The following is a 71737-nucleotide window of genomic DNA, read 5'->3' on the forward strand; positions in this document are numbered from 1 at the left end:
TTCAGGCTGCAAAAAGTCATATCTAGCAGCACTATCTACTGAATATTTTGCACTACAAGTGCTTTGGGGTGTCCCATATTACCCAGTGTGAAAAAACAATTTTTCTGGAGCTGTTTGCGGCTGCTCCTTCCTTTTTTTATTTTTCTTCAATCAAGCCAAAGATTTGTAGATCTTACAAATATGGGCCCCCCCTGGGCGAAGAACTGAAGACTTCAAGCAACAATGGGTCCCCTCTGGGCAGAAGATGTGAACAGATTTCAAGCAGGACTTTTGGAAATACAAATTTATTTTGGACATTTTCAAGCATGGAGATTTGGAAGTACAAATTACTTTGGGACAGGTGCAAGCCAGACTTTGGATACAAATTTATTTTGGACTTTGCTTACAGCCATTTTTGGATTGAAAGATGCTTGACAACAGATGAAAACTTCATTGGTAAGTATAGGGTATTTATTATTTTTAATAAATATATATGGTATCATAAGGGTGTTTACTGTCTTTATTGTGGGTTTATTATTTTTATTTATAGTACAACATACATTTTTATAGATTCATTATTTATGTGCTTTTAATGTAGCCATGCATTTTGCGTACTATATGGCGACTTGAAATCCAAAACACAGAAAGGCCTTCAGCAATGTGTGTTTTAGTTAAAAGTGTGTATTACTCTAATTAATAGCAAACGAAAAACATCGTTCACAGTGTACCACATCATTGTTATTTGCCACTGATTAATCAGTAAAGAGCTATCCTGTGAAAATAAGCCACAGGCATTGTGTTGTGTTATGTGTAAACAAACTGTTCGGACCTCCCACATTGGACGTGACGTATACATTTCTTAGGTTCACGTCAATTGCTTGTGATCTGTCGCTTGTGCTTGTACCTTGTTTAAAGATCCGCAGGTGGGTGTGTTTTTTTGAGTGTGCGATTCTTATTTCTGTCCCTTAAGTGTAGAAGACCACAATTCGGTGTGTTTTTGGAGTTTGAGGTTCTTATTTCTCTCGCGTAAGTGTCTGCATCACTCAAAGTATGCAACGCAAATACGGATGCATTTGCGTAGCTTGATGAATCGGGCCCTAGATTACTTATAATCAGATGATACATCATCTTGGTCACTGCTTACGTGACAGCTGCAGTCACACCGCATCATCCTTGTACTCACAGGCAGGTCCAGCAGGTGCTGAGCAGTTTTCTCTCTTCACAATTAAAGCTTTTGCCCTGAGACAGACCAGGATACACATCCCCTACACCAGGTTACTGTAACAATAAGGCTTAAATGAACTATCATTGTTTGGGTGAGAACCTTCAAACTTCTTTGTCCTTTGGTCTGTGCATGTAGCAGAAGAGTGATATTCTGTGTTTGCCTTGTGTCCTTGGTCTAATGCAGTGTTGGCTAACCTGTGACACTCCAGGTGTTGTGAAACTACAAGTCCCAGCATACCCTTCCAGCAATAAGCTGCTATATATTGGCAAAGCATGCTGGGAGTTGTAGTTTCACAATACCTGGAGTGTCACAGGTTAGCCAACACTGGTCTAATGTATGCATCAGCTCTTCAACTGTGTATATAACACAACATTTAAAGGGAACCTATCTATCCTTACAATTAAGCTAATTGAAGCAGTGACTGTGGGCAAGTATGAAGTAGTTTGTGCTGAATAATATCATTCCTAAAACTCTCAGGCAATCAATCAATCAATGAAAAGTGGACCAAAGCTCACCAGATATTCACCAGGACCCTGGACCTTTTGTTTACAATAATGTACCCGATAATTGTACAGGTTATATAAAAACAAATATCTACCCATAATATAAGTTACATTTTCAAGGCATGTAGTCCCTGGGAAGGTGTGTCCCAAGGGTGTGAAATATGAATCAAAACTTCACTCATTAAATGGGATTGCTGTATACCTCCACCTGGATTTGTATCTCTGGGCTCAGACAGGTAATTGAAGAGGACATCATCTAGCATGGGTTGACTCAGAAAGCCTCTGCATGGCTTGCTAGTTACAGATAAGCTCAAATGTGTAACCTGGTGACAAGATATGGTTTCACATTTATTAATTATAAAACATAAAGGGAACAAATGATGTAGGAATAGGGTCGGGCAGTAATTGCGCATATGAACGGTATTAAACATTAAGCACAATCCTGTGCAATACAATTGAATGCAAACAATTGTGGGTTCAGTTAGTATACACACCCAGTGGCTAATTTTAAGGTACACCTGTACCTTATTAATTTGCTCATTAAAGCAAATATCTAATCAGCTAATCATGTGACAGCAACACAATGCATAACAGCATGCAGACATGGTAAAGCGGTCCAGTATGCTATTATTGCATACAATTCTTGTCCGCACACAACTAGCACTTACAACTGCCCATGACTTGAGACGTCACAGGGGAGGGAAGGGAGAGAAGTGGTGGACTAACGTAGGCCATGTATAGTAAGGGGGCTCCAATACATTATGCGGCCGATTTAGGTCTTCTGCTTGTCATAAGTACGCTTGTTTTCAGCCGTAACTTTTATGCCCACTACAGGTCAGGTGCAAATGCTGACTGATAGTGATGAGGGACACATCCTAGTCTTTGAATTAAAATTTACAAGTATGTGTGCTAGTAGCCATCACAGAACAACTGCATGCAATTAAGATATAAACACATGTTATATACAGTATGCATTGTATTAATCTTTATTTATGCAAAAAATGTAAAACAAAATATTTTTTAAAAAAAATAGTGACTATATTGTTAAGAGTTGTTATTTTAATTTCTTATAAAATAAAGGTTTTATGCATTCTTATGTTAATTTTTATTGTACTTACACATGTGCGTATCCTGCAGACTGTTGTTTGTGTCTAGGTATGGAAAACACTATTTAGGCAAACAGTACTTCCACCCAGATTCAAATGAAAACGTATCTTCCATTGGCCTTTATACATTATACACCCCTCATACCATACATCCAAACATTTACATATTGTAAATAAATGCAAGTTAGTGATACATGTTACATTTTCTACTAGTAACAGTGTGTGGTTAATGTCAACACTATGTGGATAATATGTCATATCATTAAATTAGCAGTTTGCGCAGCTATTCAAAATTTGTGATAATGAATGTGCTAAGTGGAAACAAAAAATATAATTTTAGCAAGCATTACATTGATAGCTGGCACATCACATTGTCATTAATGTAAAATACTGTGGTGCTTCATGGAAACACATTGCATCGTGCTGCCAAGTTTTTTTTTGTATGCCATCACATGTCGTAGTGTAGGATTTCCTATTGAAACACTAAGGAGTTTATATTGCCAAGTTCATTAATTCATAAAAGTCAGTTGCCTGTTTAAAATAAATAAATGTGACAGTGTGTCCCCACCCCTCTAAATGAATAGTCAACACTAGTGCTTATAGCCTAGGCTTGTCACCGTTAATGTAGGGGGACAAAGACCGTGGTGAGAAAGGAAGCACCGGCACCAGGCTTTGCAAGGATGCTTGGCCACACAATTACAGGGAGACCCACAGTGTGGTGTTTCCCCATCATAATGTGCGTAAGCCACAGCTTAGTCAACACAGGGCTGAATTCCCTAGAGGAAGCAATGTTCCACATCATAAGGTATAAAAGATAGTTAAACATTGCTTAAATATGTGTAACTAAATGTCCCAGCAAACACTAGCAGCCATTAACTGTTTGGGCATGCTGTTTGGAGTAGAACTACAAGTGCAAGCATGCAGTGGCAGCCTGTTAGGGTTCTATTCAAAACCACTTACTTAATTACAGCCATGGAGCCAGACACATGATATAAACGTTTTAAACTGTTTATTGCAGAAAAGTGTAATCCAGGTAAGGCAAAATAAACAGTAACAGTTCAGGCTGAATGGAACAATGGATTTCCAGATCTTGGCAAACAAGCAGTAAATAATAAAGAAATGCAGCAGATGACTTAACTGAAACCAGTTTGTAGTAGCAGCCAGAAACATGCAGGTAATCCAGGAACAGAGAGACACATGAGCAGGCTAGGAACATCAATGACCAGCAAAGGATTCAGGGATAAGCAGGCATTTATAGGCCACAGACAGGTGAGGATAATTAATTAGCATTGCTAGTTAACCCCTGATAGAGGAATGGCCGGACAGCAGCTCCTCTGGAGAATCACAGATATGTGCACACAGGGTAACAAGGCAAATCATAACACAGGGTAAAATGCACACAAAGAAACAGGGCAGATCATAACAAAAATGCACACAAAGAAACAAGGCAGATCATAACACAGCCAGGGCCTGCTGGAATATATTGTTCAACAAACCTAAATATAAAAAAAACCACACACTGACTTCCAAAGCAGTTTAATTGAAATAAAAATTCCAACAAGCCATTGTTATGCATTTTATTCAACACCTAAATCCAAAGGGTATCTTCTTCTTGAAGAAGTCCATAAGGAATCTTCATCCACAACATAATCCAAAATGAAATAATATAAAAACTATAAGAGACAAACACAAATTCTCCTTTCGGAACCCTTAGCTAAATGAGTTTGTACTGAATGGATCTAAGCAGTGTTATGTTCCATTTATCCAGCATCACTGCTTGTGCATCTACTGGTGCAGTGTTATGGACCGAATATGATAAACCTCCAGGTTCCCTCATTCTCCAGTATCTACAATATAGAGTAATACAATTTATTTTTTATCCAAGTGCATTGAACTAAAAGGAGTCACAGAAGCCTTATGCATCTAATGTGCAATGTTATGCACTTTGTGTGATGCATTGCTTTGTGTAGGATACATTGATATTCCAGTATGATAAATATTTGTATCTGAAAGTGTACAGTGTTATGTTAGCTACATAAATAAACATACAAATGTGTAATATATTTTTGATATTTCGACGTGAAATACTGTTGCTTACAATTACTGTTGGAACCCTTCCTCTATGTGCTCAGTGTAACCATGGACTCCACCCTCTGCTTTGCTTTTCATGAAGTCTCTTTTGCAGAACTTGAATACAACAATGTTCTATCCAAGATGCACCCAAAACTATTATCCATTGTCTTATCTCCCACCTTGATTTTTGCAACTGCCTCCTATCTGGCATTCCCATAACCCATCCATCCCCACTTCATGTCAAGCAAGACTGATCTTCCTTTGTCTTACCTTTGCTGCACCACTCATCAAATCTCAACCCCATATCTTCCAGAATCCAAACCATATAAACCAGACTCACCTTCAAAGTCCTAAAGCTATCCCTTCATGCATCTCAAACTTCATCTTGGTATACATGTCCTCTTAGATCTGCTCCTGTCTTGTGCCTTGTCTTCTCTAACTACATTTCACTTCCACCAGACGCGGACTGGGAGAGGCGTGGCCGGGGGGCACACAGGCGGCCGCATCTCATGAAAAGGGATGCGGCTGCGTCATTGATGATGTGGCCGCATCCCCTGTCATGTGATGCGGCCGCCTGTGCACTGACGCGGCCGCATCTGATGTCATCAGATGCGTCCGCGGGGGAAAGAATTGTATTTTGCAGCCGGGGGGCGGCCGGTCGGCCTACCCCCTGGCCCTAATAGCGGCCTGACCGAGCGGCCCGGGGGGCCAAAGCCCCCCTGCCCCAGGGCCAGCCCACCACTGACTTCCACCTATAAGGCTTGAATTCCTTACCATGACTGATCTCACACTCCCCCAGCCTTCATATCTTGAAATATGCCCTGAAAACACATTTCTTTACTACAACCTATCATACCGTTGCCGCTGTCCCTATATCCACTCTGAGTCACACTTGCTCCACTTGTCTCAGCTCTGCCCATTCCTCTTAGATTACAAAAAAAGGGGCGCTTATTGTCGCACCAATCATTTGGAGTTTGAATACCCACAATATTTAGAAAATGATTATTTTATTAAACGTGCGGTGCACCCACTAACGTGACATTGTTCGCTATTGCAGAGAAAAGAAGTTAGTTCAGAAATGGTGCAATAACAAGATCCTTTATAAAATGGTTACTTGGATTTGAAACATCTTGATTGTTTAAAATATTTTTTTTTATTTATTCTTATTTAAGACCATAGTAATAAAATACAGCAAAATATAAAAGTGGAAATACTGTGCTTGTGAAAAAACATTGTGCTTAACATATGACTGGATACCCTTCAAATGTCTATCTGATTTAGTTGAGGATTTTGTATTCTGATTAATAGATTAGCGTATTTAAAATTTTAAATGTAGACTTTATCTTTAGGAGTATAATCTCAATTCTATAATGAACCCTTCTTAGTGCTAATTATTACAGCGCAAATGTCGCTCTATAGTTACAAATGAGTGTTGTTTTTGTGCATTTGTATCTACTCTTAATCCTTCTGTTGGATCACTGCCCAGAAAGATCATGTGTTGCAAATTCACTTTCTGGTCCTTATTTATATTTGTACCAAGATTATATGGAGTTATTCCTGAATGCACTAGAAGGTAATTAATAAACTGTCTTCTGAACACACAGATTTTACTCAGGGCAGGGAAACATGTATCATCGGGTGGAATCAGCACATATAACTCATTGTCTTTCAGCTACAATTTAAGGAGTTTACATCATCTAGACTCCTCAATAAGACTGGGCGTGATAAGGTGTCTTCTCTTAGTAGAGCCAATCTCACTATAGATAAGAGACCACTGATTCAATACATGAGCTTAGCGTACACAGATTCTTGCCTGCCCTTTAATAGTAGTATATAATCTTCCAAATGTGACAAGGAATAATACACTGGCTTTCTCCTGATAAACCGATCCCACTACAAGTAGAGGAACACAAGTTCAGCACATTATCTAAACCCACATAAATTACTGTCTGTTGTCTAATGGTATTTGAACTCCTAATTGTGACAGGGAGTGATTTGCTAATTACCTCCTAGTGTGATCTTACTGTGGACAGGGGAACATCAATTCAGCATATAGTTTCAATATGTGCAGCCTGCTGCTTGTCATCTAAATATATTGGCTGTGGACCAGAGGGACTAATCTTTTCTCTTATCAGGAACACGCGTTTCGCTGACAGCTTTGTCTAGGCAAATATAAATATAAAATACCGCTAGGGTTTCCCATTTCAACTGCAAGTAACTTACGAAGGGATAGCAACAACCTTATGAGAACCATCAGATATCTCCACCTTTTGCTCCACCTTGAACATTCAAGTAATTCCGCTTCAGGAATGGCAAGTATCCTATTCACAATTAATCCCATCTTCCCTACCCTCTGCAGAAAATAGATTCCAACAAATTGGCAGACCCAAAAGAAATCCTAAAAAGCCTGAATATATAACAAACCAAGAAATCACTTGATTTCTTTAGGACAATCAATTCTATCTATGATGAACCTTGAAACTTCTATCTGTACCCTTAATTTATTGATATTTCTTATTAACTTGAAAGCTTAACAAATACCCCAACCCTCCTTTCTTTCCCATTATTCCTAATCTCCATCTTTTCCTGCATCCCTAGCCGTGCTATATTGCTTTTACACTGCAAAATCTATTGGGCATATTTCAATTTCTACTCAGAATATGCTATTAATGCTAGATACACTTAACCCTTAATGTTAAGTGCCTCAATATTCCAGAAAATAGGTCCAGATTATTAAAAGATCTCCTATCTGATAAAATAGATAAAAACTTCTTGCAAGAAACTCATTTTAAACAAGGATCAGCACCCTCCTTTAATAATCACTCTTATCCCCATACGTTTATATGCAATAAAAAAGATAACAAAACATTGGGAGAAGCCACAGTTTTTTCTAAATGACTACAGATACAAGATGAGACAAACCATACATTTTTAGCAGGCAGAGGGCTATTGGTGAAATGCAAGATTTTTCACTAAACCTTTATCTTTGTGAATATTTATGCGCCTAATCATAACCAACCTGCTTTCCTAGAAAGCATCCTGGAACAAGTAGACTCCCTACGTGAAGGAATACTAGTCCTAGGTGGAGCCCTCAATTGGACTCTGCTCCCTGCATTGGATGCATCCTCCGAGAGAGCAGGGCATTTGGACAAACTATATCACAAAAAAAGACGTAACATGCACAAACATTGGCTGGTCGATACCTGGAGACTCAAACATCCTACAGATCGTGATTACACTTTTTTCCCCCATTCACACGGAGTCTATATATGAATAGATTACTTTTTTTTATCCCACAGACATATACACATGATCAAATGTGTTACCATAGGCCAATTCACCTTGTCTGATCATGCCCCAGTGTTTCCATCCCTTTCTATACCTCGACCAGGTCACAGATCATTCCCCTGGAAACTAAATGAACTATTACTTCAAGACACCCACTGTAAATCCCACTTGATGAATACATGCAATTTAACGATTCCCTGATATATCTAAAATCTCAGTATGGGAAGCTCATAAATGTGTTATCAGAGGAAAACTAGGCACATATATGAAACAACAGAAGATTGCTCAATAAGACGACCTTCTACTAAAAACTAAATCTCTCGAAACAAGACATAAAATCTCCTTAGATCAAACCATCCTTACTGAACTAGCGGAGATGAGAACAAAACTGAACAATTTACTGTCAGATAATATAAAATTAGACCTTCACAATAGATATTACCAATGGGGGATAAACCAGGTAAATTTCTGGCAAGAGTCTTAAGAAAACAAAGATCTCAACTGTACATTCCACATATTAGAAATGACACAGGAAAACTATACACCTCTTCGACTGAAATAACAGCAGCATTTCATACTTATTACTTTAAACTTTACAACATATCCCAAAAAACATCAATAAATGATAGATCCCTTAAACTAACTTATTTTCTTTTTTTCCCAAAAGATTGTAAGCTGTCACAAGCAGGCCCCTCCCTACTCTTTGATTTATTTTGAATACCTTGTGTATTCCTGTTTTATGTATGCTCTGTTTACCCCACTAACTTGTGGGACCATCCAAATCAAATAATATAATATATTATTATTAATAATAATAATAATAATAATAATACCACTAGCCACCAGGGAACAGTGGGCCTGGGATCTGTATTGTACACTGGTCACAACTCCTCTGTATAAACAGGACCTCAAATCAATTAAAACACACCAATATTGTCCATTATTATACTTGCTGCCTCTCATGACCAGCTTATTTCTGGCTATGTTATGAGTTTAAGTAGTTCATTTTCCACTTACATCAGCTGTAAGAGTCTTAAGGGTTAGATTTACTAAGCTGCGGGTTTGAAAAAGTGGGGATGTTGCCTATAGCAACCAATCAGATCCTAGCTGTCATTTTGTAGAAAGTACTAAATAAATGAAAGCTGGAATCTGATGGGTTGCTGTAGGCAACATCCCCACTTTTTCAACCCCGCAGTTTAGTAAATATACCCCTAAGTCTTTTATTGCAGACCAATCAATTTACATTTTTGAAAATAATTAGCAAATCTATCTTCAGCGTATTGCACTGTTCCAAATATTCCTTGAAACGTTTTGATATATTGTAAGAAGCATCCAGTGGTTTAGTAACAACCACGAGGTCCAGCATTATAGGGTTCCAGATCACTGGTGGAGAAACGGTCATGAAAGAGAACAATTCTAAAGAAATGCACAAGTATCTAAGAAACAGATTGTAGAGTTATCATTAGTGATATACTTATTCTATCATTCTAAAATTGGTTACATCCAGGACCATAATATTAAGGTGTGCTGTTCATCCTTACTAGCATAACAAAGACCAATAAAGACACACTTCCATCTTGTAGTAATGTCTTGCGGAATTTTTAGTGTTTAAACTTTAGAACAAGGTGTGCTGGATGCTAATTTTGTTGTCCTATTTGTTTAACTGGTAATTGCCAATGCCTATTCTTTCAAAAATAATATAATCAATACTTGCATCTTCAATTCATAAGAAACTTAACTGTAGAGAACAACATCTTGCGTGAGACAATTTTGTTCAGCATTCTGTTTTTTTTTATTGCGACCTTTATGAACTGGTTCGCCAGCAGTAAAACATAGATATGGATTTTATTCTTTACTAGACATAACAGTGTCAAACACAATTGTTGCACAGTAACAAGGAGGTTCATGGTTGGATGCAGTTGCACCGTGTAATTTTGGCACGTAACTTAAAATTTGGTTCTCTGTGCATCTGCATCTGCACAACTACACAATATCACCATGCCCAAATGAGATGCAATTTTGTTTAGAGTTAAATATAAGTTGGAACTGTGTGTTTTGTAAGCATATTTTTAGCATAGAAGGTAAGTGCAAGTTCTACCCTTGAAAGTGCTAAATTAGTTACGCCTGTTTTTATTATTGAGATATTTTGACAGGCGCACTTTACAAGAGGTAAAGTAATTATGCTATTGGTATGGCTGTGGCTTGTTGGGTTGCATATACGGTGGTGGTTGTTGTGGTGGAGGAAATGTAAATGCTGTTGGAGCTGTGGAAGGGTTCATGTGAACCACAGCATCATTCTGCATCACAAGCACCTGAAAGCAGAGATAAAAAAAAGACACTAAAACATACGTAAGCGTAAAATGTAATAAAGATTAAATATTTCATTTTAATTAAAAATATATTTTAAAATAACTTGTTTTCCTCCTTTAAATAATATTTGACATGCCTTCTTCTTACATTGCAGCTTTCCACTTCCAGGCTTTAACATCACATTTTATATTTTAAAAACAACATGAAAATGAGGTGCAGCCACCCTAGCTCCTAGTATCTAAAGTAAGTAGACCTTATGCATAAAGGGTTCTCCACTCACACTTGACCTAATTTATAATATATTATACTTTATTAAGCTTTCTGCTATTATTTGTGATTAAAGTGCTGCTCATTTCACAATAACTTCTTATATCTTTTTTCTTTCTAGGATAGCACCCGTTATGTTAGATTTAAACACATATCCACTATAAACTCCTTCGAACATTCACTCTTCTTTGTGCTAACATCCATTCTTCTCTTACCTGGGGAGCATTTGGTACTACCCGTGATAGGGAACGGCATCCGAAAATGGAGACAGAAAGGGACACAGAGAACAGAAGCAGATTTATCACAATGAGAATAGAATGAAGACCAATTGCAGTCGCCTGTGAACACAAAATCAAAAGAGACAATATTTGAATATGTACATCATGAAGATACTTATTGGCTGAGCTATAATCCATGTGACAATTATAAGGCGGAGTTTAGATTCACACATGTATTACCTGTGATGTCCTGACCCATGATAGACAGGATACTATTTGTTCTGAAACCTGTGCTCAGTTATAATCAATGGTACCTAGTATGGTTTATGTTGCCCATATAAGAGCACAGGGACAGGGGAAATTATTATTGAATATGACCACAATTTACCATTATCATTATTCACCATTATTCACACTGTTCATATTTTACATTATTCTCTTGAATTATTACAATCTCTAAATTTGAATAGATTTGGACAAGTTACTTTGAGGTAAGTGATCTTCCCTGCAGCTCTTACACAAATATTTCTGTAGCTTTTAGTTTAAGGTAATGAAACAATGCAATTTGGAGATAAAAATTTGGAATGTTGATATCACTGCCTTAAACATGTTGTGATGGAAGAGATTAGGGTTATAATTAAAATACATAAATAAATCATCTCCTTCCAACTCTTTACCCATTTGGTGTAGAATGAAAACCATTCCTCTCTCCTCCTTTGACATAAAACCATCTTTTCTTATCAAGACAAGGAAAGGTGGAGATCCCTGCATTTTGACAGATTATCTGGCATAGCAGTGGACATAGAAAGGGAGATGTGTTGTAAATAGATGACAGAGGCTCTGAAATATTCAGTTTCTTCTCCCTGCCATTATTTGGGACACTAACTTAAATGGGATTTGAATCTAAGGCATATCAAGTCAGGGGCGGATCCAGACTATTACTATACCCCGGGCGATTTTAGGGGGGGGGCGATTTAGTCCTCGCCCCCTTTTTAATTTCTAAGGCTGCCGGCGGCTGCACAGTATGTGCAGGTCCGCTCGGCAGTGACAGTGTGCTGCCCTGTTGCTCTGATTGTGTTTAAAACACAATCAGAGCAGCCGGGCAGCACACTGTCACTGCCGAACGGACCTGCACAGTGTGCAGCTGTCGGCAGTAAGCCCCTGCTAGGGGGGGCGATCGCCCCGATCGCCCCCCCCTGGATCCGCCACTGCATCAAGTGTAGGCATGAAGTAGTTGAATGCTCAACAGCTGCAAACATTCATGCTGCTTACAAGTCCATACAGAACAGAACCAATGAGGCGTCACCGTCACCATGGACATATAAATAGCAAAAACTTTATTATGGTGGTACCAACTGAAAGCACAAAACAAGGTTTGTCTTTAAAGACAATGTTTTTCATCATCATCGATGTATTTATATTGCGCCACTAATTCCGCAGCACTGTACAGAGAACTCATTCAATCTAAATCCCCTAACATATACATGAACACAGATCGAGATAGACTAAGGGCAATTTAATAGCAGCGAATTAACCTACCAGTATGTTTTTGGAGTGTGGGAGGAAACCAGAGCACCCAGAAGAACCCCACACAAACACGGGGAGAACATACAAACTCCACACAGATAAGGCCATGGTTGGGAATCCGACTCATGACCCCAGTGCTGTGAGACAGAAGTGCTAACCACTAAGCCACAGTGCTGCCCACAAACAGGTTGTCGGCAGTATGCCTCTTAGTGAAGCAGATGATACACAGAGTAGCCTGTCTCTGAAAGATCTGGCATTGTTTGTTAGATGCTGCTGCCGTTCTTGCTTCTGAAGGCGATATACCAACAGAGTGGGCTGTCACAGTCATATAATCTTTAGTTTTCTCAGTTCAGCTTGTTCCCATATCTGTGGTTAAGTGTACAGTGGGTAGAATGGCATTTTTTATCACAATTATTTTCTTTTTTGTAACCTCCTGGTACAGGTGAGGAATTGCTTTTATAGTAATATGGTGTAGTGATGAAATTTGGTAACAGGGACACAAGACCTCAATTAACTGTCTTTAACCAGTTGCATTAATAGTGTATATTGGACGCAGATCTAACACTAGGACAGTCGCCATGGCGTCTGCTTTGCGACTGTGTGACAGCTTTCATACTTGCTAAGGATTGTTTAACAGTCAATTGTTGCAAACTACTAGCGGTATTCTTCTTGGTCTGCTTCTGGATTGAAGATCCACCCCAGCAGCAGGAGCAGCAGCAGTAGCCCTTCGCTGAAGGATTCTTCTGAGGAGTCCTGGATAGTGGAGGAGTCATCTCGCATTAGCAACTTGGATGCAGGACTAACTTCAATCACTTGTGAGGATATTGATGATGAAGGTGTTGGGGGTGTAGATTGCTGGTGCTGGGATCTAGATGAGAGAAGGGAGGTAGCTGATGTTGGACTGCTTGTTGTTATTCTTATTAGCATAAATTTTCCCAACAGCTTTCCATGAACTTGCTTCAAATGGCGTAACATGGATGAGGATCCTAGATGGTTAAGGTCCCTATCTCTACTGACTGTGGCTTTATAATGCTACAAATGGCTAGACAAGTGTTGTGAGGATTTGCTTAAAATAATTCTACACATAAGAGGTGGATTTTTTGGTTTTATGCCCAGGCATGACAATGGCTTCTTATCACTGGCAAGAACTGCTGCAGTCTTTGTTTGAAAGTATATGAACATAATATTGTGACCTGTGTCATATGACTTGAAATTAATATTATTGAGGTTAATAACAATGTAGGAACAAAAAACGAGCAACATTATGTGATTTTAGCATATTTTAGTTATCTTTCTAAAAAATACAGATCCAAAACCAAAACAAAAACACGAAGTTAATCCAGATCCAAAACCAAAACTAAAACCAGAACACGGGAGTCAGTGAACATCTCTAGTTGAAACATAAATATACATAATACACATGTAAAGTAATTCACAAATATGAACATTTTCAAGGATTCGATTAACTAGTATAACGTTGTTCCTTTCCTTAGCTTGTTAGATATAAACATTTTAAACAGACTTACAATTAGCTGATTGTATTCATTGTAGTTATTGTTGTTGCCGCCATAGTAAGATGCCATATTCTCAATTGTTGCTAGATCAATGCAGTTTAGGATGAATGCAATAAAGCTGAAAACTGAGCTAATGATGTTCAAGGAGAGTGATCCTTTCACCTGAAAAGAGATAAGGGGAAAAGCAACTATTAAAATGCATAGTATACAGTATCTCCCAAATAGTCAGGATTCAGCAGGAAAGCTCTGGTACTGTTAGTGGGTGTTTTCCCAAAACTATGGATAATCTACAAAAATATTCACTGGTTATGCTGGGGTGACACAGAGCAGTTTACTGCTCAGTTTTATTCTAAGCCTGTGTTATAACTAAGGACAGAGGCAGTGTAACTGTGTGTGCACAAGCAACAGAGTCACGGGCAAATTATATTAGTAAGCCTGGCTTCTTATTGTCTAATTTGACTAAGGATGCTATGAATTTCATAAGAAGCAGTGAAATCTGGAGGGCCAACTAGAAATAGAATTACCCATTAATCAGATTAAGGCATGATATTGATTAAATAATGCAACAGGATATTGTAATTTATATTATATCAATATATATATAATTCATATAGGACAATGATAGCTATTCATATCAACAGTGTTTCTCAAATATACACTCAATAGTTAATAATGGTCAATTAAAAATGCAAGTAGTAAGTTCATCTACTTCGCTCTAAACATATGCATATATTCAGAAGATGAGACAGCTCTGACATTATATAACAGTGATGCACATAAATAAATATGTCCTTTGTAACTGTCACTTAACGAACCACACGGAACATCGATACAGCTAGTCCCTATGAGTTTATCTTCCTTACTTGTTCTTAGTTATTAATTTTAAATATTAATTTTTGGTGTTAATTATTTGTGTGAAAATCTGTTGATATACATCTTTTAATGTTGTTCACTCCTTTTGGATACTGTGGAATAGGGCATGTCTATTGTTTCCATCTCAAAGCTGAACTGAATCTTGGAAATGATTTGGGTAATAGTAGGGGCGGTGGGGGACTTCCAGTTTTGGGCTATTGTTGCTATAGCAGCTATCAATATGTGCCCCAAAAGATATCAGTCTTGTTTAGGAATGGAAGTCGGGTATGCATGAAGAAAAGCTAAGACGGGGTCTGGAGCAATGGTGGTTTTTAAAACAGTGGAGATCAGGGCAAATACCTCGCCCCACAGTGGCTGAAGCACTGGACATATCCAGAAGACATCAGCTACCTGAGCACAGTGGCGCCAGCAGAATTTTGATTGGTTTGGCAAGATTTTGTGTAGCCGGTCTGGGGTAAGATATAGCCGATTGAGGAGTTTGACCTGTATCTCTGTGTGATTGATGCATTTTGACATGCAAAGAGAAGTAACATAGATTTTCTCCCATTGGTGCGGAGTGAAGCTAAAGCTCACATCTGCTTCCCACCAAATTTGGGCTGGGGCTTTAGTGGAAGGGATAAAGGAGAGGAGTTATTTATACCAGAACGCTATTCTACCTACATTGGCACCCTTTGTCAGTCTATCTGAAACAGGTGGAGGGAGCGAAAAGAGAGAGTAAGGGGTCTTAGAGACAGTCATTGTTAGGAACCCCAACAGCCAGCACCACAAAACCCAGAGTTCTGCTCTGAAGTCTGGTGTTCACTGGAGCCCCTAGTGGTGGGGACAGACTTGGCCGCAGACAACAAAGGGTCGTGAGTTGTGCACTGACTGGGGAGAACCCAGCGATAGAGTATAGGAGCACACAGCGGAGTGAAGTCCAGGCAAGGGTCGAAGGCCGGCAGCAGACAGAGTATCCAGTAGACAAGCCGAGGTCAGAGGTCACAGGCAAAACAGCAGCGTAAGAGTCCAGGCAATAGGTCAGGGGGCACAGGCAATCAATCGTAGTCAGTAAACAAGGCAAGGGTCGGTAACAATAGTCAGAATCAAAACTAATCAGAGAACAAAGGAACACAGCAGGCTTAGTATGAGCAAGCAGGAACTATAACCGGCAGGGAGGGCTTGTCCCTTCCTGCCTTATAAATGAACAGGGGCCAATAGGAGCTGTCCTGCACAACAAGAGGCACTTAGTCCAACTGGGCTATAACAAAAACAATTGTGCGCCTGCGCCCGGCTACCTAGATGCCGGGACGCAGCGCTACTGACTGAGAGCGTCCAGACCGTTGCCTAGGCAATGTCCGGGACCCGGGGGAAATGACATCCCGGTCGTCATGCCGTCGGCCGGTACGCAGAGCCTGCCGGGGAAGTGAGTCGCGGCAGTGCCCGGAGCCGCGGCGGCTCATAACAGTCATCACCCAGTGCCTAACTTGCAAGTACTTATATGTCTCTGATGAGGGTAAGCTATAACGATCTTGGAGCAGAGAGAAGGGAACAAAGAGAAAGAGACCTATAGCAGCCGCCTTTCCCGCAGAGCTCCTGGATTCCTCGTGTATGACCCTTGGCCCTATTTATTGGATTTCATTCTTGCCTGTTTCCCTGACCTGCTTTGTTTCTGGATACTCCTCGTTTGCTGCCAGCCCTGACACCTTGCCTGATTCTAACCAAGGTTCTTGCTTCGGACCTAGACCTCAGCCTGTCTCTGACCACACCTGATTCTGCACCCCGCTCCTCTGCGCTACAGTACGTTCATAAACCTGTGCTACTTTGAGTATAAGACCTGGGGGCATCCGAGTACCTGTGAGCATAACGAGCTCTATGGGAAAGGCGGCTGCTATAGGTGAAGATCTCTCCATCTTGTTCTACTGGTTTATGATTATACCATTAACCGTAACATTATAACCGGCCAGTGAAGAGTGGAAACTCACCAAGCAGATGTTGGGGTTACACTCAGCTGCAATTGTCAATGCTCCTGCGATTATGTACTGTAAAAATAAAATACATAATTAATATCATCCATTATATACATAGTTATTAACAGTTATTTATATAGTGCATGTATATTATGCTGCACTTTACACAGATTATTTAATCATTCACGCAAGTCCATGCTCAGTGGAGATCACAATCTAAATTCCCTCCACACAAATCAATTTCGACAGAAGTCAGTTAACCTATCCGTATGTTTTTGGAGTGTGGGAGCAAATCAGAAAACCCAGAGTAAACACAAGCAAAAACAGGGAGAACCTACAAGTTCACAGAAAGAGACCTTGTCAAAATCGAACCCATGACCCCAATACTGTGTGAAAGCAATACTAACACTGTGCCAACATACTGCCCATCCATCCATCCATACATACATACATACTTACACTATATCACAGTGTACAAGGTCCAAATTAACGGGGCCCGTCATCCAAAACCAGCGTGGTTTTTTTTTAAAAAATAATCTGTTGTGGTCCTTACTCATTCTGAGTAGGTTCTCAGGTTTAAAGAAGGGGGGCTGTGCCTTACTATTCAGGCTCCATCATTGTTGTACATTTCTAGTCCTGCCTTCCTCCCCTCTGTCTTCCTGTTCTCCATCTCTCTTCTCCTATCCCAATCATCCCCATTCCACCTAAAATATTGGCTAAAATTAATTCGGCTAGAAAGAACCATAGGGGTTGAACAAAGTTCAAGCTAACTGGATAAATGCAAAAATATAATCCATCAAAGGAATACATCACATACTACAATAGTTTGTGAAGGCATCTTTATACATTTATATGCTTTGAAAGTAATTAAATAAATTGCGTGTGTGATATATACATTCCACATAAAAGAAAGTATATGATGTATATCTCTTAGGCATCAATATAACCAAAATTGTGTTTCACATGCATTTTACCAGGTTTTTAGAATTCATTTTGTATGTATGGGATGTTCAAGAATGAATAGAAATCTTAATCATAAAGGGGAAGAGAACAGTCGGAAAGCCTGTCCCTAGACCACTGACTATGCCAGAAATTATGTGAGCCCAATCCTGCATTTTCTGAGCTTTATTTACATTTTATTTTAAAACTATTTTATAAATTTAAATCATGTATGTCAATTTTGATAACTGTTTTATGACTAAGCAGAGACTATTTTATCATCATCATCATCAACAGCTATTTATATTTGTCAACATGTCTTTGTCCAGAAAGTGATTTGTCTCATGTCCCTTCGCACACCATTGCTTGTAACTATAAACAGAGTATACTGTGTCATAAAATAAATAAAGAATTAAAAATGGATCAGTATGTCCAGTCTCCTTAAAGCCTTTACCAGCTCCAGTGTTAGCAAGCGAGAGCAAGGGTTTGTTTCCACTGTAATAGGGAGACAAACAATGTGGGGTCCACCTGCTATGGTTAAAACCAGCCCAAGCTCAGAGTTTCTATGAGTAAATCCAGTAAATAAACAGTGTACTCCAATCCTACCATAATCAATCATCATCATCATTTTATGGGGTGCTACAGATTCTGCAGCTCCGGCAATCATTACTTGTCACGGTTCCATACAGAAGTACAGCTAGGAGCCACGAATATGGTGAAAACACTTTGTTTATTTGCAGAAAAGTATAAATAGCAGGTAATCAAGAGTAGTAGTAAATACCAGGTGCAAGCTGATGCAGGAAGTAATATGAATGTTCAGAAACCAGCAGGTACACAGCTAATGCAGGAAAGCAGGAGGTATGAACAGATTCCAAGCAGCATGTAACCAGAGGAGCAAGGCAGGAGGAAGAATCCACAGGGTGCAAAAACAGGATATGACATCAATAACCAGAAATGTGTGCTGGGAGTGACAGGTATAAATAAGGAAAATAAGACCATATCCAGGTGCATGGGATAATTAGTGAACAGAAAGGTTAACCCCTAAAGCACAAGAAATGCACAATAGCAGCACCTCTGGACATCAGAGGTACTGCTGCAAACACATAAAAAGAACAAATACAAATAATAAAGTCCAAAAGGTAGGAACTGCCAGGCGGATCGTGGCAGTACCCCCTCCCTTAGGGGCGGATTCCAAACGCCCAAATTACCACCAATGTCTGAATTCATCAGAATCATAGTCCACAATAGGGGCCCTGGCAGAACAGTCCTCGTCCATGGGTGGAAAGGCAAAGGGGACCATGCCAGCTGCCAGTTCAAGCACTGCAGAACCACCTCTCTTCTTCCTCTCTTACGGGACTTCCTTGGAGTTGGGATCTGCGCCAACTGGGAGGAGCACAAAGGTATCACTTGGCCAGGTGAGATGGGTGGTACTGCTAATAATGTAGAGGCCCCGCAAGATGGCATAGCGGGAGGTGAAAACTTGTTGATCACAGCCTCAACAAATATTTAGTCAGACAGGAGGGGGTGATCAGACTCAATCAAAGGGTTTGCCCATTCCATAGCCTCTCCTCTAAAATTTGTTAACAAAACAAAACTTGCCTCCTTGGGTCACTGACAAGGCTAGGTACTGAGGGGAAATAAGAAGCACAAAACCTTAGTAGAGCACTAAATTCAGAAAGGAGCCCCTCAAAGGTAGGTAACAGCTCAGACTTGGCACCCTTGGCAACGGATGGTTCAGACTTGGCAGCAGGCCCGGACTGGGCGACAGACTTGGCAGCAGGCCCGGACTGGGCGACAGACTTGGCGGCAGGCTTGACAGGAGGCCCGGACTGGGCAGAAGGTTTGGCAGCAGGCCCGGACTGGGCAGAAGGCTTGGCAGCAGAGCCGGACTGGGCAGAAGGCTTGGCAGCAGAGCCGGACTGGGCAGAAGGCTTGGCAGCAGAGCCGGACTGGGCAGAAGGCTTGGCAGCAGGCCCGGACTGGGGGGCAGGCTTGGCAGCAGGCCCGGACTGGGCAGAAGGCTTGGCAGCTGGCCCGGACTGGGTGGCAGGCTTGGCAGCAGGCCCAGACTGGGTGGCAGGCTTGGCAGCGACAGCACTGTGAGAAGCTTCGGGGCAGACATCTCTGTGAGAAGCCTCGGGGCTGACAGCACTGTGAGAAGCCTCGGGGCAGACAGCACTGTGAGAAGCCTCGGGGCAGACAGCACTGTGAGAAGCCTCGGGGCAGACAGCACTGTGAGAAGCCTCGGGGCAGACAGCACTGTGAGAAGCCTCGGGGCAGACAGCGCTGTGAGAAGCCTCAAAGCAGACAGCGCTGTGAGAAGCCTCGGGGCAGACAGCACTGTGAGAAGCCTCGGGGCAGACAGCACTGTGAGAAGCCTCGGGGCAGACAGCACTGTGAGAAGCCTCGGGGCAGACAGCGCTGTGAGAAGCCTCAAAGCAGACAGCGCTGTGAGAAGCCTCAGAGCAGACAGCACCAAGGGGTAACTCGGGCTGAACTGCATAGAGTGGCAACTCGGGCTGAACCGCATGGACAGGCAACTCGGGCTGAACCGCATGGACAGGCAACTCGGGCTGAACCGTATGAACAGGCAACTCGGGCTGAACTGCATGGACAGGCAACTCTTCTGGAGCATACTGGAGGGACAGGACCCCCTCTGGAGCAGACTGTAACGGCAGCGCCCCCTCTGGAGAAGACTGTAAGGACAGCGCCCCCTCTGGAGAAGACTGTAAGGCCAGCGCCCCCTCTGGAGAAAACTGTAAGGGCAACGCCTCCTCTGGAGAACACTGTAAGGGCAACGCCCCCTCTGGAGAAGACTGTAAGGGCAGCGCCCCCTCTGGAGCAGACTGTAAGGGCAGCGCCCCCTCTGGAGCAGACTGTAAGGGCAGCACCCCCTCTGGAGCAGACTGTAAGGGCAGCGCCCCCTCTGGAGAAGACTGTAAGGGCAACACCCCCTCTGGAGAAGACTGTAAGGGCAACGCCACCTCTGGAGCAGACTTTAAGGGCAGTGCCCCATCTGGAGCAGACTTTAAGGGCAGCGCCCCTTCTGGAGCAGGCTTTAAGGGCAGCGCCCCCTCTGGAGCAGGCTGTAGCTCAAGAACAGAGACAGCGGCTGGAGACTCAGGACCGGACACAGTGGCATTAGACTCAGGACTGGACACCGTGGCAGGAGACTCAGGACCGGACACAGTGGCAGGAGACTCAGGACCGGACACAGTGGCAGGAGACTCAGGACCGGACACAGTGGCAGGAGACTCAGGACCGGACACAGTGGCAGGAGACTCAGGACCGGACACAGTGGCAGGAGACTCAGGACCGGACACAGTGGCAGGAGACTCAGGACCGGACACAGTGGCAGGAGACTCAGGACCGGACACAGTGGCAGGAGACTCAGGACCGGAGACAGTGGCAGGAGACTCAGGACCGGACACAGTGGCGGGAGACTCAGGACCGGACACAGTGGCAGGAGACTCAGGACTGGACACAGTGGCAGGAGACTCTGAGCAAGAGGCAGATGATGGCACCTTGGAGCAAGAGGCAGATGATGGCACCTCGGCACAGAAGACAGAGGCTGGCACCTCGCAACAGGAGACAGAGGCTGGGACCTCGCAACAGGAGACAGAGGGAGTTGGCGCCTCAGGACAGGTGGGTGGAGCTGGCGCCTCAGGACAGGTGGGTGGAGCTGGTGCCTCAGGACAGGCGGGTGGAGCTGGCATCTCAGGACAGGCGGGTGGAGCTGGCGTCTCAGGACAGGCGGGTGGAGCTGGCGTCTCAGGACAGGCAGCTGGAGCTGGCAGATTGGGTCTCTTCCCAGAGAACAGGAATGGTGGAGCATAAACAGATTTGGAATGCAGAGAGGAAACAACAGGAGATGGTTCAGTAAGCTGACGTGGTCTACGGATAGGACAGTCCTGCAAGTAATGTGCATTGCTGGCACAGTAGAGACACAACTTGTTTGTTATTCTGCGTTGTCGCTCCTCTTCGGTCAGATGGGGGCATGGACCACCTGTGAACTGGGAATTAGTTACCACATAGTTCTTAGAAAACAGCAAATTTGTAGAAGCACTTTTAAGAGGTGCTATTTGCACAGGTTCATCAGCAGAGAAGGTGGATTGAGACAGATCAGCAGCTTCTGAATTAGGAGAGACAGAATCTGACAGTCTCCTGAGTGGGTCCATAAGCAAAGTGGAAAATTTAGCCAGCTGGGAGAGTAACAGGATTATGTCCATTTGTAAAGCCTGTAGCTGTGGTAATTCAAAAGCTTGGTAAAGCAGACATGTTCCAAAAGTAAACTTTCACCTGACTCCTAAGCTGTTTTTTCGGCTGGTTATACTGTCACGGTTCCATACAGAAGTACAGCTAGGAGCCACGAATATGGTGAAAACACTCTGTTTATTTGCAGAAAAGTATAAATAGCAGGTAATCAAGAGTAGTAGTAAATTCCAGGTGCAAGCTGATGCAGGAAGTAATATGAATGTTCAGAAACCAGCAGGTACACAGCTAATGCAGGGAAGCAGGAGGTATGAACAGATTCCAAGCAGCATGTAACCAGAGGAGCAAGGCAGGAGGAAGAATCCACAGGGTGCAAAAACAGGATATGACATCAATAACCAGCAATGTGTGCTGGGAGTGACAGGTATACATAAGGAAAATGAGACCACACCCAGGTGCATGGGATAATTAGTGAACAGAAAGGTTAACCCCTAAAGCACAAGAAATGCACAATAGCAGCACCTCTGGACATCAGAGGTACTGCTGCAAACACATAAAAAGAACAAATACAAATAATAAAGTCCAAAAGGTAGGAGCTGCGCCAGGCGGATCGTGACATTACTGTTATGATTAGAGATGGGCGGGTCCGGTTCTCCGAGAACCGAACCCACCCGAACTTTGGGTATCCGAGTACCGAGCTGAGCAGCTCGGTACTCTCCCGCCAATTCCGAATCCAAATCGAGGCCGAACGTCATTGTGACGTCGTCGGATCTCGGGACTCGGTTCTCGCGATACTTCAACTTTATAAATACACGCCTCCACAGCAATCCATCGCCATTTGACAGAGGGAGAGAGCAGGGTGTAGTCATAGGCTAATTAGAGCAGGGACAGAGAAAGAATACAATATTGTTCTTGCAATTGCTCTAACCAAAATCGCTAGTGCAGAGAGGAGGATAGAGGTTTATTATTTTTTCTTCATATTTGGCACTCCCCAGCGCTTTTGGGTTGTCCCCCATAATTGTGCATTAATATTTCTGGCTGTCAAAAGTCATATCTGTCAGCAGTATCTACTCAATAAATTTTAGCACTCCTCTGTGTTTTTGGGGTGTCCTCCCTAATTGTGCATTAATATTTCTGGCTGTCAAAAGTCATATCTGTCAGCAGTATCTACTCAATAATTTTAAGCACTCCTCAGTGTTTTTGGGGTGTCCTCTCTAATTGTGCATTAATATTTCTGGCTGTCAAAAGTCATATCTGTCAGCAGTATCTACTCAATAAATTTTAGCACTCCTCTGTGTTTTTGGGGTGTCCTCCCTAATTGTGCATTAATATTTCTGGCTGTCAAAAGTCATATCTGTCAGCAGTATCTACTCAATAAATGTTAGCACTCCTCAGTGTTTTTGGGGTGTCCTCTCTAATTGTGCATTAATATTTCTGGCTGTCAAAAGTCATATCTGTCAGCAGTATCTACTCAATAATTTTAAGCACTCCTCAGTGTTTTTGGGGTGTCCTCTCTAATTGTGCATTAATATTTCTGGCTGTCAAAAGTCATATCTGTCAGCAGTATCTACTCAATAAATTTTAGCACTCCTCTGTGTTTTTGGGGTGTCCTCCCTAATTGTGCATTAATATTTCTGGCTGTCAAAAGTCATATCTGTCAGCAGTATCTACTCAATAAATGTTAGCACTCCTCTGTGTTTTTGGGGTGTCCTCCCTAATTGTGCATTAATATTTCTGGCTGTCAAAAGTCATATCTGTCAGCAGTATCTACTCAATAATTTTAAGCACTCCTCAGTGTTTTTGGGGTGTCCTCTCTAATTGTGCATTAATATTTCTGGCTGTCAAAAGTCATATCTGTCAGCAGTATCTACGCAATGGATTCAAAGCAGTCCACATATGATCTAAATGAGCAACCAGGTTCTGTCACCAGTCCTGATGTTAGTGTTCCCAGTACGTCATCTGGCCAAGGCGATGTCAAACAACAGAGTGTTTTCAAATTAGTGCAAAAAACAAAAACCAAAAAAAAATTTACTGTATTGAAGCGAAAACGAAGTGTAACTGAGCAAAAGTTAAGTGACGATAAAAAAAAAATTGCAAGCATGCCATTCTACACACGCAGTGGCAAAGAGAGAATGAGGCCTTCACCTTTGGCTATTAGTGGCAGATCCCAAAAAGTTACCCAGCCTACAATTGGTGCACAACTACTGTTACGCGTCAAAGCTGAGCTGCAAGATACCAGTGAGGCATTACAGGAGAATATTTGCTCTGATTCACAAATGACAACAATCCCTGTGGAGAGTCCATCCAACAGTGGGATGTCTAATCGTGAGCATTCTGCTGATGTGTGCCTTAATAGCCCGAGTGTAGCCGGTGATACCCAAATTGAGGATGCCACTTTGGAATTAGAAGAGGATGAGGGGGAGATTTGTGTAGGCGACGAGGGCGCTAATGAGGATGTTGATGAGGATGAGGTTGTTTGTGTAAGTCCTGCACCAGTGGCAGCAGTTCTGGCACGTGACAAGAAAAAGGCCATTGTCATGCCTGGGCATAAAACAAAAAAATCCACTTCTTATGTGTGGAATTATTTCTACCCAAATCCAGACAACAATTGTATAGCCATTTGTAGTGTATGTGAAGCCACAGTCAGTCGAGGGAGGGACCTTAACCATCTTGGAACCTCGTCTATGTTACGCCATTTAACGAGAGTTCATGGCAAAGTGTTGGGAAAAGCTGAAAGTTCTTCCCAAAAGAATACAAGCACTCCCTCATCAGCTAAGACCCTCCGCTCACCGACATACCGACGGCCACAAAATACACCCACCACACCATCCTCATCAATATCCTCAGTAGCGCTCGGAGTTAGCCCGGCATCCCACTTAAGGCTGGATGACTCCGGCACTATTATTGATTCCTCTGAAGAAAGCGTTAGTCCTGCTGCTGCTGTTGCTGCTGCTGGGGGTGAATCGTCATCCCAGAGGCAGGTGAATAAAATGAGCAGTCCTACATTTCAGCAATTAACTGTGAAACAATCCTTTGCGAGGGGAAGCAAATATGACAGCAGTCACCCAGTCGCCAAGCGAATCACAGACGCCATGGCTGCAATGTTAGTGTTAGATCTGCGTCCAATCTCCACCATAAACGCAGCTGGTTTTTCACAGTTAATTGAGGTTTTGTGTCCGCGTTACAGAATTCCATCGCGACACCATTTCTCCCGTAAAGCTATTCCACAACTATACCAAAAAGTGTGTAAAAATGTAGAGATTGCGCTGAAAAATGCCATTCTGCCCACTGTTCACTTAACCACAGATATGTGGACAAGTGGAAGTGGCCAAACCAAAGACTATATGACTGTGACAGCCCACTGGGTTGGTCATTCACCTTCACCAGCAGGAACAGCAGCAGCATGTACACCACTACGTAACATTTGTCACAGGCAGGCCACTCTTTGTATCACCGGCTTCACTAACAGGCATACGGCTGACAATTTGTTACGCAAACTGAGAGATGTGATTGATGCATGGCTTATACCACTCGGACTCTCCCCAGGGTATGTCATTTCAGATAACGCCAACAATATAGTGCGAGCATTACAGCTGGGTGATTTCCAACATATTCCCTGTTTTGCTCACACCATCAACTTGGTGGTGCAGAGCTTCCTACGAAACAACCGTGAGGTGCAGGAGATGCTTTCGGTGGCCCGTAAAATTTCAGGCCATTTCAGGCATTCAGCCACAGCATGTAGGAGATTACAGCAGCTCCAAGAGCAGTTTAACTTGCCCTGCCACCAACTTAAGCAAGAGGTGGTAACTCGGTGGAATTCCACCCTGTACATGCTTCAGAGGATGGAGGAACAGCGCAAAGCCATCCAAGCATATTGCACAAGTCATGACATTGGGAAAGGAGGGGGGATGTATTTCACTCTTGCACAGTGGGGAATCCTTTCAGTGCTGTGCAAGGTGCTGAAACCATTTGAAGTTGTGACATGTGAGGTCAGTGCAGACTCTGCTAGTTTGAGCCAAGTCATTCCTTTAATTAGACTATTGGAAAAGCAGCTTGAGAAAATGAAGGAGGAGCTGAAAGCAAGCAATTCAGCAAAGTATGTTGGCCTTGTCGATCAAGTACTTAATTCGCTTCACAATGATCCTCGAGTTATTAAGATCTTGAACTCGGATCAGTACGTTTTGGCCACTGTGCTTGATCCAAGGTTTAAAACCTACATTGAGTCTTTACTTGTAAATGAGCGAGATGTGAACTTTTGCAAGGAGCTATTGCTCAGCAAGTTGGCCGCTGAACTGGGCCTCGGCTTGACGACGTGTCCTCCTTCACTTTCTCAAGCTGTTGCTCGTAAAAAATTAAATTTCCAAAAAAGAAGCAGGGAAGACACAGGGGGCAGACGAGAACAATTTAACATCTGGGCTGGTTTGAAGGATTTTTCAAAAAAAAGTGTCACTTTGCCCATAAGTCCATCCAATATGAGTATAAACATGCAAAGGATGGTGGAGGATTACTTTCAAGAGGTAGTTGATATGGAAATGTCAGACAGTCCCTTTCCTTACTGGGAAGAAAAGCAAGCTATTTGGAAACCCATGTACAAACTTGCTTTGCAATACCTAAGCTGCCCACCCTCCAGTGTGTACTCTGAACGAGTGTTCAGCACAGCAGGGAACTTAGTCAGTGATCGCCGTAGAAGGTTACTTCCCAAAAATGTGGAGAAAATGATGTTTATAAAAATGAACTACATCTTCCACGAGGAAGGCCTTCACCATCCAAGACATGCAAGCACTGACTGTTCTCTAATGGCGGATTCAAGCGGCGATGAATTGATAGTCTGTGATGATGACGATAACACTGATGAGGGTGAGGATGAAGCTGAAGATGATGCCGATAACATCTTTTTAAAACTTTCTATGTAAGTGTAGGGTGCAATCTACCCCCAAAGAGGAAAGGGACTTGTGGCATTTCCATATCACATACCATCTTGAAAGGCTGCTGTTAGGGCAATTTATCCTTAAGGGTAGGGTGTCATAGACAGAGTGACCCTAAACTGGCTTTGTCCATTTTTCATAATATTGTACAGTCTATAATGGCTGAATTTTTTAGTATTTTATACAAGTGGAGGGGGGCCTAGAGAGACAGAAACCAAACTGGCTTTCTCCATGTCAATTAATATTGTACAGTCTATAATGGCTGAATTTTTTAGTATTTTATACAAGTGGAGGGGGGCCTAGAGAGACAGAAACCAAACTGGCTTTCTCCATGTCAATTAATATTGTACAGTCTATAATGGCTGAATTTTTTAGTATTTTATACAAGTGGAGGGGGGCCTAGAGAGACAGAAACCAAACTGGCTTTCTCCATGTCAATTAATATTGTACAGTCTATAATGGCTGAATTTTTTAGTATTTTATACAAGTGGAGGGGGGCCTAGAGAGACAGAAACCAAACTGGCTTTCTCCATGTCAATTAATATTGTACAGTCTATAATGGCTGAATTTTTTAGTATTTTATACAAGTGGAGGGGGGCCTAGAGAGACAGAAACCAAACTGGCTTTCTCCATGTCAATTAATATTGTACAGTCTATAATGGCTGAATTTTTGGGTATTTTATACAAGTGGAGGGGGGCCTTGAGAGACAGAAACCAAACTGGCTTTCTCCATGTCAATTAATATTGTACAGTCTATAATGGCTGAATTTTTTGGTATTTTATACAAGTGGAGGGGGGCCTTGAGAGACAGAAACCAAACTGGCTTTTTCCATTTCTTTACATATTTAACTATAAGTGTAGGGTGTAATATACATTCAAAGACGATGGCTGCATTGCCAATATGCATAGATGGAGAGGAAGACAATCTGTTTTGTGTGTAGAATAGGCCTACCAACGAAGAATTAAACTGTTTTTTGGGATGATTTATTACCTCAACAATTAGATTACTTGTCTCTAAAACAGTTGGAGCACTAAATTGGGTTAATTTAGGCCCAAAAACATGGATTTTCCCAAAAAATAGCAAAACAAAACCAAACAAAACCAAAACCAAAACCAAAACACGCAATGGAGGTTTTGCAAAACCAAAACCAAAACCAAAACACGACGGTAATCCAGATCCAAAACCGAATCCAAAACCAAAACACGGGGGTCAGTGACCATCTCTAGTTATGATATACATGAATATAATAAGCATAAATTGAAGCGTGAAAACAATTAAGCATAATGACAAATTCAGGAATACAATTATGCATATAGCAACATCAGCTACAAATAGAGAGTAAGCATTGTGAGAACAATGACAGATGCCGCCACAAATTCTATGGGTCTGAGTAGACAAACAGCATAGCACTCCTACAAAAGTCAACAAAAGACATGACAAGGGACATAAGAGCATGAAGAGGATAGGAAGAATTGTGTATTGGAAGGCACTCAGCGATCTACTTGTTAAAAATAAAAAACTTATACTTTATTAATATACTTAAAATATACCTCCTAATTGAATAGCGAAATATTAAAGTGACTGAAGTGAATTAAAATAGCAAATTAAATTGCTATGCCCTGCTACTTGTTATCAATATATATAAAGCTAATCAGTATATAATAGTCACTCCTCTTCTAATTATATTTGACTACCTAAGATACCATTGCAACTGAAAATGTATGCTGTGTGTACTGAGGTTATCTTGATTGGAACCAATGATCATATGATTATAGTTGACACAATTTATAAGGTAATGAGCTTATATGTTGACTCAAACCTCTGATGATGTAAGGAGCATTTTATTATATAAGTATATCCTCATGTTTATACAAGCTCACACCAAGTTGAGTACTAATATATATTATTATTAAGTAGTATTTCTGGGGCTAAAAGGAACTCTGACTAATGTTGATTAGTTTGTATAATGTAGTAATCCTTTGTCCCTGTAATATACTACTGAACTGCTAACAAACAGTCGCTTGATATGTCTGTAGTTCTCCTACTAATATTGATAGTGCCGTTTGTGCAGTCCTGCATACACACACTAGTGAACTGCTACCAATCAAGCACCTGATATATCTGTTAGTTCACCTACTAAATAGCGGTAGTGCCGTTTGGCAATCATACACACACACACATACATTTAGATTAATAAATGACCCATACAAGGGTGAGTGATAGTTAGGTTAATACAGGTAGCAAGGAGTGACTATTTGCAGCAGCAGGGTAAACGCCAACGCGCGTTTCGCTACATGCTTTTTCAAGGCAACCAGAAGTGAGGGAGATTGAGAGTATTTATGCAGCTGTTCACGCCCACTGCTCTGACGTGTCACTCTACAACAGGCGGAGACTCCGTGTCTCATGATTTCCGTGATTGATAGTTGAAGTAACCTATCCTGTTGGTAGAATTTATGTTTAGCCATTCCCAATGATAGAGGATTGGGGGATCTATGTTTTCCGTTTGTCAGCATGTAAACAAACACTATGTGAATACTGAATTGAGATTTCTTGAACTGTTTCAGTTTATTTAAAATACTACAGCAGTCTAAATAAGGGAATGAATCTCCATATAATATGGTAAGTATGTGATGATATTTGATCCTATGCATATAAGGATTAAAATTAAAATTAAAGCTTATTATACATATGTGTTTATGTGATGATATTTGATCCTATGCATATAAGGATTAAAATTAAAGCTTAATATACATATGTGTTTAGATAACACAGATTATGTAAAGTATGTTATTGATAATTACTAAGTTAATAACATAATCCAGCAATGCTTAATCCCATTAACTCAATTGATATATTCCCTGTACATACATTTTATAATGTGTGAAACTCTTATTGTATTTATACATTCTAGATTAAACTAGATTGAGATTTGTCCATATTGAACCCTTCAAGATCTGAATGGATCAAAGTGGAAAAGATATATAGTGAAAATAAAATAAATAAAATAAAAGTGATGAATATGAAGCCCATAAAAATTAAGCTATTAAAATTAATTAATAAATTGTGAAATTAACGGTTAGATGAGCCCATGTTAAAACATAGAAGAGGGCATTTAAAGTGAGACATTTGGACTACATATGGTCCCTATAATATAGTTACTCTATTAAGTGGACAAATATTTCAAGTGATTAAAGATTGGTATAAAACTATACCTACAGTTTGTGAAAATATGGATAAATCTTGTATAAAAAGATAGACACCCAACAAGCATTATAATTATCCTCATAAATAGACCATAAAGTTATTGGAATCATTAAGTCCATTTGGGATCAAACTATTCATCATGAAAATTTGTCTTGCTTCTCGTTTAAGGAGTTCCTGTTGAAAATTACCACCACGGATTCCCAATGAGACCTTTTCCATGGCAAAACCTGTTAATAGTTTGGGGTTACTGCTATGATGTAATAAGAAATGTTTTGCCACAGTTGTCAAAGGTTTAAATTTATCTTTATCCCGAGAGGCATTTTTAATATTGTTTACGTGTTCTAAGAGGCGTTTCTTGAACGGCCTACTTGTCATACCAATATATTTCAACCCACACGGGCAAGTTAGACAGTATATCACACCGATAGAGTTACAATTCAGAAACTCAGTTATTCGCCAAGTTTTAGAATAGCGGTCAGTATATTCTTTAGTTTGTATACAATACTCACACGCCTTACATGTACCACATTTAAAGAATCCTATAGTTGTCTTAGGAATCTTATTGTGGGAACTGAAATGGCTGTGCACCAATTGGTCTTTAAGATTTCTAGATCTTCTCCAAGACATGGAGACTTTGTTAGGCAAAATCTGATTTAGATCCTCATCTAATAATAATACGTTCCAGTGTTTCTGAAAGATCTCTGAAATAGCCTTCCATTCGTTACAGAATGATCCAATCATTCTAACTCCAGAGTCCTGAACTTTATTTTTTACAGATGGATATATTAATGATTCTCTATTTGTTTGTTGGACCGAGTGTACTGCTTTCCGTATAATTTTATTACTGTACCCCCGCCGTTTTAATCTAGTCTGCAATTCCTGAGATCTTACTTGAAAAGTATTGTCATCTGAGCAGTTACGTTTAGTCCTAAGAAGTTTTAGAATCTTGGAAGGACATAGTGATTAAACCCTCGGATAAAGGGGGGAATATTGTCCTATGGCCAATATCAATGTATAAGGCTGAAATATATCGCCAATTGGATGATCCCTTATGCTACAAAAGACTTATTTTTAACCCCACTGCCAACTTCTTGTCAATGTATATGAATTTAATAAAACGAGCTTTCAACAATGGAATAATATCGAAAATGGACTTTGATTTTCTTGAGGTAGCAAACCCAATTATTCCAACCTTATATGCTCTACCGAAAATTCATAAAAATGACAAGGTTCCACCAGGGAGACCCATAGTCTCAGGGGTTGGAAGTCTGAGTGAAAAAGCTAGTCAGTTTGTAGACCAACATTTACGTGAATTTGTAACGAGTTTGCCCTCATATACAAGAGATACTTTGGATGTACTATCCAAAATTAATGATTTATCAGTTAATAGTAAAACCATGTTGGCATCCCTTGATGTGGAATCCCTGTATACAAATATATTACATCAATATGGCATCCAGGCAGTTCGACATTTTCTAGACATGAAGATCCAGAGTGAATTCAATACATTTCTGATTGAACTTCTTGATTTTGTTTTGACAAAGAACTATTTCCTATTTGAGGATAAATTCTATCTTCAGATCAGAGGGACTGCGATGGGCACATCTTGTGCACCGACGTATGCTAACATCTTTCTCGGCTGGTGGGAACAACAATTTGTATTTAATGATGAAAATGAACAATATACGAACCATATACTATTATGGCTTCGCTATATAGATGACATACTAATATTATGGGATGGTCAGGAAAATATGTTTCAGGAATTCATTGGAATTCTTAATGACAATAATCTCAATTTGAAATTGACTTCAGATATTCATAAAAACACTATAAATTTCCTTGACCTACAAATACAAATTAATAGAGAAGGCAAAATTTGTACTGATGTTTATAGGAAGTCCACAGCTACGAATAGTTTGTTACATTATACCAGCTCCCATTTTCCCCCTGTCCTTAGAGGTCTCCCTAAGGGTGAACTTCTTAGGACTAAACGTAACTGCTCAGATGACAATACTTTTCAAGTAAGATCTCAGGAATTGCAGACTAGATTAAAACGGCGGGGGTACAGTAATAAAATTATACGGAAAGCAGTACACTCGGTCCAACAAACAAATAGAGAATCATTAATATATCCATCTGTAAAAAATAAAGTTCAGGACTCTGGAGTTAGAATGATTGGATCATTCTGTAACGAATGGAAGGCTATTTCAGAGATCTTTCAGAAACACTGGAACGTATTATTATTAGATGAGGATCTAAATCAGATTTTGCCTAACAAAGTCTCCATGTCTTGGAGAAGATCTAGAAATCTTAAAGACCAATTGGTGCACAGCCATTTCAGTTCCCACAATAAGATTCCTAAGACAACTATAGGATTCTTTAAATGTGGTACATGTAAGGCGTGTGAGTATTGTATACAAACTAAAGAATATACTGACCGCTATTCTAAAACTTGGCGAATAACTGAGTTTCTGAATTGTAACTCTATCGGTGTGATATACTGTCTAACTTGCCCGTGTGGGTTGAAATATATTGGTATGACAAGTAGGCCGTTCAAGAAACGCCTCTTAGAACACGTAAACAATATTAAAAATGCCTCTCGGGATAAAGATAAATTTAAACCTTTGACAACTGTGGCAAAACATTTCTTATTACATCATAGCAGTAACCCCAAACTATTAACAGGTTTTGCCATGGAAAAGGTCTCATTGGGAATCCGTGGTGGTAATTTTCAACAGGAACTCCTTAAACGAGAAGCAAGACAAATTTTCATGATGAATAGTTTGATCCCAAATGGACTTAATGATTCCAATAACTTTATGGTCTATTTATGAGGATAATTATAATGCTTGTTGGGTGTCTATCTTTTTATACAAGATTTATCCATATTTTCACAAACTGTAGGTATAGTTTTATACCAATCTTTAATCACTTGAAATATTTGTCCACTTAATAGAGTAACTATATTATAGGGACCATATGTAGTCCAAATGTCTCACTTTAAATGCCCTATTCTATGTTTTAACATGGGCTCATCTAACCGTTAATTTCACAATTTATTAATTAATTTTAATAGCTTAATTTTTATGGGCTTCATATTCATCACTTTTATTTTATTTATTTTATTTTCACTATATATCTTTTCCACTTTGATCCATTCAGATCTTGAAGGGTTCAATATGGACAAATCTCAATCTAGTTTAATCTAGAATGTATAAATACAATAAGAGTTTCACACATTATAAAATGTATGTACAGGGAATATATCAATTGAGTTAATGGGATTAAGCATTGCTGGATTATGTTATTAACTTAGTAATTATCAATAACATACTTTACATAATCTGTGTTATCTAAACACATATGTATAATAAGCTTTAATTTTAATCCTTATATGCATAGGATCAAATATCATCACATACTTACCATATTATATGGAGATTCATTCCCTTATTTAGACTGCTGTAGTATTTTAAATAAACTGAAACAGTTCAAGAAATCTCAATTCAGTATTCACATAGTGTTTGTTTACATGCTGACAAACGGAAAACATAGATCCCCCAATCCTCTATCATTGGGAATGGCTAAACATAAATTCTACCAACAGGATAGGTTACTTCAACTATCAATCACGGAAATCATGAGACACGGAGTCTCCGCCTGTTGTAGAGTGACACGTCAGAGCAGTGGGCGTGAACAGCTGCATAAATACTCTCAATCTCCCTCACTTCTGGTTGCCTTGAAAAAGCATGTAGCGAAACGCGCGTTGGCGTTTACCCTGCTGCTGCAAATAGTCACTCCTTGCTACCTGTATTAACCTAACTATCACTCACCCTTGTATGGGTCATTTATTAATCTAAATGTATGTGTGTGTGTATGATTGCCAAACGGCACTACCGCTATTTAGTAGGTGAACTAACAGATATATCAGGTGCTTGATTGGTAGCAGTTCACTAGTGTGTGTATGCAGGACTGCACAAACGGCACTATCAATATTAGTAGGAGAACTACAGACATATCAAGCGACTGTTTGTTAGCAGTTCAGTAGTATATTACAGGGACAAAGGATTACTACATTATACAAACTAATCAACATTAGTCAGAGTTCCTTTTAGCCCCAGAAATACTACTTAATAATAATATATATTAGTACTCAACTTGGTGTGAGCTTGTATAAACATGAGGATATACTTATATAATAAAATGCTCTTTACATCATCAGAGGTTTGAGTCAACATATAAGCTCATTACCTTATAAATTGTGTCAACTATAATCATATGATCATTGGTTCCAATCAAGATAACCTCAGTACACACAGCATACATTTTCAGTTGCAATGGTATCTTAGGTAGTCAAATATAATTAGAAGAGGAGTGACTATTATATACTGATTAGCTTTATATATATTGATAACAAGTAGCAGGGCATAGCAATTTAATTTGCTATTTTAATTCACTTCAGTCACTTTAATATTTCGCTATTCAATTAGGAGGTATATTTTAAGTATATTAATAAAGTATAAGTTTTTTATTTTTAACAAGTAGATCGCTGAGTGCCTTCCAATGCACAATTCTTCCTATCCTCTTCATGCTTCAATAATAGCTATTTGTGTAATAGTGCACCACCCAGTAAACTATTCTAACATTTGTAATTATATTTTGATACTGGAATAGCGATACCTAGTGCAGTGGTACCCTCCTTGTAGTAAAGGGACATAAGAGGTAGATTGACAGTGGACAAACATGAGACATAAGGAAGATAGGACTCTGCCCATTAGAGTTTATATTCTAGAGGGAGGGGGGGAGACACAGTCAGAGCAAATATAAACTTGGAATGTGGTGGATAAAGGCCGTAGAGGGAATGGATGTGTGGCTCTGGGATAAGGTATGGTCGACAAGTATGAAAATGTGGGTTTTGAGGGAGCGTTTGAAGGATTGCAGGCTGGGAGAGAGTCTGGTAAGGTGTGTCATGGAGTACAATAGGTGAAGAGTAGCATGGGAAAAGTCTTGGAGACAGCAGTTGGAGGAGGTTTTAAGAGGTGGAAGAGACGCAAACTTGAGAGGCGGAGTGGAGTGGTCGAGTATGGGTTTGTCAGGTGACAAGGTCAGAGATGTATGGGGGAAGCATTAGTGAGGGCTTTGCAAGTGAGGACAAACAGCTTGAACTGAGTTCTGGAGGGAATGGGAAGCAGTGAAGACATTTACAAAGAAGAAAAGGGGATGAGGAGCTATGGCAGAGGAAGATCAGTCTAGCCTTGGCATTCAGGATGGAATGTAGCAAGGAAAGGCCAGTGAGGAGTATGTTATAGTAATCAAGGTACAAAAAGATGAGCAAGTGGACCAGTGTTTTTGTTACTTTATGAGTGAGGAAGGGATGTATTTTGGGAATGTTGTGGAGGAGGTTACAGGACTGTGAAGGGGACTGGATGTGATGAGTGAAGCTAAGGATGGAGTGAAGGATGATACCAAGGCAGTGGGTGTGGGGAATTGGAGAGAGGGTGATGTTGCTGAATGTGTGGAAGATGTGAGTAGTGGTAGTGACCTTAGCAGGGGAAAGATAATGAGCTCAGATTTGGACATGTTAAGTTTGAGAAAGCATTGGAACATTCAGGTGGAGAAAAGGAGAGAGGCAGTTGAACAAATGGAGAAGGAAAGAGGAAGAAAGATCTTGAGAGAAAACTAGACCCATGTTGAAAAGCTTGAGGCTTTCCCTGATCCCTCCCCCACCAACCATTGGGGGGTTTGGACAACTAGCAAAATTAGGACCCCTGCAACAATCTTCAATGATGGGGTGTCCTAAGGCATCCCATCTTTGAGGCAATTTTTCAAGGATTTCTTTCACAATTGGAAAAAGAAGATCTTATTTTATATTTAATATAAAAGTGTTAAAAATTATTTTAAAATTTTGGGGAATTTATTGGTGACACAAACCTTAATTACAAAGCAAATGTGTCAAACTGTTTATTACAAAATCTTTGCTGCAAATGTGTGGAGTTTATAGGTGATTCAAACCTTAAACACAAGCAGGTGTATGAAAATGATTGATGGTTGTTTGTTGTTAACGACAAGTGACATACAGCCTTTCCCACAAACAAGTCTGTTTAATTTATGCTTAGGGAAGCAAAGTTTGATTTTCCTTCACACCAAAATAACAATATGGAGGAACTGTTGAGGGTTCTGGTGAATGTGGCCACTAGGCAGAAGGCACTGCATGGGGCATTACTAGCTGTAGCCACTACACAACAGGAAGAGCAGGACCAAATGCTGCAAATTGCAGAGGCCCAGATAAAGAATACCAAGCTCTTGCGTAAAGAGCAAGCAAAATTGAGGCAGGTGCATGATGTGTGTGAGGTGCCTGTCTTACAGAAAATGTCTGCCTCAGATGATGTGAAGGCATATCTCTTGGCCTTTGAGAAAGTTGCCACGAGTCTAAAATGGCCACCAGGAAGCTGGACAGAGAAGCTGGTGCCATATTTTAGCGGTGAACCTCAGCGTGATTATGTTAATTTATCTGATGAGCAGGCTACTGTCTATCAGTAAGGCTGAAATGTTGGCCCGGATAGGTGTGACTGGAGCAGGGAGAGCTCAGTGCTACCATGACTAGCGTTATGTCCCAGGAAAATCAGTTTGCTCACAGATGGCGGATCTCTCTAAAGTGATAAAGAGTTGGTTGCAGCCAAATACCAATACACCTGGTCGTATGGTGGAGATACTGGTAATTTACCATTGTGTCCGTGGGCTGGAAAGTAGCTAAAAGAAATGGGTGCTAAAAGCGGATCCAGTTTTATGAGGATCTTGCTATGGCGATAAGCACCATTACTAAGCACTTCAGCGCATGTCTAATGCTCCAGAGGAGAATCCAAAGCTATTGCTCAAGCCAAAGTGAACATTATAGCTGGCAGAGTCAGTAAGAAAAGTTTCTCCACAAGTTTGTTTTGAATATTATGAACCTGGGCACTTCCGTGTTGAATGTCCAAAGCAACAGGAACCAATGGACTGTACTATGGCTCGGCAGAGGTCAGCCTTTCCTAGTTGCTGCGCTATGTCTCCCTCCATAAGGAGTCCTTCATCATTCCAAGTGACTGTCCTGGTGAATAGGTGTGCTGTTTCGGCCCTGGTGGTTTTGAGAAGCGAATTGACATTAGTCTCTAGTTCTTTGGATCCAAAAGAGGTGTCTGCAAGGTTACCTAAAGTGAAGGTGCTGTGCATTTATGGAGCTACTTTATCAGGATGGAGCTGATTATCCATCCTGACAAGTAAATAAATGTCAAAGTGGTGCAGCAGAAACCTGTGTGAGCAGCCATCAGTTTACACGCTTTTAACAGGCCATTTATACCAAATGTACAAATTTCTAATTGCACATGCACACAGTATACCAAAAGTTACTAGTTGCATTACCTTATTTAGAGAGAGAGAGAGACTGACTCCATTTATTAGATCAGTGTTTGATCTTCTGACCTGCCAGTCTGACTGTCAGTTTGTTCAGTCAGTCTCTCCCATTACCTGGTGAAAGAGGCTGCAATCCTCCATAGGAGGAAACCTGCTATTTGTTTGTAACTAAACTGGACATCTGCTGATTGTTTGTGAACTGGATATTGGGTCGTTCCACAATTAGATAGAATGTACTGAAAATATTAAATCATTCGTATCAGTCCCTGCCCCGCTGAAACTTAGGGCTAGATTTACTAAGCTGCGGGTTTGAAAAAGTGGGGATGTTGCCAATAGCAACCAATCAGATTCTAGCTATCATTTTGTAGAAGGTACTAAATAAATAAAAGCTAGAATCTGATTGGTTGCTATAGGCAACATCCCTACTTTTTAGGGCTAGATTTACTAAGCTGCGGGTTTGAAAAAGCGAGGATGTTGCCTATAGCAACCAATCAGATTCTAGCTGTCATTTTGTAGAAAGTACTAAATAAATGAAAGCTAGAATCTGATTGGTTGCTATAGGCAACATCCCCACTTTTTCAAACCCGCAGCTTAGTAAATCTAGCCCTTAGTCTCAAATCCCTGTTGGCATACAAACAGCATTACTGTGCCTACAATTATGTACTGTAGGTTAGAGGTAAGCAGTTCAGATATATCCGTGTTTAACATATCTTTGACTCAAAATTGCCAATTCCCCTCTGATCTAAATGCATGGTAAAACGTAATTCTCACATGATAATATCTCACAAACTTTGGTTGCCGCCAGTCTAGGATTCTGATTTTGAGCAAGTTGTCGTGCAGATGTGGAGGTGTTTATAGTTCCCTACATTTTATATTGAAAATGTGACTTGCATTTGTTAGTAATGTGGCCTTACTATTTACTGCTAACAATATTAAGCCAAGGAAGGGGACCAGCTTGTCAACGAGACCTTAAATATAAAATATTGGGCGCTATGAAAATTGTTAATATATATGATAAAAGGTAACAAATATATCTGACAATGAGCTGCAGCTAGAAAATGGGAAAGCGACAACCCGTATAAATAATTACTGAGAAATCCAGAAATCCCAGTGCAAACGCATATTACCAGAAAAAATATGTATATATAAATGAGAGATACCAATCAGTGCAAAAAGTTGACAAGTTATTTAATATAAATCACATGACATTATATTTTAAAATAAACATGTTAAAATGAATACAAAATGAAACAACAGCTGAATAATCAATCTACCCTTGTGGATCCTAATGACTCCTGGCTACCGTTCATTGCCTAGATAGAAACTGATTACTAAGGAACCTTTGTTTGAGGACACTGCATTTTGTCCGGACAGTTGTTGTGCACCTATACTCACTTGAGTTCATTGTTTGTTCTAATCCGGAGAGCCGTGCTCGGAAGTACAGGCAGAGATCGTGAGAGGTATCATATATTTCTTTCTATCTCGCTGTAGTCGGCCAATATCAGCGGCTATTATCTCTGGTAATTTAACTGCTTGTTGTCCTCACATTATATCGGAACATTCCTGGCATGTCAATACATATGGGATATTTCGTTCTCCCTAAATGAATTTATGTGAGCCACTTACCACCTGGAGGTCTGGATTCTTGTCTATTCATGCACAATGTGTATTGGTTGAAATATACTACACTTATATGCTATAGCTACCAAATTGCATATTTATTTCATTTTATATTTATTTTAACATGTTTATTTTAAAATATAATGTCATGTGATTTATATTAAAAAAAAATTTGCACCGATTGGTATCTCTCATTTATATACATATTGTTTCTGATGATATGTGTTTGTGCTGGGATTTTTGTATTTCTTATCAATGAGTCCTGCCTGGAGGGGGATTTCGGGCTAGCGGAAACCCCCCCTTCGTGCGTGCCTGCAGTGAGACTTTTTGTCCAACTCTTAATTACTGTCCATATGTGCATCGGGATTTTAAATCTCTTTCAGGTATGGAGCATATTACAGTTCCTTGGAGTACACGGGAAGATGACAAGCATTTTATAAGAGCTCAACTATTCGTGACTGTGAGGTGTGTTCTCAGATACCACCTGGGCTAAATGTACATGTCCTTGCGGTACCATTTCCAGGGTATTTGCCTGACCAGACCAACAAACACATTTTACCCCCTAATAGATTGATCCAGTTACATTTATCTCCACATTGTAAAAAAGGTTAATACTACAAGTATAAGTTACTTTTTAATCCAAAGTATAATTTATTTATTTTTTAATCCAACCATATTTTTTATTAAAGATTATAGTGTTTAGAGCTGTCCATTTATTTTATATTATACGTTTTTTGTATGCACTCTATTGTGACCTTATATTGCACATATGTTTGTGCATAAACTGCAGTCTGTTCTCTCTGTTTATGCAAGTACCGCTTACACCCAGATTCTAATTGAAAAGCATCTTGAAGATCTGTTTCGATTTGAACACGGTCATGGCTACGCAGAAGTTCTGTGATCTTTTTTTTTTTTTAGACAGCATGATGACTTCCCGATTTCATTCAGGCCCAAAATCTCTGACCTCATGTTTCTAGTGCACAGACAAAGTATCTGATATATTCCCCTCTGGGTCAGACCTAGGAACTTGTACAGCAGAGGTGTCCCAGCTCAGTCCTCAAGAGCTACCAACAGTTCATGTTTTCATTATTTCTTTAATTATGCATGAGTGAGTTAATCTATTTGGCTGGGTCAGTAAAATCCCACCTGTTTATACAGACAGAAAATCCTCAAAACACGAACTGTTGGTAGCCATTGAGGACTGAACTTGGACACAGGGCCGGATTAACCATAGGGCTAACTGGGCTATAGCCCAGGGGCCTATGGCATCCAGGGGGCCCTTGAAAGTGCTCAGCAGCAGTATTGATCGGTCGGGGACGGGGGCGCCCCCGGCGTGATCAGTGCTGCTGAGCACTTTCACTGCGGTCCTTCTCCGGCGCGCTGTAGTCTCCTTACTGAGGAGATCTTGTGAGTCTCACTCTCACAAGATCTCCTCAGTAAAGAGTGTACAGCGCCCCGGAGAAGGAGGTAAGTGCCGGGGGGGGGCAGCTCAGATCACGGGGGGGGGGGCCTCACGGGGGAATGGAAGCCCCCTTAGCCCAGGGGCCTCCATTCCCTTAATCCGGCCCTGCTTGGACACCTCTTCTATAGAGGTTTGAGAGACATTAGAACCCCTGTATATGTCCAAGGTTTCAGCAGATTGATGTACCTGTACACTGTGATGTTATTGATGGTCAGAAACACCAGGAACATTGAACAAATGGCAAGAGGACATACAAAGGAGGGATAGACCCCAGCCAAAACCCAAACACCCACTGAGAAAGCTGCGGGCTAGCAGCAAAATATGTTTGCTTTACCTTTAACTACTTTGCAAGCATTCAAATTGAACCATTATCTGCAATTACTGGAACAGAATTCAAGAAAAATAAACCAGGTAAACTGGGGTTGACCATGGACATTAATAACACAGACCAGCTAGTTTTAAATTTGAAAAGCAGGATACAAAAGAAATAAATAGATTCAGAGATATTATACATGTCAACATAGCAATTGTTTCAGCACTTACAAATATTGGCCCCCAAAAAGGAATTCCACTTATGAGAGATGCAATAGATAATGTCAAAGCCAGGCCAACACCCAGAGCAAACTGCAAGGCCCCTGCAACAATCAGCACAATCTAAGGGGGGAAAAAAATCAGTCAGAATAAAAAAAATTCAACCTAACTCTGCATCTTTACCACATATTATATTCAGATTTTTTGGTCAACCTGATGTTTCAGAATAGCAAAGAGCCCAGGCACCATGAGTGTCTAACACCCTAGTCATTGGGTTATTTATTTTTTTACTTTAATTTTAAAGGCTGTTTGGATGGATCCATCTTCTGGTACTCCTTTCCTCTTTACTAGAGGTCCCCTGATGAGATTGGTTCTCCATAAAGGAAGACCTGGGTGTAAATTAATCAAGCTGAGAGATTTCTGGCGGGTTTGAAAAACCAATCAGATTCTAGCTGCCATTTCGTTAGTACATTCTACAAAATGACAGCTAGAATCTGATTGGTTGCTATAGGCAACATCTCCACTTTTCAAACCCGCCGGAAAACTCTTTTAGCTTGATACATTTACCCCCTGATGTGCAGAGCTGTGAGGTGTTTCATTACTTGAGTGGTTTGAATCAGCAAAAATTCGGCATCAATTCAGGTAATAAACACGTTCTCAACTTTAAGGGTTTTCTTTATTAAACTTTGATTGTCTGTCGCAATTCACGAAGACAAAGTAGACAGCTATCATGGACTGCAATGGCTGCTTTTCCTGAATGAAGACCTGACATAATTTTCAGAAGTTTCAGGCAAACACTTTGGGCCTGATTCATCAAGAAATGCAAAACTAACGCATTGTGCATTTTTTTTAAAAACTCAGGCATAACTCAGGCATATGTGCGTCAGTATTCAACTATGAGCCACAACACACTCCTGTAATTCCTTAATGAATCAGGCCTTTTGTTTCAGATGTCTTCACGGTTGGAATTAAACCAATGGCACATATGTAGGGGCAGTACAGTACAACATTTGTGCTAAGAGAGCAGCAGGTTTCTATGGCGAATATTTATTTTATTAAACTAAAATATATGCAGTAAGCTCTGACATTGCAAACTGATATGACTTATACGTTTAACACATTGTGCTGTTTTGGAAGCAGCGTGTGTGGGTTTTTTTTTTTTTACATAACAAAAAATCTGGATGATGCTATTATGAAAAATGTTTACTTTGCCTTCGCAGGAACTTACCCCCAGAGCCTTTGGCTTTACTTTCAGAAATGATCTGTAAAAAGCATATGATGAACCTGTATTTTGTGGCACAATAGCAGCAGCAGGACTCTGTTGTGGCACCACAGGAGGAACACTCCACACCTGCTGGAAATTGTATGCAGGTTGTGGGCGCGGTGGGACATTCTGAAAATATGCATTTGCCGGTGTATTCATATTAGGAACATTGCCAAAGGTATTTCCTGTGCCTTCACCAACAACATACATTGTGGAAACTGAAACAGGAAGCAAACAGTAAACACAATTTTGCAAAAGAAACAACAGAACAAAAAGAATAACATCAAAATTGTCTTAATTAGCGTTAGGAATTTAAGTACTGTCTTATAAATAACCTTGTAGTTTCTCATTTTCAGAAGTTCTTTTGATGGAAACTATCATAAAATGTTATGATACTATCATAAAAACAATGTAAGAAAAACAAAAAAAAAATGAAATAATGTAATGCCAAAAGCTTTGAGAATGACACAAGTATTGGCTTTCACAAAGTTTGCTGCTTCAGTGGTTTTAGACCTTTTTGTCAAATATTGCTATGGTATACTGAAGTAAAATTACAAGTATTTCATAAGTGTCAAATATTTTTATTTACAATTATATTGAGTTTATGCAAAGAGTCAATATTTGCAGTGTTGACCTTTCTTTTTGAAGACCTCTGCAATTCGCCCTGGCATGCTGTCAATCAACTTCTGGGCCACATACTGACTGATTACCTGAGATTTCATTGAAAATCGCCAGAGATGTGCTTCTGTCAAAAGCGCTATTTCCAAAATCGATAGAGATCAAACTCCCGACTGCTTTCTACTCTAGCTATACAAGTCTCAAATGTATGAAGCTGCGATTAAGCAAACTCTCCTGAGTTTGCTTTCAAACACGCCAGATGCATTCTAGCAGTGTGTTCAGTAAACACATCAATGTTACACTGCCCTGCTATACAGCCGGAGGTCCTGGCAGCTGTCAAAACTGTAAAAAATAGACAAAAGTAAAAAAAAAAATGGATGGGGTTCCCCGTCCGAGCACCATTAACCATAGTGCTGCCAGCCTACTGCTGGCTCCATGAAAATCGGGGAAAATAATTGAGTGGGGTCCCCCGATTTTCACTTTACCAGCACTAGGCAAACCAGCCGGGGTGTGTGGCACTATAGCAGGGGGACAAACGACAGGGGTCCCCCTGCCATAATAACAAACCAACCACAGGCTGTTCAGCGCTGGGCTGGATTCAGTAATAAGTGGGGTCCGCCGAAAAAAATGAGTGCCCCCCCCCCTCTAGGGACAACCAGCCCAGTGCTGAAAGCACTAGGACTCTTCCTACCCCCCTGGGCTGTGGGTAGTAGGGTAATAACGGTGATATAAGTTTAAGAAAACAAATAGATGCCATTTTGGTTTGTGGAGCTACAAGGCCCAGCCAGCCAGGGTGCCATAAACAGTGTGGGCATGGTGATACTTGTATAACTACAAGCACCAGCATACCCATGGCAGCCAGGGCATGTTGGCACTTGGAGAACCACAAGTGCCAACATACCCTGACACCCACGGCTGGCTGGGCCCTGTAGTTCCACAAAAGAAAAGGTTTAAAAAACTACTACACCCTAGTTACAACCACAACATTTTAATAAAAATAATAAAACCCCAATAAAGACACTAAACACCCTCATTTATACCACATACTTTTATAAAAAATATAAATCCCAAAAATAATCACCACTGATGTTTTCATCTGTCGGCAACTTTTAATGCTAAAATGGCTGTAAACCAAGTTCAAAATAAATTTATATCCACAAGTCCTAGTTTACCATGTCCCAAAATAATTTATAATTCCCAAAGTCCGGCTTGAAATGTCCAAAAATTATTTGTATCCAAAAGTCCTGCTTAAAATGTCAAAATAATTTGTACATCCAAAGTCCCTGCTTGAAATGTCTTCTGTTCTTCTTGGGCAAAAAGCCCCCCTTGTTGCTTGAAGTCTTCATGTCTTCTTGGCCAGGAGAGCCCCCTTGTTTTTTGAAGTCTTCTTATCTTCAGCCAGAAGGGCCCTATATTTGTAAGATCCCATCCGGAACATGCTTATACAAAAAAAATATAAAAAAGATGAGAGCCGTCGCAAACAGTGTCTACAGTGTAGAAGCTCCGATACACAATGAACTTAGTTCATGCGCGAAGTCTATTTATAGTATTAGGGGTTTCCCACGCTGAAAAAATCGGACCTTGATACAATTACCCCCTGGAATTTGTCTGAAATTGTGGGTTTTTGTTTGTCCACTCCCCTCTTGAGAAATGACTATAAATTCTCATTGGGATTACAGTCTGGGGAGTTTCCAGGCCATGGAACCAAAATTTCGATGTTTTGATATCCAAGACACTTCGTTATCACTTTTGCCTTATGGCAAGGTGCTCCATCATGCTGGAAAAGACATTGTTCGTCACTAAACTGTTCTTGAATGGTTTGGAGAAGTTGCTCTTGGAGGATGTTTTGGTACAATTCCTTATTCATGTCTGTGTTCTTAGGAAAAATTGGAAAGGAGGCCACTCCCTTGGCTGGCAAGCACATGAATGGTCTCAGGATGCTTTACTGTTGGCATGACACAGGACTGATGGTAGCGCTCACCTTTTCTTCTCCGGACAAGTGTTTTTCCAAATGCCCCAAACATTCTGAAAGGGGATTCATCAGAGAAAATGACTTTACCCCAGTCCTCACCAGTCCAATCCCTGTACCTTTTGCAGAATATCAGTCTGTCCCTGAGGTTTTTCCTGGAGAGAAGTGGCTTCTTTGCTGGCCTTCTTTACATAAGGCCATCCTCCAAAACTCTTCGCCTCACTATTGCTTGAAGATGCACTCACACCGGCCTACTGCCATTCCTGAGCAAGCTCTGCACTGGTAGCGCCCCAATCCCGCAGCTGAATCATTTTTAGGAGACGGTCCTGGTGCTTGCTGGACGTTCTTGGATGCCCTGAAACCTTCTTCACAACCTCTCTCCTTGGAGTTCTTGATGATCTGATTAATGGTTGATTTAGGTGCAATCTTACTAGCAGCAATGTCCTTACCTGTGAACCCTTTTTGTGCAAAGCTATGATGCCTGCTCCTGTTTCCTTGCAGATAACCATGGTTAACATAGGAAGAACAATGATTTCAAGCACCACCCTCCTTTTAAAGCTTCCAGTCAGTTATTCTAACTCAATCAGCATGAAAGAGTTATCTACAGCCTTGTCCTCGTCAACACTCTCACCTGTGTTAACAAGAGAATCACTGACCTGTTGTCAGTTGGTCCTTTTGCGTCAGGGCTGAAATGCAGTGGAAATGTTGTTTTTGGGATAAAGGTCATATTTATTACAAAAAGGGACTTAATTGCAATTCATCTGATCACTCTTCATGATATTCTGAAGTATATGCAAACTGCCATCATAAAAACTGAGGCAGCAAACTTTGTGAAAAATTATATTTGTGTCATTCTCAAACTTTTGGCTATGACTGTATAGAATATCCCTAATAAATTATACATACAGTATATATAGCAAATATCATTTTGTTCTGTTTATACTTATATGCAAAAAGGATTTTCCTTTACAAAGTTTTCCTAGTCTAGAGGTGTTTCCAAGCAATTGCCTATAAAAACAATTGTAAAAGCTATGTTTAATCATTATAAGATCATACACAATTGTGATAACAGTGTCTCTATAAATCCTGCGTCCCCCTAAGATTTTTTCTACCAGGCCTTGTGTCCTTGATCTGAGAATGATAAAGTTTTACATCAGCCTGGAGTTCCGTCGTCATGCCCTGACTATCAGCATTTCATCCTACATGAAATGGAATTAAACCATTAATTTTGAAGCACTGTACAAAGACCCCTAAACGAATAATGAAAATCCATCATTGACGAAAGACAGTCAGGGCTTCAGATTAAATGCATGAAGCCTTTGCCAGTCGATGTGTATTTTATCATCCCATTATTTATTTCATAATATAATAACGTTTTTTTCAGTTTCCTATGTTATTTGGTGCAGACCAGGACGACTGCTGTGACAATGCTAAGCAAAGTACATTGTCTATGGCCACATACTTATATTTCCACCTTAACAGCATGGACAAGAGCGTCGCGGTCGGCAGTGACGTCATGCAGAGTGGCCGGATTCTTCATTTGTCACGATCCCTGGCAGTCGCCAGTCAAAGCACTGGTCCTGGAGCCAGGTCATGAAGTAGCCGTTCGGGGTCACCGCGTTGGGGTAAGTATTGTCGGTGTAGTCAGCATCGATATGCTGACTACCACGGCTCTGACCCCAGACCAACTTTGCTGTGTAACTGGATCACAAAGCATACAAATTACTTTTTTACCTTTGCAATCTGGCTGGACCAATATGCAATATGTAGATTTAACCACATGTATCCAACTCCTATTGACCTATAGATTGCGAACAGGTCCCTCTTACCTCTTTATCTGTTTTACCCAGATTTGTTTATTACTGTGTTTGTCCCCAACTGTAAAACACTACGAAATTTGCTGGCGCTATATAAATAAATGTTGATGATGATGATACCAGGACATTTTTAGTTCACTATCACTATCATTTGATAAATCAAATCATGGCAAAATATTCCTTATATATTTTACTTTGCCATTATTTATAAAAAAAATAAAAAATAGACCTAAATTAAGAAGCCGTGTTTGAAAAAAATCAGCAAACCCTTACTGCTTCCATATTAATAAAGAATGTAATCTGAGCTTGATGATGCTACTCAAATGGTGTCACTCACCGGACTGTGAGTGCTTCTTCCCGTACATTTAGGAACCGTGGCCGTCCTCCATCCTGAGGGTCTGCGCATGCGCAGCCCTTTCAAACCCTTCAGTACCTGTCCCTTTAACTTAATTGGCAGATCAGGCAACACTCCCTATATTAAGCACCTGTGGTCAATACCACGGGGCCTGATCTTGGAGTCTCATTCCCCATGAGCCTCTGAAGGTGTTCCTGTGTTTCCTCGTGTATTCAGCGCTGCTGATTCCTGTGGTTTCCAAACCACTTCTACTCCTGTGGTTTCCAGACCACTTCTACTCCTGTGGTTTCCTAACCACTTCAACCCTCCTGTGTATCATCGTGACTGTTAGCTGATTCCTATCCGCTGCCTCCGTGCACTACAGTCTTCAAGCCACTTCAACTCTGCTATGTATCATCGTGACTGTTAGCTGATTCCTATCCGCTGCCTCCATGCACTACAGTCTTCAATCTACTTCAACTCACCTGTGTGCCATCATGACTGTTAGCTGATTCCTATCCGCTGCCTCCGTGCACTACAGTCTTCAAGCCACTTCAACTCTGCTATGTATCATCGTGACTGTTAGCTGATTCCTATCCGCTGCCTCCGTGCACTACAGTCTTCAATCTACTTCAACTCACCTGTGTGCCATCATGACTGTTAGCTGATTCCTATCCGCTGCCTCCGTGCACTACAGTCTTCAATCTACTTCAACTCGCCTGTGTTTCATCGTGACTGTTTGGCTGATTCCTATCCGCTGCCTCCGTGCGCTTCAGTGTTCAGCTCATCTCAGCTCTCCCGTGTTTCATCGTTGCTGCACCTGCTGGTTGCTATCCGCTACCTCCGTGTATCTGCAGAGTCCTGCTGCTGCTACTCCTCAGTTCTACTCGTCCTACAACAGCTGACCCGCTCTCCGTGCTTCTCCGTGTTCCCGCTGGTCTCTACTCGCCAGTCTGCATCGGATCTGCGCCTCACTGTTTTCATCTCATCAAGACCATCGCTACTCTTCAGGGTCCTCCAGGAGTCCAGTTCTACATACTACTGCTTCCTGAGTATTTGTTCCCCTGCTGGTCTACCTACCTGTGCGCTGCACCTACTTGATTACCGCTTCACCCCTCCAGGGACTTCGCATCCTGCCGGCCTCCAGCCGTTCAGGTATCTCTGCACTCCTGTCTGACAGCCTGCTTCTGAACCACGGTATGCATACTTCTCATTGACTGTGCTGGTGTATTGCATATCTTGCTAGACTGAGTTTGTTCTCCTCTGGAGTTTACTATCCGCTGAGACTATTGCCATCATTGACTGTGTTATCTTGTGCCGGATTACCTCAAGTGACTTTCTATTATTGCAGTGCTGTTCAGTCATTAATATATTGTGCATGTTATTATGGATCAAGTTTAAGGTGCCCGTGTATCCCCTGTATTGCAGTCTCTCCCCGTGCTCCTCCTCACATATATATTCAGTGGTACAACTTGCTAGAGGCAGACCACTGATCCCTGTTTCCTGTGTCACCTGTTCCAGTATCCTCTCACATAGCAGTGGTACAACTTGCTACCGCAGACCACTGACTTCCCGGATACCTCCACTTGGATTCCATTCCTTCACTCAGACAGCGGTACAACTTGCTATCCGCAGACCGCTGACTCTCATCACCTCCTCGTTTCTGTTGGACATTCCTCCTCACTATAGCAGTGGTACAACTTGCTACCGCAGACCACTGACTACCTTCACGTGTCCCTTGTCCATACAGTTCCTCGTGTATTTCTACATCCATATTACCAGTGCTGCTAGTCATAGACTTTCCTGAGCATCTCCATCATCTGCTATTTCCTGTTCCGTGATCACCCTGCTACCAGAGTACCATATTACCATCTATACTGCTCTGGTAAGCCTATCACCTGGTGATCCCTGGGTAAAGACTCCTAGTGCCCGTGACAAATGGACTTCATTGTTTGATAATCAGAAAGTGCTACCACCTCTATAGAATGTTTGGCAGTTTGGTTTAGAACATTCAAGATTGTGTTAATACCATGGCAAGGAGAAAATACATCTGCAATTATCTCAAATGTTGCTGTTCATCAGCATGGCTGCCAAGAGGAATCTCTGCCCCAATAGGGCCAATTATTTTGATCCCTAGAATGTGGGTAAAGACTAGGGGGTAAATGTATGAAGCTCCGGGTTCTTCAACACCCGCGTGTTCAGCGTGTTCGGCGATTAAATTTCAAGCGGCGCTGCCTTGTAAACGGAAACTTCCCTTTACAAGGCAGCGCCGCTTTAAATTTAAGCGCTGAAGACGCCGAACTCGCGGGTGTTGAAGAACCCGGAGCTTCATACATTTACCCCCAGGATGTAACCCGAGCCACTGCATGCAAATTCAAGAAAAGCCTGTGGAGCAAGCTATTGATCCAAACAGTCACCTTGTTCCTCCTATAAACTTGCTTAGGTGGGGCCATGGATGGGTAGATGAGGCTGAAGTCCCTACCATAATTGCTACATACCAAAAGGAGTTCCATATACTTTGTACTTTCTGTATCCTGTGTTGATGTCACAATAGTAAGCATCACCCAATGAGTTTCGTCCCTGGATGGGACTTTCTCCAGGGTCCAAAAATCTAGCGCCCAATTTTGAAAGCTAAGACTAAACGCTAACCTTAAATATTGAATTTTAACAAAATAAACCATCCGTAACACTGTTGAGCAACTTAGGTAAGGATATATGATGCTGCATCAATCTAGAAGTTGTCTGTGTACCAACTTCAAATTATAAACAACCACAAGAAAAAAGGGAAGCAAGGAAGCGCAAAACAAATCCTCATCTGAGATAAGATATATCATCGTAGCATTGAATCATTATATAAAAACAATTTATTTTTAAAAACAAAATAATACCCCAAAATACAAAATAAGTTAGAATAACTATCACAAAATAAAATAAAAGTTGCAAAAATTAGCTCACATAACTAATGATCCGGACCTGTTATATCACCAATAACTTATACATCTCCTATAGTACACATATAGGGATAAGAAAGGAAAAAAATATTTTCCATAAATAGCATTTTGTGCGGTTTTTGTCAAGATAATCAAGAGACCATTCCACAGTTTCCAAAATATGATTGTATGATTTAGGTTCCATACAGCGATAGAACAGCCTCCTTTAGACTGCAAAGTTGATTAGCTGCCACGATCAATCATATCATATCATAGTCCAAATGAACATCACTCGGGATTATGTATAAAGCATATGACTCATGGAGCCCAGCTGGCGGTTTATGACTCTGCCTACTAGTACTGCATAACAAGTCTACCATCCGAAATGAAACTCTCTTGCTCACCGCAGTGATCTTACCCCACTCAGGACTTGGCATAGAGAAATAGTGATAGTAAGGTGCAAGTGTAAATATAAACCTCCTTTTTAATCAATTCTTCCAGTGAGCACAATCAGGTTCAGGTCCTTTGATTAGAGATATACTGTTGCAAACTGACGTGTTTCTCCAATGGTGTTCTGTTGTTTCTGCAGAGAATGTTGCTTGTATTGTGAGTCTGCTAATTAAACTCCTTCTGTCCAATGCCAGTCAGTTCCTAATCAAAACCATATGTTTAACACAGCTATCTGATAATTAACCCTTTTATCCTTATTAATACTATTTAGTATTAACAAGGATCAATTTCTTCACACACATACTAAAGAGAAGAAGCTGATGATCATTTCCTACAGTAGTGCTAGAAAAATGGAATAATGGAACAGTGCTGGCAAAGAAATAACCAATAAAATATATTCATTAAGAGAAAACTATATAAAAAAAATAATCAAGTTCCAAATGTGACAGATATATACAATACAGACAACCAATTTTATCTAAAATACTATTTGATTAGAAAAAATGTATTCTCAAGCTTTAATGATCATGATAACTATTCACTCAGCAATGAGCAGAACTTTGCAAATATAGAGGAGATCATCCTTCCTTAGCTGGTGAAGCGCGTTAAGGGACTTGGTTCCAATTAGGAGACAAAAATCTCCAACAGCAATCCAACCACACAGGTCCCAAATGTCACAAGAAGCCAATTTTAACCAATCAGAACTGTATTAGTAAATATCAGTCTGTAATACACTCACAGTTTCTGACATGAGGTGTTAACTAAGTGAAACCAACCCTGTGTTATCTTTGGTGGCCACCTCTCACTAGCTTCTCTGCAACCTCAGCTGTCCTGGTAAGAACAAAGATTGTTAAAAATCTGTTCTGCTCTGTTATAGACTTAGCTGCATTGCTCTTCATTAGCCACTGTAGACACAGTCCACTCATGCATTTCATCTACCAAATGTAGACTTTTTTTTAAAGCTATGTTGGACTTTCTGCCTTTTATAGGGCAGTGGGAGGTGTACCACTGCCTTCATTATTGGGCATATTAGTACACATATGTGTTGCTTCACACTACTCCCACTTATCTAATATTCCTATAATTCTCTAATAGAAAGCATTGACCTCATTCTAACAATTATTTTGAATACATAATTGTCCATTGAAATAAGAATATTGGTACTGCAATGGGCACTAGATTTGCCCCAAGTAACGCTATTTTTTTTATGGTATATAAGTTTGGGAACAAATAAAGCAAAAATGGTATAGCATGGTGCAAAAGTGGAATATGAGACAGATGTAAAAGATACAACAGAAATTGTCTTCTGCCAATACCTCAATCAAAATACTTTTATTATTCATTTATTGTTTCACTTTTGTCTATATCAGGTCAATTTCTAGAACTTACGTGTATATAAAAAGGGTTCCATCCAGACAAAAACTTACAAGATACCTATTCACTTCAATTCCTATATCCAGACAACAAGCGAACATCACCTTGATTGATCAGTAAATATACCTTTGGGACAATTTTTAAAGACTCATAAGTAATTGTCAGGATGTTGTTATCCTAGACAGTCAGAATCGATCAAGGAACATGTTTTGGATAAGGGCTATGAATTGAAAAATACTGAAAAAGCAGAGGAAATGATAAAACATTATTTGCTTGAATCATAAGAAACAAAAGAAAAGTATGGTGAATAAGGATGGCTGTAAAAGGACATTTTTCTCACAATATAATAGTTTTGAAAAATTGAGAAGGATTTTAGTAGACATTGAAAGATTTTGTTATAATACCCTATACTTGCATATCAACTGTTTCTTAAATATAGATTTGTCTATAAGGAAAAAATAATTAAGAGCATAATAACCATGGCTGAATTTAAACTAAAAGATTCCACAGGTAAGACTATCAGAAAAAAATAACTCTAAATTTGTGATTTTTAAAGTAAATAATAGAGAGTTCATGATCAAGGATTTCATTACATAATATGGAAAATGTTATTTATTTAATTGAATGTAGTTGTGACTTACTGTACATGGGCCCTACCCACGCCCCCTCAATATTCATATTTCTGAACACATACATAATATTAAGAAAGGGATGGGTACTACAAGACACTGCAAGAAAGTACATCACTGTTTAGAATCTCATATTAAATTTCTGGGTCATACAACATATAAAACCAAATTGGAGTGATAAGGATGTTCATATTAGACTAGCACAGGCTGCAACACAGAGCATAGATTATTCCATATACAATTGTATATACTATATGTAGATAGCTGTAAATCCAACATAACATTACAAGTAGGCCAGGGATTGTATATAAATCTCTGGAATGAATGGGATTCACCTAAGCTTTTAGTGAATTTCCAATATATTGTGTATGTTTATGATGGTATTCTGATTTAGTTTAAATGTTTGTGATGTAGGTGACTTACATGTATCTGAGCAGATGAGCAATCATCATTAAATGTACATGGAGATGTACGAGTTTAGATATCAATACCATGATAAGATCAAGATCACACATTCTAAGGCTGGATACACGCTACAGGTCTTTCAGCTGTTATTAGGCCAATCACACGATCGCATTAGTGTGTACGCTCCAACCATGAACGTTAATTGTACCAAAGGACATCGTATCATTTCATTTGATTTTATAAATGGACTAAAAATCTTCAACAATGGAACGATGTAGTTCTAATTCTGCAGTGTGTATGCACTCATGTTTAGGATCTCCGTAGAGTTTACAGGGTCACAATCTTTTCAGACGATGGTTGAATATATAGATACATATAAACAGAAGGACAAAACAACTGGAGAGACAAAGTATTCTGCTTGGGGGACTCTTCGATCAGGACAAAAATGTTTTTTCACTCATTAAAAAAACTTGATTTTATTTACACTCTTTAAAACATATCTGTATTCTGAACTTAGAGCTGTTTATTCACAAAATATTAAAAACGAAACTCGTAACTGTGTATTGTACACATGTGCTTCAAATGAAACCATTTAAAACCAGACTAATAGTCCCCTTAATTCTTCTGTACAATAATAATTATTGTTATGACTCCACAGTACATCTACAGTATGTCCTTGTATGCATTGACGTCCTTGACAATGAAACTTAGTAAATTACCTTTTCTGTTTTTATTACTCATAGCAGCATAATTATTACATCCAATTGTATAATCTGCTTATCTTGACAAATTAAGCAAAAACTCCAAAGCATTTTGTTCATTTATAGATCTCTGATTGACATAATCTGGGAAGACACATTCTTCTCCATTGTTATCTCAACTTTCTTAAACTGCATCCTTATTCACTAGGGCAGTTTAGAATATTATATAACCCTCACCCTGTAATTACTGAATGCTCTGCATTTATTCACCCTTTGTTATATTAATGCTTCATTTCACTTTTGTGCAATTTAATCTCTCTCCACAGCTTCACCACTTAGGGCTAGATTTACTAAGCTGCGGGTTTGAAAAAGTGGGGATGTTACCTATAGCAACCAATCAGATTCTAGCTGTCATTTAGTAGAAGGTACTAAATAAATGAAAGCTAGAATCTGATTGGTTGCCATAGGCAACATCCCCACTTTTTCAAGCCCGCAGTTTAGTAAATCTAGCCCTTAGTGTGCATTGTCTGTAATTGCATTTTAGAAGACCTCCAAGATTATTTTTTTTTGAATTATTTTAAAATTTATTTTTGTGAGAGAATATTAATTTATTGTCTTTTACCTTTGATATCATATCTTTATTCTTCACCGGGGGGGGGGGGGGGGGCAGTGTGGTGCATATTGTTATGTATGACCTAATTACAAAGTAACTGCTGGGTTCTGTGTAGTAGAACTTCATATGCAGATGTATGCCAATCATTCATCTTCATTCAAATTCGATATGGCTCACCACACAGTGTAATTGCATTGTATTGTCTGTAATAGCATTTTATAGGACTTATCCAAAAGCTATGTTGTGAACTTTATAGGACCTCCAAGATAACTTTATGTATTTACAATCTCCAAATTTTCATTAGTATTTTCTCTTTCTTTTTTTTGAGAGGATATCAATTTGCTACTTATTATCTTAGATCTGTCATAACATAATATATATGGATTTAAGCAAATAAAATTTTAAAAGATATAATAAAAAACTTGAAAACATATATTAAAATCTATTGTCAGATTTCATTCATGTAAAGTGTCAGCTTGCACTAATATCAGTGGCATTTATTTATAAACAAAGCCATTAAAGAAGACATAAACTAAAACGAACATTACTAAAACATCCATAAATAAATTAATATTTGTGGGACAGTAATCTTATCGCAGATTCAACATGACAATGAACACACCTTTATCCTTAATGTAAAAGCAAGGACCTCCTATCCCACTCTGTCGTGTTGCTGGGGACTGGCTGGTTTTGCCTTGCCACCATCCCCTTTTTTTATCCGAATTGTACCACTCTAAACACAGTAGGAGGGGCTCTGCTGCCACCATTAGGCTCCTTTATCGTCACCTATAATCTCTTTCTTCTGGGTAACTCCCGCTGAAAGTGTACCCCTTTGCTGGGAACCTGGACTGGTTCCCCGACTAAATCCCTTAGATTAGGGTTGCTGTGGATGGTTCCCCCTGGCCTATCACGCTGCCCAGATTTGCAGGGTAGCAGATCATTGGTACTAGATGCTGGGTCCCAACCTCAAAACAGCTGGAAAATGGATTAGAATGGTCTGATCTGTAGGTCACAGGAGTTAGAGCTGGTAAGTAGACATCAAAGCAGGATCCTTAAGCAATGATGTTTATTAGCTCAAGAGGTCCTAACAAGGACTGTTACACACTAATTTGAGGTACTAGTGATCTCCAGAAGTTACAAATGGAATAATACAATACAGTTTTAGAGACACATGTTGACAGTGGGTAACCCAGCCCTTTGATCCTAGCTGGTGCAGCAATGTCTGAGATATTACATCCGATAATTAGCATCAGGATGTAATATATTCTCTAATCTTGAATTTAACAAAATTCACGTCAAACTGTGATTTCCTAAATTACCTGCTGTTAGGTTTCCTATCTCTCCATGGCAGAGGATGACTAACGACCCCCTCCTGTGCATTCAGGCTAAAAGAGGTCTTGGTCACTCACAAATAACAAGTTTTAATTAGCTTAATTAGGATTTACTTTTTTTCTTTCTTAGAAAAACACATTTCCTCCAACATATGACTACTGCATCAGAAGTTAATACATTTCCAATACAAAAATTCAACACAATAGCAAAAATCAGTAAATTTGCAATGATATACAGCAGCCCACTGCACCACTAATTGAAATAAACTTCTACAATAAGTTATTTATAAGTGATCCAGACACACATAATATGCAAGAAAGAAGAAGAAAATAAACAAAGTCACATAAGTGCCTCTGTTAGGAACTCCAGTCACACATCTGGTTTACAAAATTAGGAGAATCGTATCCCCAGAATCCTGGCTCAGTCTGAGTCCCATAGAAAACAGTTGCGTTTTAGAAAACTGGAGGCTACCAATGTTAAATTTAAAATGTTAATCAGCCGCGCAAAAACCTGTATGCTATATGATTGGAAACAATCCTGGCATCTAGCTAAGTATCTATTACATTATTAAAGTCGCCCATGCAAACAACAGGCATCTCTGGAGACGGGGCCATAAAAGCAGTACAAAGCTTCAGAACATCACTAATATAATGGAGGGACTATAAACTGCTAATATAGCCAATGGAAATGTTTTTGTTTCCATATTACAATGAATTCAAAAAGTTTAACACAACTGTCGGATACCTGGCAGTCCTTTCATGCTACGCATTGATCAAAATCAAGGCATATTTTAATGAACAGTGGCCATAAAAGCAGTACATTAAAATATGCCTTGATTTTGATCAATGCGTAGCATGAAAGGACTGCCAGGTATACAACAGTTGTGTTAAAATTTTGAATTCATTGTTTAACCCCTTTGCACTCCAAGAGAAGAGATGAAGCCAGTCTAAACTCATCTAATCCCCTGGCATAACTTAGAGTTTTACTGTGAAATAGTATAAACCTGTGAAATAGTATAAACTTACAAAGATATCTACAATAAAATAATTTCAGCCTTATCTCCCAGTCGCTCTGTACAAACATTTTGTGGTACAGATAATGCATATGATAATGTCAATGCAAAAATGACTGAGACCTTAATGCCACTTAGTGTGGTCAAGACAGGGAATATGATGTACAGTTGATGGGTACTAACTTTACGTGAAAATTATTAAACAGCCACAGGCTCTCCACTATAATGTATTGAATTACTATATTGTGTATACAAATTCAGCCTAATTTTACATAGATGAACAACCCGTGCCAGTATATTAGTATGGATAACAGATAACATAGAATAGATAACTTTACAGTCAGCAAGTAGAAAAAGGATTAGGCTACTGTATATAACTATAACCTAATCATACACATTATACATATTATACAGATATAAAATAATTGTCAGTAGTTTTGCATAGAGCTTACATAATGACCAATGTCATCTTTTCGTTTCATCTGAGGTAATTAATCAAGCCATTCCATAACCTCAAAAGGAGTAGGAATCAAGTGGAACCATCTGTAAGCGTCCACCTCCAAACTGTCTGGATATAACAAAGCATAAGGAAGCTGTAATTCTCTGAGTCTCTGTTGATCTGGGTAAATTGACCTAGAGCCCTCTTAGGCAGTCCTACAAATGTACAGCTTTTCACCGTAATCTGCCCTCTAAATCTAACAGCTTCTGCTGACAGGCAGCCATATGTGAAGCTAAATTGGCAAAATCTCCCTACATGGGCTTTGTGGTGTCCTCAAGATCTGAAATGCTGTGCTCAACCTCAACAATATACTTCCTTGTTCTTTAGAAGATCTTATCAGGGAGAGATCTGCTTGGACTTCACCAATTTTTTTAGTCCACGGCGCATGCATGCCAGTTGCCCCAGCAACGGGACGCACTCCTCCACTTCCTGTCGGTGGTCAGCGCGTCTAACCGATGACCGACTGCCCACCAATGAGAGCAGACACACACATAGAAATATCCTGCTCTGACACCATTAGGGTGCCAGAGCAACTAGTTTCTTTGTATTCTAGCCTCCAGCATTTATATATATATATATATATATATATATATATATATATATATATCTATCTATCCTGATTGATCCCAGTGTACCGACCCGGCTCTCCCTGACTCTGATTTGGATTCTCCCTTGGTTCTGCATTATACTCTCCGGATTGACCTTGGCTTGTTGACTACTCTCTGCTTCCTGATTTGGTACTTCATCTGCCCGCACGGTTCCAGACCTCTGCTAGTACGACCATGATTACCACCGCCATCTCGCAGGTAGCTTCCTGGGAGGACCGCGACCTGCACATCGTTTGCCGCAAAATTCAAATTTCCTTGCGGGGGTCCCTGGTGAAGACCGGCGGCGTGTTAGATAGAACCCGTGGCCTTTCCCCCTAACCAGGTACCTGTAGTAGTGGTGTTTTATGGGGGATTCTATCATTGTAACAGATGCCAAGCATGCAAAATCAGTCATGTACGCAATACCAAACCAACTGTCTCGTATTTATCTCATAGTACTAGAAAAGAACATACTGTAAACAGTAAGTTCACTTGCAATACTTCAGGTGTAATCAACTTACTGCAATGCCCGTGTGGCCTACAATATGTCGGGAGAACTATTAGAAAGCTTCACACTTATATAAGCGAACACCAAAGAAATATCAAAAATGGATTTGAAAATCACAGTGTATCCGAACACTTCCTCACTCATCATGAAAAAACCCCTCCCTTCTCCACTTTATAGACATCCAAAAAGTAGAGAAATCATGGATGGGCGGAGATTACATTAGATTAAACTCACAGGAAGAATCAAAGTTTATTTTCAATTTGCAGACCCTAGCCCCTAAAGGTCTGAATAATTACTTCGAATTGAACCACTTTCTCTAAGAAACTACCCGCTTCCACACTTGCCTGTTGTTTAATCTCTGCATTGTATTGTTTTTGGCTTCATTTATTTATACACTATATCTGTGTGAACCATCACAAGTTCTTTTCTCTCCATGATAAGAAATGCATTGCTTTTATCACCTGCTGGCCGATTGGTTCCACAACAACTCCATCATCCATCTAAACCAATTGGGAGGATGCCCATCAACAGCCAATCACGTAACTTATCCCTGTATGGGAGCCTTTAAAAGAACGATGTCCTCTCCACAAGATCCACCCTCTTTCCCTGATGAAGCGGTAAGCGAAACGCGTTGGGAGGTAGCTGTTCCACAACTTTGTTGCTTATCATTACCAGAACCAAGTAAAGAACAGTGCTCATCTCGATACACGTCGCATGCGCATCTATGGTGTCAGCCACAGCCGCGAATACACCAACACATCTAGGCTCTCGCTATACCCCACACTTAGAGACAGCCATCTCGGGAGGACACAGCTGCGCTTCAACCCTATAGGGGTAAGTCTATCATCATGAGTACTCTGTATCACTGGATCGGACGATTATGCTTATTACTCAGCATTATTACATCCCATTTATACCGATTATAAGTACCGGAACTTTTTTAACATTGCAGCTCTAGGACTCTGAGCTTGCTTCTCGGACGTATTACACATTGTCTGACGTTTATGTCTGATTATACCACTGCCTCCGTTAAAGCCACCATTTATGCTATTGTGAGGTATTGTCTGGCTATTTATTCAGAGACTGTGATTCCAAGTACGATTTGGATCAATTTACTTTTCTGGGACTCATTATACCTATACAGCTTCATTGGGACCTCCGTGTCCAACTTTATAGGAATATTGTATGTTGTCTAGGTTTGAGCCAATTTGACTATTTGTCTATATAACAATTGTTTTTGCCAGTATATGTTTGACATGTCTGTTAATCAAACTTGAGGTTGCAACCTTGTTTTATGTGATATCACTGTACAATTTGTCACCAATAAAACAAATCCTTTATACCTATTACCCATCTTTGCGCTAAGGGGACACCATATATTTTGATCTACCTATCTAAGGGTTGGAACTACCCTTACGTATCCCATTCCCCCAAAGCAGCATTCCCCTAATCTCTCACACTACTAGGGAGCGCTCACCAAACCCCATACTCCTACCCTTAGTTATAGTAGCCCCTGATTGTGGAAATAATGGAACCTGGATGCAAGAATGTCAAAACCAACTTTGTCATACACTGTCTGAATATAGACATAAAAACCTCCCATTTGCAGTGGTGGAGTTTTTAATGCCTGGAACAGCAAGTGCAATGTTTCCCATAACTATTACAAATTCCGACGCTGCAAACCATTGATAGATAATGATCATTGATTAATACAGTATTATATTAAGAAATGTTATATGCCATAATTTTAATATAAAATGTATCCTTTGTATAAGTTTTAACACATGTTGTAAGTGAAATAGATGGTTTATTTCAATGTAAAGCTACAGGTCTCTGAAGACTCACATACTTTGTTACATCTATGGAATATTTACTGTATGTGAAGAAGAAAATTATTGATATTACTTTAACAATTATGCTGATTTTTGTGTATATGCTGAATTTGTTTTTTTTCTTTATTGATAAGTTATGTGTCATGTAAATTGCATGTTACAGCCTAAAGCCCATGGCTCCAGCATGTATGATTTACATCTGCAAGCTAATTCCCCTATTCTTAAGGCCCCAAAAAAGTTGTGGCTTTTGGCAGCCCTCCATCCACTGGGTAAAGCATGTTTGCAGAAAAGAGGGGCAATTTAGTACCCATCAGTAATGCAGATTTTGCACAGTGCGCCGGAAAGTCCCTTAAATCACTGAACAAGACATTAGACTGCAGAAGTTTTCAACGTTTGCATCAAAAATATTGAATCCCTCTCCTCCAGTCAACTACCCCATGCCTTCTAATAAGGCCTCACGTGAGTCTTCCTCCGAGATACTCTAGCTGGTCCCTGAAACTTCTCTGTGCTGTTGACTTTGGTAGATTCCTCTTGGAGCTAGGTGGCACACACCCCACTGGGATTATGAAGTAACTGCTAGAGATCCTCGGCCTTCCTGAGTACATCTCCTTCTGCTGTCTGGTACTATCAGACTGGTCTGCCATATAGATAGGCAGATCTAAATGGCATGCTGCCATGGAGTCTCTCTTCAACATCCTACCAGATGCTGCTGCTACTGGTTTCAAAGGACTCCTTCCTGCTGCACGGCCCACAGCTGCTGTGTTAGGATTCCATCCAAGTCACCTCTCTGCTGGAATCAGGCACTTCTCTGCAGGGGCACTCATAGGGCACCCTATGTGGAATTTGACTCTGAGCCTCCAAGGAAGTCAAGGAGCTGAGACAATCTGGGGGTAAATGTATCAAGCTGAGAGTTTTCCGGCGGGTTTGAAAAGTGGAGATGTTGCCTATAGCAACCAATCAGATTCTAGCTATCATTTTGTAGAATATACTAAATAAATGATAGCTAGAATCTGATTGGTTTTTCAAACCCGCCGGAAAACTCTCAGCTTGATACATTTACCCCCTGGTGACTTTGAATACTGTGGCTTTAAACACTTGAACCGCTTAATTTCCCTAAACCCTACACCTAACATAAAAACACCAATCTCTGATTATCATGTCCTTTATATGCACATTGGCCTTTTAACACATGCTTACTTATAGCTCCAGTCATAAAATAATTAAATCAGTGATTTCAAACCAGTGTTTTAAACATTTGTTTTAGGCTTGGTGTGTCACAGGTATTTAGGTGTGATTTATGTTTGTGCATTAAAATGTATTTTAAGGAAATGCAATAAGGACATTAAGAGGATATATATTTAAACTATGTATTTAAACTGCACATAAAACAGAAAACCTTGGTTTGCATATTTTTATGACACCAGTATTCTTTATGTTGCTGTTTTAACACAAGTAATACATTGATTTTGTTATAACATTTGTATTACAAAAACAGAAATCAGTGAGTGTGTCAAAAGATGAAGAGGTTTAATAATGACTGCATAATCTAAGTGTCATTTGTGTGTGGATGCATCTATTTTTCAGAGGAAATGCATGGATTTTGGGATCAAGATCGCTGCATCTGCAGAAATACAACATTTTGCTTCTTCTGATGGAAGAAGCTAAGGAAATTTAGGATTTTACTGAGCTGTCACGGTATGGGGTACTAGCGCTATAACTGGCACTACAAACCCCAAAACCTTAACAGATCACACAAGTAAGGTTTATAGGAAAGATACAATAGTACCTTTTATTGTAAAATACAACAATATAAAGCAAAACAGTAATAACACTATGTACAAACACCCTTAATAATAGCCAGGCAAGTCACCAACTCCAGAGGTAGTACCCTTACACAGTCAACGATAGAATGCAGTAAATAGAATCTGAGTCTTTAATTCTCCATTGTAGTAAGGAATAGCTCTGTGTCTCGCCCTGGGATACCATCTCACACGGCCAACTAACCCAATGATGGTTAAATCAGAATGATGGGACCTAGATTCCTGCTCAGCCTAACAAATATGTTGCGCACTCTCTGACTGTTAGCTTCTCATCTTTATAATCCCCCCATAGTGATCTTTCCTATAGCAAATGTGGCTCAGTAAGAACATATAACTTTAAATTGCCTCCCAACCCATACAATCCGAAAAGTTCATTAAGTCCAAGTGATTAAACATTACAACCACATTATTTCTGGCCCTAACTGGCTACATTTGATAAGCATTAACAATATAGGTCTATTTCAGAAGTTACACCTATTTATACACAATGGATACAGATAATTACCATACCACAATTTGACACAATGTAATATTATCACAGACTGGTCCTCATAGAAACACTGTCATGTTCAACATATAAAATCCACACCAATGAACAATATAACATCTTTAAGAACTTGGGGTATGCTCAAACCTCAGGTAATATGATATTATCCCTGTCCCAGCAACCTTGGAATCTGGGTAACATCAAACAGGACTAGTTCTGTAATCCATATTATGTAAGAAACAAGATACATAGTAAAGTGAAAGCAAGCCCCTCATTTCATCACACATCTCCACTTTTTAGCTCTTGTTCCCCAGGGTCTCCTCTTATCCAGTGCAAACCTTCCTCCCCAAGTTCAAATTCTCTGACCTAATCCGCTGAACTGGCCTGCTGAGGTCTCATCTGGTGTTATAGTAGTCAACAGTACACAGTACCTGGATCTGCCACCTGTGGCTGTCCAATGGGGCTTCTGGGTGCCTGTCTCCTAATATACCCAGTGACTGGCTCAGTATATCTGGGGACCAAACTCTCCTCCCCCCCACATGATCAAGTGAAAATTGTCTAGTGGCTGGAAATCATTGGATCTCCTTGTCTGGTTTTTCCTCCCCAAGATCTACTCCCTCCTCCCCCAATTGCTTGATGGACAGCTGCCAAGCAGCAGGAGAACGTTAGGGCTCCTTGCCCATGTCTCTCTTCCACCTCCAACAACCTTTCCAACATGCCCAGTTAAAGACTGGACAGTGTCAGGCAAATGTGGGGGCTCTATTAATTGGGTCCCCTTCCCCACTACCACATGCACCTACTGCTCTACTACCCTTGCCTCTGGCACATTGGGGTAGTTTAAATCATCATAAGACCCAGGTAGGTCCTCCAGGTGTCATCCCATGTTGAATAATCTAATGCAGGCCTGTGGGACAGAGTACTGCACCCCCAGATTTGCAGCTGGAGTTCAGTGATCCAAAGGTCATGGGGTTGGTGATTCTTCCGGGGACATTGCCCTCTCTGACTCACACTCTGCTACCATCTCCTCATCTCCCAATTCTGCATAGGGGAAGGTGTAGGTAGAGCCTTTCCATGGCCAAATGATGTTGACCCCTGCCATCTTCTCTCCTTTACCAGCCTCCCTCCTCTAACGTGGAACCTCTGAACTCAAACCTTGAATCCTTTGCCCAGTTGTAACATCTTCCAGATCGTCTAGTCCAGCACTCTCCTCCACTCAGGTACTCCAACCACGTACAGGGCCCTGGCATCTGCCTGACATTTCACAAATAAATCAAGCAGGAGTTATAACTTTTCCTGCTTTTCAAATCCTAGACATCTTGTAGAGGCACTCCCAGGGTAAACAGAGCCATTCACCTGTGGTGAACAGTAATGGCTCTGGGTCCTGGAAGTATAGTGGAAAACCTCCATCTATGCTGGTAATTGCACTGTTAAAACTATTGCCTTTACTTTCCTTTATTATAGCTATCTTTGGAGAGGGACTGGCACCCACTAATGTCTTGCATTGTGGAGCTATGCAACCACTTATTGTCTGGGCCTTGGCCCAATTGTTCTTTCCATGGGATGGGTACATGGGCCCGACACCCACTCCAACCTGTATGTTGACCATAGTCCTATACTATCTCTCAGTGGGCCTACCACCCACTCACATCACTGTGAGGCTGAGACCCATTCCTTTTCTCCAGGGACACTAACCTACTTCACTTTCTGGGAACACTAAACCATGTCTTCCCTTTTCTGAAACATGGCCCAATTACTCCATTCTCTGCTTGCAGGGTGTACAAACCCTCAACAAGCCGATACACAACAAGAGTTCAAAGAAAAAGAAAAAAAGGTAAATCCTATACCATATATCTTATAATGAGCTACTTATTTTGTAGCTCATAAATCAGGATATTTTAAATGTATATAAAAAACTTCTGAGTGGTGCACCCAAACACCAGAGAAACAGTAAATAATGGAAAGAAAGAAAAAGTAGGTGACTAAAGGGGCACTCAAGAAAATGGATGGATATATGCAATTTATATAACTAAATTTTATTAGTAATCATTAAAAATGATAATGGATCATCCTATACCCAAAAAGCTAGCAAAATATTAAAAACCAAAACCAAAACACAAATATATAAAATTGCAGATCAACTGCAATTTAGCTCTGTGGTCAAATATTAAACAATGAACTCAAAATTGAGTATGACATTCATACTAATGTAGGATTGGGCTGCTTGCTATTATGTTTCTGAATACAATATTTATGAGATATATAGCGCGTTTCGCTCTGACAGCTTTATCAAGGCTCTATTTGCTATTGCTGAGTGATCAGATCTATTTGCACATCTACTGAATGCATAACAATAACCTATTTAGATTAGATCTATTATATGTAGTCATTATCTTCAAATTTATTGTATGAAGTATGAACTACTAATTAAACAATTTTTATGTGTTCTGATGTGACATCTCATTGAACAGATACTTCTGTGTATACTGCAGTCTGTTCTATCTGTCTACAAGTGGCAAGGAACGTTTAGGCAGATCGAGCTTACACCCAGATCCAAATTGAAAAGTATCTTGAGATACACTTGGATTTGAATATGGTCAGAACCATGCTCAAGTTTCGTGCTCCTTTTTAAAACACAACTTGCACGCATAGACATGATTCAAGCCCTTGGAAGTCATCCGTGTTTAATGGTGGGCCACAAAACTTTTTATCCTGCAAAATGACTGTTTTTTTGCACCTCCTCATATATGGTGGAGACCAGTTCTCGACCTACACTTCCAATGTGAGGCGTTTACACCTCACAGTCAAAAACATAAAAGTGATATAATAAATGCAGTCCTGATGTGTTAAAGCAAAACAACACTGTCAGTAGTCAACGTCACTTGTGACTTCCTCATTACCTTAGAGTCCTAAAAACTTTACAATATGTTTACAGAATTTGATTCTATTTTTGAATTCTAAATACCATTCTTGTTAAATATTAATTTATAAAACCTAGAGAATAAGAGTGATAGTGAGAATTACATGTGACAAACAGAAAAGAGAAAATATATTCCACAATCGGTCATTACTGAAATATAGGGACATTTCCAGAGACAAACTCTTTAGAACATAACAATTTCAGAATCAAAATTGGCAATTATGATATTATTCTGTCTGTGTATATATGTATTAATGCTAAGACGCTTAGCTAAAATCTTGCAGGCCATGTAAAAAGTATTGGAGATAGGAGACATGCCCATTGGCAGGGATTACACATCGGCCTGTTTGACCACACAAAATAATTATAAATCAGCTTGTATTCTGATTCAACCAACCTATGTCCCCATAACTCATTATACACCAGGCGTTTACCCCAACAAAAGGATTACGCTAGTTCACATACCTCATAAAGAACATTACACCATCCAAAGACAAAAAGGAAAAGGAGTTATTCTAATTATCAGACTGGTGTTTTCGTTTGTAATATTAGGGCTGCATACCTGGTTTATATCATGAGCATATTTGTTCCAATAACTTGATTGACCAAATGATCATTATAACATTTATTACACTAATAACTCATGAAATACATCTCCCCTACTTCTTCTGTGATACATTAATACTAGGCTGTTGGGTCAGTTATATCTTAATCATTAGAACATTTGTTTATAGTATACCTCTTGTGCATATGTGCACAGTGAATATTACCGTTATAATAGTAAACAAGTACCCAGCTTCCCCAAGATTACAATCAGTGGAACACCTAGCCCAATTTACACAGGTACAACCCCTGGTTAATCAGCATTTTCTAGGTGAGAGACAGATATCAGGTGGTACTAGCAGACATCTGCTGTGCTAACTCTTTCTTTTTGCTTGTATATGTGGACTGCTTTTATCTTCACTATTGATATAAGAATTGATATATAGTTGATATAAGAATGTCTACATTTAGATTGATTTGTAAGCAGTGAAATAGAGTTTTGAGTTAGACCTTCATCTTTACATTTACATGTTTAAAGGTCATAAGACTGAAAGAACATTAGCACGTGCATAACACATATAGTATTAATAAATAATAATGTATTGCAAATAACTAAAATATATATTTTTTAATTAAGACAGTAACAGTTGCACAACTACATTAAGTATATAGTAGCCAGTGTCGGCATGTGTGTATCAGTATAAATATACTATTATAATTATCAACTAAAAGACTTCCCAAAGTCTTTAGGAGAAGGACAGACTTGTGTCTTGTCCCTGTACTTCATTATTGATTCAGAACAAATTGTAATGATTAATACCACTGTGTTGAGCATTTTGTAATTCTTATCACTGTTTACTGTTGGCGGGTCCGTGGCTACATAACCGTCAGACCCGCTTACATCGTCGTTTTAATGCCGGCATTGTGACTGTCTGCATTTTCACTTTCGGCAATCACAATGTCAGTATTTTATCCATGTTGGGATTTTATACATGTCGGCATTTAGCCTGTCGGCATTTCCATGTCAGTATTATTTCCGTCAGTATTTCTACCGTCAGAAATATGACTACCACCGAAATTATTAACATTCTGTTATAATATGTCCCTACAGTAAAATACATTTTCAACAAGCTTAATATAACAGGATGAAAGCGATGTGGTTTATGTTGTTTTTGTGTCAATAAGACCAATATTTTTAATATTTTGAAAACTACTCCAGATGTAAATCATAAGCGAACAAAAAAACTATCAAAATCCATCAATTGCAGTGTTACTTATGTAGTGTGTCCATTCCACTAATCATGTGGTGCCAACTGTTTATTGTATCTGATGTGGGTTTTTTTTGTTCAAGTTTGTGGGTCTCAAATATAAATTGTATTTTTTTATTTTATGTGTAAAATGCACTATGCATTATACACTATGCCAATACTTTGAGTGTTGATTAGTTCATACAAAGGTGTCTCCCAATATACCAAATATATGGGAAGATGACAACTACAATCACAATTTATTGATCTTACTCATAAAAAAATAGGCAAATGCCACATTATTAATTCCACTAATAAGTTGATTCTATTTGACAGTGAGCAGAGTGGGACATTAGTGGGACACTAATGTAGAGTTTTTTAAATGCAATCACTGGACACAATTAGGAATTATTATGTCTTTAAAAAATTATGAATATCAATAATGCCATTGGAATCAATTTATTAATCACCATTCTATATATAATCATTTATTCCAAATACAATACTATCGATTTTGGATAGTACTAATCATGTTATTGATTTAGCTTGGAGTTATTGTCTCAATCATGGTATAAATAAATGTAAATAATTATTACAATTGTGGTTTCATCTGAGTCCCTATTCAACTATATTTTGTAGGACACAAATAATGTAATGTATTTGAGCATAAAGACAGCAACGCTTAAATTATTTGCAATACAATAACTATAGTTTTTTCCCATAGTTGTTTTATTACTAATTTTCAGCCCATTTCCCCCTGAACAATAACAGTTCCTAGCAATGTATTTAGATAATGTGATTAAACACAATAATCGGGATATACTTACGGTTTGCTGTACCTATGCAGTATCTCCTTAGTACTGATCTCAAGTTATACTGAGTTAAAAAAATTATCTAGTTTTCAATTTCCTTTAGTTTTACTAGCTTCTCTTTTAAAGGGTGCTATAAAATGTTGTATTGTTTACTGAAAAAAATATGTAACCAATAAAGTAGAGTTACGTTATAGAAAGAAGCAACTGGTCCTTCCACTAATTTTACTGTTGTAGTATTTTCCACCTGCTGCTTCCTGGTGTCCTGGTGGACACGTAATCCCCTTATACTACTTCTCCTCCATCATGTCCCCATTGGAGGGAGTTTTTATTTCAGTTTCATGTATCTTAAGATGCATGCAACTGAAACAAAACATTCTTCCGGGTGAAGATACATTTAGAGTGCATCAAGATTCTAAAGACGCTAGTCATTATCATCAATAATGATGAATAGTGTTTTAATGTATATTTAAAAAATAAATGAATGCATATTGTGTTGATAAATTTGTAATGGAACTAAATTAAAATGTTTGGAATCTTATTTCACTCATAACACTAGTACTACAACAACTGATTTTTTTTAGATTTTGCTTTGAGAGTCAACATGTCAGATCAAATTGAAACTACTGCATTTTTAAGGAGGTTGATGCAACTAGTTTTGTCCTTTCGAATAATTGTCACTTGAAACAATAGAAGAGTAACGTCCCCTTTTCACAATTTCTTAGATTAAGAAAGAATTTAATTTTTAAAACAAAGATTCTTTGATAGAGAAAATGAAAAGGATTTATTGGAAATAACTTTCAAGAGGACTACTGATGTAGACAGGAATACTGTATTACAATACAACAAAATTAATAATATGCAAAAAATAGGTTAGAATGCTAACTTTAAACAAACTTATTTTCTTACTATGTAAAACAATGTCCATACAAAGTTTGAACAGGTTCTAAAGGAAAGACTGGAACATCTTGCTACGGGACTCTGTTCTTGGTCAAAATTTACCCACTAGGCCTCATGTAGAGCACATAATTTAAAATCTATACTAGCTCCCAGTCTTCTGAGAATTGAAATAAATAGTTCTGCTCCCCCAAATAATGGGACCAATCATTCATTAATGGGTCCCATAAATGATTGCTACCCGTGCCAGTGGTGTAACACATGTAAGCAAATGGACAAAAGGGCTGAATCTTTTAGAAATAACAATGGCAAGTGCAATAAAATAAACAGCCACTTTATTTATAATTTCCCATTTGTTAGTTATGTAATTAGTGTAGGAATAATATTAAATGTTGGGAAGTATAAAGTATGATAAAAATCAGGATACAGGAGAACATATTCAATATTAAAAATAACATCACTGTGCACAGTCTTTCAGACATTTCAGCCTAGTCCATAAGAATTACTTGGGGACATTTACTTTTAAAGTTATTGAGCATATACCTCTCAACTATAGAGGTGGTCATATGGAACTGAAATTATCCAGGAGGGAGACCTTCTGGATACATTAATTAGACTGCCTAACCCTCAATGGTTTAAATGAGGTTAACGATATTGTGTCATTTTTAGGGAGTTAGTAAATTAGATTTTTTTATTACTTTTTTAACACATTTTTTATGTTAGTGTTATCAGATTTATTATTCATTTATATATTTATTGGTTTGTTTAATTGTGCTGGATAATCTAAATCACATTGAGCAAATCTGTTAGTGCATATTGTTTATACATTTGTTGAATTTTGTTAGACATTGTAAACTGTTCTGTGCAGTTTTGTTTGGAAGTCTTATTAATTCATAATATTTATTCCTAGCTTAAAATGTATTTTCTTGATTAGTTTGGCTGTTATTGTAATATTGTTACTGGCGAGAATGGAATGGAGCCATTTTTAGTATGGGCAGCACTCCCCCATCAGTTTCTGATGGGGAAGAGAATGTCCTTTGTTGTTGCGTGCACACTTACTTGGCAAGCCCTTACTGTATATAGACTATGCATATGCCCAGTCCATTCCCTGTTCCACCCATGAAATCGTAGACTGTAGAAAAGATCATTTGCGCATGTTTCAGCATTTACGTTTCATAATGAATCAGACCCTTAGTGGCCACTTTATTAGGATCATTTTTCAAATACTGGGTAGGATCCCCAATTTGCCCTCCTGAACAGTCAGAATTATTTGTGGCATTTATTCAACAAAGCACTGGAAACATTCCTCAGAGATTCTGGTCCATGCTGACTTCATAGCTTCATTGCATATTTGTAGACTGCCCATTCATCCTGCAAATCACCTGTTCCACAACATCCCAAAGGTGCTCTATTGGATTGATCTCTGGTGGCTGTGGAGCTGATTGGAGGACACTGAATTCATGCTTTGGGACATGGCTTGCTATCTTGCTGGAAGTAGCCGTTAGAGGGATGCACATGGTCAGCAACACTATTCAGGATGAGTTGCTCAGTTGGCATTAAGGGTCCTAATGTGTGCTAAGAAAATATTCCCTGCACCATTACACCACCACCAGCCTGCATCATTGACACAAGGCAGGATGGATCCATGGATTCATGTTGTTTAGATCAAATTCTGACCCTACCATCTGCATATCACAGCACAAATCAAGATTCGTCAGACCAGGTGAAACTTTCTTCATCTCCAAACATCCAGTTTACATGAGTCTTTGCCCACTGTACCACAGTTTCCTGTCATTAGCCGACAGGAGTGTAACCCAGTGTGAACTTCTGCTGCTGTAGTCCATCCACTTAAAGGTTTGCGTGCTGTGCATTCAGAGATGCTCTTTTGCATTTTAATGTTGCAAAGCATGATTAATTGAGTTACTGTCAATTTCCTGGCACCTTAAACATGTTTGGCGGTTCTCCTTAGACCTCTATCATTAAGAAGGCATTTTCACACACTGAACTGCCATTTACTGCATGTTATCTGTTTTGTTCAGTGACTGTTGTGCATGAAAATCCTAGGAGATCAGTATTTTCTGAGATATGCAAACCACACTGTTTGGCACCAACAATCATTCAATGGTCAAAGTCAGTTATATCACATTTCTTTCCAATTCTGATGTTTGGTCTGAACAACAACTGAACCTCTTGACCATGTCTGCATGCTTTTATGCATTGATTTTCTGGCACATGATTGGCTTATTCGATATTTGCATTAATGGGCAGGTGTACCTAATAAAGTGGCCACTCAGTGTAGATATGAAACAGTCATATCCAAAGTAAAAGACAAGTTGCTATTAATTGATGAGCAAAACACATATATTTCAAGGGCCACTTAAATAATTTGTGTAATACTGTATACATTTCAAGATGAGGTCTAAATAGTTTCAGAGATAAATATCAACCATTGTTCCCTTTTTTCAGTGTTGGGATATTGCTTTGTATATATATATATAAGGAGTCTATTAGTTTAATTTTATTGTAGTTCAAAAGTACAGGGCACAACTTATGACTAATGTATTCAAGCGTTGCATAATTGTAATATTTGTGTCAGACTTTCTCAATCAGTTCCTATCTCCTTATGACTGAGGGAAAATAAATCTATTATATTTTATTATACCATCAAATCTTCTCATTTGTTTTGAATTGCAGAGGTTGCTATAATTTCTGCACATATAAATTGGAATTAAAAAAGTAAATTTGGAGTCCTTTGTACACCTAGCTATGGTGTACTGGCCACCCTCCAGTGTGTACTCGGAAAAAGTGTTTAGCACTGCTGGGAACATTGTGAGTGATCGTCGGAGGAGACTACTTCCCAAAATTGTAGAAGAACTCAAAATTAACTACAAATTGTATGAGGAATACTGATCTTCCTGTCAATTACATACAGAATCTGTAAAGCTAGATTCCTGTGGGGATAAACTAATAATGTGAAGATGATCTTGACATCAGTGATGAGGATGATGATGACAGTGTTGATATTGTC

General features: G+C 39.6%; 1 long non-coding RNA gene across 1 annotated transcript; it reads right to left on the bottom strand.

Moving 5' to 3' along the window:
- Nucleotides 1-14069: 14069 nt before the first annotated feature.
- LOC142160571 (uncharacterized) lies at nucleotides 14070-41181 on the bottom strand. The gene is made up of 3 exons (XR_012693276.1): nucleotides 41128-41181; nucleotides 16845-16901; nucleotides 14070-14172 (listed from the first exon to the last, which is right to left on the bottom strand). It is a non-coding gene; the product is annotated as an uncharacterized LOC142160571 (long non-coding RNA).
- Nucleotides 41182-71737: the final 30556 nt, after the last annotated feature.

Source organism: Mixophyes fleayi, chromosome 6, assembly GCF_038048845.1.
Source record: "Mixophyes fleayi isolate aMixFle1 chromosome 6, aMixFle1.hap1, whole genome shotgun sequence".
Taxonomy (NCBI): Eukaryota; Metazoa; Chordata; class Amphibia; order Anura; family Limnodynastidae; genus Mixophyes; species Mixophyes fleayi.